This window comes from Triticum aestivum, chromosome 6B (genome assembly GCF_018294505.1).
Source record: "Triticum aestivum cultivar Chinese Spring chromosome 6B, IWGSC CS RefSeq v2.1, whole genome shotgun sequence".
In the NCBI taxonomy this organism is placed as follows: Eukaryota; Viridiplantae; Streptophyta; class Magnoliopsida; order Poales; family Poaceae; genus Triticum; species Triticum aestivum.
The window spans coordinates 695443719-695514478 of record NC_057810.1 but is presented as its reverse complement, the minus strand read 5'-3'; the positions used below and the strand labels follow the sequence as shown (position 1 = coordinate 695514478).

The 70760-nt window shown below is 49.5% G+C and overlaps 3 protein-coding genes and 1 long non-coding RNA gene across 6 annotated transcripts; 3 read left to right on the top strand and 1 right to left on the bottom strand.

The window, feature by feature from the left end:
* The first annotated feature begins 17930 nt into the window (after positions 1 to 17930).
* Positions 17931 to 19640, top strand: LOC123134931 (protein SRG1). The gene is made up of 4 exons (XM_044554078.1): positions 17931 to 18211; positions 18299 to 18558; positions 18733 to 19054; positions 19159 to 19640. Exons 1-4 carry the CDS (start codon positions 17969 to 17971, stop codon positions 19399 to 19401), a joined length of 1068 nt encoding a protein of 355 aa, XP_044410013.1. The 5' UTR covers positions 17931 to 17968; the 3' UTR covers positions 19402 to 19640.
* Positions 19641 to 28521: 8881 nt separating this feature from the next.
* Positions 28522 to 32733, top strand: LOC123134930 (uncharacterized). 2 transcript variants are annotated; one of them, XM_044554077.1, is made up of 3 exons: positions 28522 to 28780; positions 29108 to 30879; positions 31263 to 32733. In XM_044554077.1, exons 2-3 carry the CDS (start codon positions 29127 to 29129, stop codon positions 32285 to 32287), a joined length of 2778 nt encoding a protein of 925 aa, XP_044410012.1. In that variant the 5' UTR covers positions 28522 to 28780; positions 29108 to 29126; the 3' UTR covers positions 32288 to 32733. The 2 variants fall into 2 exon arrangements, with proteins under 2 accessions (XP_044410012.1, XP_044410011.1); XM_044554076.1 differs by having other exon boundaries at positions 29105 to 30879.
* Positions 32734 to 36425: 3692 nt separating this feature from the next.
* Positions 36426 to 42383, top strand: LOC123134929 (uncharacterized). Of its 2 annotated transcripts, none has more exons than XR_006465770.1 (3): positions 36426 to 36607; positions 41463 to 41617; positions 42073 to 42383. It is a non-coding gene; the product is annotated as an uncharacterized lncRNA (long non-coding RNA). The 2 variants fall into 2 exon arrangements; XR_006465771.1 differs by having other exon boundaries at positions 41452 to 41617.
* LOC123134928 (probable LRR receptor-like serine/threonine-protein kinase At3g47570) lies at positions 37044 to 40749 on the bottom strand. The gene is made up of 2 exons (XM_044554075.1): positions 37704 to 40749; positions 37044 to 37610 (listed from the first exon to the last, which is right to left on the bottom strand). The coding sequence occupies exons 1-2, from the start codon at positions 40636 to 40638 to the stop codon at positions 37228 to 37230; spliced, it is 3318 nt and encodes a 1105-aa protein (XP_044410010.1). The 5' UTR covers positions 40639 to 40749; the 3' UTR covers positions 37044 to 37227.
* Positions 42384 to 70760: the final 28377 nt, after the last annotated feature.

Here is a 70760-nt window from a genome sequence, read left to right as displayed (position 1 = left end):
CCGCTCGCAGCGTCCAGCTGACGAGGTAAGTGATTTTGCCACTTGTTTTCCATAGTTTGACTCTATGCGGGATCTAAACTCCCTTTACCTTTGACAGGACTGGCTAGCGAAGGCCGAACGGACTATCTGTCCGGCCCCATTGCCAGAGGACCCAGCGGACGCCCGCCTAACGGGGCTGCTGGCTCCGGCACCCCACGTGGTGCCGGAGAAGAAGGCCAAGAAGAAGGCCACGGGGACTCGGAAGAGTTCCCGTTTTCAGGTGCTATCGGATGATGAATCCGAGGCCGACTCCTCCCACCAAGGCGAGGAGGAGAAGAAGAAAGCCTCTCCCCCAGCGGGGGAGGGAAGAAAAGGAAGGCCTCCCCAACAAGGGAGGCCGAAGGGTCCAAGAATGGAAAAACTCTTCCCCCGGACTGCTCCGCCAATGCCAGTGACGACGACGAGGACTGGCCTCCAAGGGCCAAGCCCCTGGCGAGATCGTAAGTATCCGGACTCCCGAATAACTTCAAGGTTTTTCTTTTCGCCACATAATGTCTTTCTAATGCCGCATACAACCCTGCAGTCCGCCCAAGGATGATCTTCCCGCTTCGTCGAGCGGGTCCTTAGGTGCGTCGGATATGGATTCCCTTCCGACTGCCTCCACCCCCCGTGCCGCGGACGATGCCGAGGTGGGATCCCAGGAAGGGACCCACCAGGAGGAGGAGGCCCCGGAGGTGTCACAGGACAACCTCCCGGACTTTGCACCGGACTCGGCCCCGGAACCCACAGTGGCTCCGGAGTCCGGCGGGCGACCCCTTCGCAAGAAGGGCAAGACCGTGACGCCGGCTGCCTCCGTCCAACCGGAGGTGCCGGATAATTTGCTGGAGGCGCTCAACGGCGCCTCCATCAAAGAGGAACACCGCACTGTTATGAGTGCGGTGATTCAGAAGGTGCAGCTCGCCAAGAGCGGGCTGACCGAAGCCTGCAGCAGCCTTCTAACAGGCTTTGAGGTAAGAATTTCGATATGTATAAAATGGTACCGCATAGACAGTAGCCCCTGATGCTCGGTTCGGTGTTCGGAAAGAAAAGCCGGACTGAGGATCTAAAAAGATATACGCAGGAGTCATAAAAAATATGTCAATATGGGATTGCAGGCTGCGCTGCTGACCTCTGCCGCACTGACTGCGGAGGTCAATACTTTGAAGGAAAACCTCGAGCGGTCCGAGAACGAGCTCGGCCGTGCCAAGAAGCAGCTCGAGGACAAGGAAGGTGAGTAACACCTTATTAAAATTGTACCTTACAGAAAAGGATTTTGGTTGCAAAAAGAATGACAAGGATAACGTGGGTATTGCAGGGGCCACTAACGAGGTGGCGACCCTGAAAGAGGCGGTGGCCGCGGCCGAACGCAATGCGGCCGCGGAGCGCACCGAGCGAGAGAAGCAGGAGGCGCGGGTGGCGGAGGTACAGCAAGAGCTCCAGGATCTCGTGAAAAAACATGAGAGCCTGGAGCGTGACTCGAAGACTCAAGAGTCTGAGCTTGCAACGGCTCTTGAGAGTGCCAAAGCCGCTAAGGCCGAAGCCTACAAGGCCCTCCAGGAGATTGAGGCGGTGAAGAAAATAGCAGCGGGTAAGGCATTTTTCATGCAAAGTAAGCATGTGAGTGTTAATTACCTGTTGCTTACCCGAATTCGGAGCTCTCCAGGAGCGTTCGCAGATCTTCCTCGCAGCGTGTCCGATGCTGCCGCATTCTACCGGGCCGAGGAGGGGAGCTCGACGGAGAAGGTCTTCTGGTCTCAGTATGCTGAGGCCGGACATCCGGTGCCCCTTAGCGACCAGCTGAAGCAGCTGGTCGAGCTCCACAAGGCGGCCGAACAGGCCATGAAGGGCCTCATAGTTCGGCTGTGGCCTAAGGAGGCCATGCCTGGGAGCTACTTCGGCCTGGTGCGGCGGCTGGTGGATGCGTGCCCGTGGGTTGAAGTCATCAAGCACTCCGCCTGTATTGAGGGTGCCCGTCGGGCCCTTGCCCGCGCAAAGGTGCACTGGGGCAAGATGGATGCCCAGAAGCTTGTGACGGACCCGCCACCAGAGGGCAAGGAGCATCGCACGCCCGAGATGTATTATAAGAGTGTGCTGAAGGGCGCCCGCACTATTGCGGGGGAGTGCTCCAAAGATGTAATTTTTGAGTAGACTCGCATTTTGTTATCCTGTGCGCTGAAAACTTAGTTCATATGCGCTAAGCAACGCTTGTTAATTTAAAATATTACCTTCTGTGCGGCTGTTTATCAAATCTGAGAGATGGCAAGTCGTCGGCTTCAGCCCCCATGCCACGAGTGCTGGGGTGTTCGGGATAAACTTGAGCACTCTTGTTCCCATTTTTGGGTCCATCTAGGGAGGCGCTCAACACAGCGAACAAGGCAACCGGACTTATAATGCTTGAACACTCTCACTTAGCCATAGAATTCTATAATTTTAAATTTCGGCGAAGCCCCTAGTCTTCGGAAGGCCGAATTTGGGGCGCTATCCACGCCTGGGCCGGACAAGATCCGGCTCCTCGCTCTAAGCGGCATAAGTCTTTAAGGACTCGCAAAAACCTCTCGAACAGCGACCGGCTCTCGGCTCATCATGACGGTCAGTTTTAGCTTTCTCCACTGAGGCGTTAACCCAGCTCAACCGGGGCGCAATCGCAGTGGTTCTCCCAGTGCTACCTTAGCCGATATAACGGAACGTAAGGTACCAAAACATGGGAGCCGGGCAAACCCAACTATTGACCCAAGACATGATTCGGAGCCGATGCATATAATGCTATAAGTTCGGGGTGCCGCACTTGTGAAAGTGTTCGGACTTATCACACCATGATGCAGGAAACATAAGCCCCTGGTGTGTTTTAACCGTACCAAAGTGTACGGATGCGACATGTCGTAAATGAACATATGTATGAAAAAGAAATGTAATTATAAGCAAAAAGGTGATGCATTGTTTTATTCAATAAGTGCTGCTATGAATGCAGAACGATACAAATAGTGCGATAAGCAAGGGATGGGACTGTTAAACATGTCCCCCTCCAGGGGTAGGCTGCGGAGTGGTGTAGAAAAATGCTCGTAATGGAGACCACCTGTATATTCGTTGTAGCCTTTATCCTTCCCTGGCTGTTGCATCGTGAGTTCGGCAGGTCTGCTGCCGGACAGGGCCTCTGACGAACGGAGTCCTGTGGGTAAAAAATAAAAGGTAAAAAGGAAAAAAAGAACGACACACTTGAGAGCCCCTGGTGTGGTTGAGCCGCAGTCTGGGCTTATCGTGGTCGTGCCCCTCTCCCCATGCCCATGGTATCTTCAGAGCGTAATGGTGTACGCGAAGGACCTGTTTTTACGTTTTGCAGGGGCTGGGGTTGGGGCCGCACTGCTACGCGTGCTCGGAACGTGCCAAGTGGTCTTGTTGTAGGTTACTCCGGGAGCGCTTAGCTATGTCCGGCTGCTTAACGGCCGGACTCGAGAATTTCCTTAAGAGGCTGCATTGTACTTCTGCCGCGAGAGTCGCTGTATGTTCCTCCGTTCGGAGAGAACGTTCAGTGTTTTCGTTGACCGTGATGACTCCTCGAGGGCCTGGCATCTTGAGCTTGAGGTATGCATAGTGCGGCACCGCGTTGAACTTTGCAAACGCGGTACGTCCGAGCAAGGCATGATAGCCGCTGCGGAACGGGACTATGTCGAAGATTAACTCCTCGCTTCGGAAGTTATCCGGGGATCCGAAGACCACTTCCAGTGTAACTGAGCCTGTACAATTGGCTTCTACACCTGGTATGACGCCTTTAAAGGTCGTCTTGGTAGGTTTAATCCTTGAGGGGTCTATGCCCATTTTGCGCACTGTATACTGATAGAGCAGGTTCAGGCTGCTGCCGCCGTCCATCAGGACTCTGGTGAGGTGAAATCCATCGACAATTGGGTCTAAGACCAATGGGGCGAATCCGTCGTGGCAGATGCTGGTGGGGTGGTCCCTTCGGTAAAAAGTGATCGGGCAGGAGGACCATGGATTGAACTTCGGGGCGACTGGCTCCATCGCGTATACATCCCTGAGTGCACGCTTCCGCTCCTTTTGGGTATGTGCGTTGTGTATATCATGTTCACCGTCCGCACCTGTGGGGGGAAACCCTTCTGTCCTCTATTGTTCGGCGGTCGGGTCTCTTCCTCGCCATCGCTATGCAGCCCCTTGTCATTGTTTTCGGCAATTAACTTGCCTGCCTGCTTGAATACCCAACAGTCCCTATTGGTGTGGTTGGCTGGTTTTTCAGGGGTGCCGTGTATCTGGCACGAGCGGTCGAGTATTCAGTCCAAATTGGACGGACCCGGAGTAGTTCTTTTGAATGGCTTTTTCCGCTGACCGGGTTTAGAGCCTCTGAATCCGGCATTGACTGCCGTATCCTCACTATTGTTGCCGTTGATGCGGCGCTTGTTTTTGTTACGACGCGACCTGCCATTTCGGTCCTTGAAATCTGGACTACTAGAATTTTTGCTGAGGTTGTTGCTGCGTGCTAGCCAGCTATCCTCACCCGCGCAGAAGCGGGTCATGAGTGATGTGAGGGCTGCCATGGATTTCAGCTTTTCCTGTCCCAGGTGCCGGGCAAGCCACTCGTCGCGGATGTTATGCTTGAAGGCCGCGAGGGCCTCCGCATCCGGACAGTCGACGATTTGGTTTTTCTTGGTTAAGAACCGTGTCCAGAATTGTCTGGCCGATTCGTCTGGCTACTGAATTATGTGGCTTAGGTCAACAGCGTGTGGTGGTCGCACATACGTGCCTTGGAAGTTATCGAGGAATGTGGCTTTCAGGTCTTCCCAACTCCCAATTGACTCTGCTGGCAAGCTGTTAAGCCAATGCCGGGCTGGTCCTTTAAGCTTGAGGGGGAGATATTTGATGGCGTGAAGATCGTCACCACGGGCCATGTGGATGTGAAGAAGATAGTCTTCGATCCAAACCGCGGGGTCTGTTGTGCCATCGTAAGATTCGATATTCACGGGTTTAAACCCTTCGGGGATTTGATGATCCATTACTTCATCTGTGAAGCATAGTGGGTGTGCGGCGCCTCTGTACTAGGCGATATCACGACGGAGCTCAAAAGAACTTTGTCTGTTTTGTTCGACCCGTCCGACTTACTGTGTCCGGCGCGACGGCTGTCGTCACGTACCGTGGGGCGCCCACGCGATCTATAGATCGATCTTGATTGTCTTGCCTTATCCTCCAATATATCTCGCAAGTCTGGAGCGTTCCCCTGTGGCCTTGTGCTTTTCGAGCGATGTCGGGGTACGGGTCTAGTGAAGGGCCTAGAGGCCTCTCTGTCGCGACCACGGGGTGGTCGGTCAGCCGTATTGTCTCCTGGTTATGCGGGTTCATACGCTTCCTCCTCTAATCGGGGGAGCAGCTTGCGTTTAGGGTAGCTTTTGGAGGGGCGTTCGAGCTCATGCTCTTTGGCCGCGAGGACTTCAGTCCATCTGTCGGCTAGCAGATCTTGATCAGCTCTAAGCTGTTGCTGCTTTTTCTTGAGGCTGTTCGCCGTGGCCATAAGCCTGCGTTTAAAACGCTCTTGTTCGACGGGATCCTCAGACACGACGAATTCATCGTTGTCGAGGCTTGCCTCGTCTCCGGAGGGAGGCATATAATCCTCTACCTCTTCTTCTGCCGCTCTCTCATGAGGGCTGGCGTCTCCGTCCTCCTGCGCTGCATCTTGCTGGAGTGGGTTGTCTTCGGCACTGTCCGGTGTATTATTATCTCTGGTGCCGGAGTCTTCATTCTTGCTGTGGCGGGATTTAGAGCGGTGCCGCTGACGCCGGCGCTTGGGCTGCTTCTTGGAGGGGTCGTCCTCCGCTGTTTCTTCACCATTCCCATCCTTTGGGATATCCACCATGTATATGTCATATGATGAGGTGGCTTTCCAGTGCCCGGTAGGCGCTGGTTCTTGGTCGTCTCCGGCATCTTCGTCCATACCGTCGATGTCTTCGGAGTCGTAGTCTAGCATGTCGGTTAGATCGTCGACAGCGGCTACCAAGTGGGTGGTGGGTAGGCTTTGAATTTCTTCGTCGTCCGCATTCCAACCGTCCTGACCGCAGTCCGCCCAGGGCTCTCCTGATAACGAGAGATACTTTAGCGAACTCAAGATGTTGCCAAAAGGTGAGAGTTGAAAGATGTCCGCTGCGGTGAACTCCATGATCGCGCCCAATCGGATTCGATCGGAGAGAGCGCGGGAGGTTCGGAGTCCGGCAAGGAGTCCAGCGCCTTGGAGTCACGGGCTTCATGAGGGACAAGGTCATTGTTCGGCTCTATCGCCGTAGAGGTTGCAGCTCCCGAGGCGGTGTCTAGCCATCCGTCCTCGACCTGCGCCGCCGGCTCCGAATTGATGATCGGAGCAGGCTCGAGTGCGGCCTCCAGGGTACTGTCCAGCTGCAGAGCTAAATCATGCTCGCCGTGACAGTGCGGCACGCTCGGCTGTGGCTCGAATCCATCGAGGATCAAGTCCCCGCGGATGTTAGCCGTGAAGTTCAAACTTCCAAATCTGACCTGACAGCCAGGGGCGTAGCTTTCGATCTGCTCCAGACGGCCAAGCGAATTGGCCCGCAGTGCGAAGCCGCCGAATACGAAGATCTGTCCGGGGAGAAAGGTCTCACCCTGGACTGCGTCGTTGATGATGGTCGAAGAAGCCATCGAGCCTATCGGTGACGACACAGAGGAACTCTCAATGAAAGCACCAATGTCGGTGTCAAAACCGGCGGATCTCGGGTAGGGGTCCCGAACTGTGCGTCTAGGCGGATGGTAACAGGAGACAAGGGACACTATGTTTTACCCAGGTTCGGGCCCTCTTGATGGAGGTAAAACCCTACGTCCTGCTTGATTAATATTGATGATGTGTGTTACAAGAGTGGATCTACCACGAGATCAAGGAGGCTAAACCCTAGAAGCTAGCCTATGGTATGATTGTTGTTCGTCCTATGGACTAAAGCCATCCGGTTTATATAGACACCGGAGAGGGCTAGGGTTACACAGAGTCGGTTACAATGGTAGGAGATCTACATATCCGTATCGCCAAGCTTGCCTTCCACGCCAAGGAAAGTCCCATCCGGACACGGGACGAAGTCTTCAATCTTGTATCTTCATAGTCTTGGAGTCCGGCCGATGATGATAGTTCGGCTATCCGGACACCCCCTAGTCCGGAACTCCCTCAATCATGGTCATATTTCTTCCAATGACTAGTTTGTAATGAGTTAATAAATGGGCTTGGCCATGAAGAATTTCTGAAATTTCTAATGTAAATCTCAAAGGCCCATGTGTAAATGGCAAGTGGAGGTGCAATCTTTAGTCTCACCTCGGAAAGCGGTCTATGAAAGCGCGCTGCTACTATACCAAGCCTGGCAGCAACCGTTCTGGTTGATGTAGTAGCAGCGCGTTTGTTTGTGAACGCGCTACTGCTATATGTATGATAGTAGCGCGCTGCGCTGACATGCGCTACTGCTATGTAGCTGTAGTGTTTCGCTTTAACAAGCGCTACTGATAAGTGTCTGTGTATAGCCTTTTCGCTAGTTGTGGGAGACTATGATGTGCCTCTATAATGTTACTGGTCAGATATTCTAATGAGAATCCTCAGACATATTCCTCCCGAGGGACGCTAGTTGGCCCCGACCCACTTGGAAAACCAGATAACTCTCAGGGAATTTGGTGGAATTAATGGTATGCCCCCACTCGGACCACTAGTTGAGTCTGACCATCAAAAAGCAAACAAATACCAGCAGAGATTTAGAGCAACTCTAGCAGACCCCGCATCCGTCCGGTCCGCAAAACGTGTTTGCAATTTGCGGAAAAACATCTTTGCGGGTCGGCACGCACGACCGCGGATGCAGACCCCATAAAGCCGACCCGTAAAGCATATTTCGCGAATATGCTTTTTTACGGGTCGGCTTTGCGGGGTCTGATCTGGCGCAGCTCCTCCCGGCCCGGAAAACCTAAATTTGCACTTTAATTTGATCCAACATAATGTATTTCTTTGCTTTTTCAATAACATTGGATACATAAAACATCACCAAATCTTTGCTAGAATAGCAAGACCAAAGAAAACAAGAACCACAAGTATGCATTTTAGAGATTTCCAACTTTCATAACTGCTCCCACTAGTTGAAGCAAAATCTTCTCCATGCACTCATTGTTGATCTACGGATTCTTGATCTTGCATTCTTCATTCTCCATCTTTGGTTCGGAAGAAGTAGACGTTGCTTCCACTCTAGTTGCACATACAGTCGCATCATTGTTTTCTATTCTACTAAGGAGTGCATCAACATCTATTAACTTTCTTTCTATCAATAAATCAATGTATTGACCTTCCCAAGACCAAAATGAGCATCCATCTTCCTACACAAAAGAATGACCATGTTTGTAATGAGGATCCGCAATTGAACCAAAGAATGAGCTATCAAAACGAGCTACCGCAAGTGCACGTACCCCGTCGTTTTCGTATTTGAAGAACACCCATCCGGGGTGCTTCAGCGTGCCCAAAGTGAGCCGCAGCACTTTCCGCGTGCAGTCGTCGCGATCTATGAGTGGCATCGGCAAGCCACAAAGACGTTGCGCGAGCACCGAGCCCGGTGGACGGCCGGACGAGTCCATGCCCGCAAACCTTCGGCGGCGGCGGCCGGACGAACCTGTACCTGCATGCGGCGATGCGCCCTTGCCTGGGCTGCGGGAGAGGCTCCCCGACCACTCCATCGCCTGGGGCAGCAACCGGCGGCCGGAAAAAGCCAAATCCGGCGGCCCGCGATGAAGTGGCACAGATCTGCAAATTCGTCGGCCCGCCGACGCAAGGGGGGAAGGGAGGGGGGCCTCGTGCGCGTGGCGGCCTTCCGACGTGCTCCTGTCGGCTGCTTCCGCCGGAATCTTGGGCGTCGGCCGGAGGCGGCGCGAGTGGGGAGAGGAGAGGTGGTTGGTGGGAGAAAGCGCGGGATGAAATGTTCCACCACCAACCGCTTCCGCTAATATGCAGGGCACCGCAGCCCCGAGGGGGAAACCCGTGTTTTCCCGGGTTGGGGTGGGGATTTTACCGCGCCCCCTAAAATTTTTTGAGCCGGACCGGGATGCGGGGTCTGATCGGGCTGGTCCCCCCCCCCCCCCCCGACCCGCATTTTGGCGATTATTTTACGGGTCGGGGCGGGATGCGGGATCTGCTAGAGTTGCTCTTACCTCATTGCAACCCCACTCGTCATGATATTCCAGCCCCACGTGGTGAACGTCACTCGGCTTATTTCTTGTTCAGGGGAATTATATGAGGCCATCAAGATCTCTCTCCAGCCTAACAAGACGATACACCCAGTCGGTTTCCACTCAGATAAGTTTGCCCAAACGGAAATAGAGTCGGAGAAATCAGCAGCAATGGGATCTTGAAGTCTCAGGGGCTACTGGCTATGCCATGCCTCATGGGTAGGTACATGGAGGACAGACTAGGCCCAAAAGTTATGGGGTGGGCAAAGCCCATGACTTGGAGGCCGCCGGCTATAGACGATTGCATCATGAACGTAGAGTACAAGACATGTATATCACAAAGTATAGTAGTAGAACTAGTCGTCTCCAACTAGGACTATTGGATCTTTACTGACTTGGTTCCCTCGTAACCTTGGCATCGTCCATGTAGATAAGGTGAGGCAGCCTCCTACCCATCAGTACCTTACTTACACCCAAATAACATGATGAACTCACTGTAACACCAAACCCAAGCTTCACGCGAGCCAACCATCAATATAGACAAAAGGTAGGAAGTAGGGTATTACCTCTCTCTGATGGCTTGAACCTAGGTAAAACATTGTCTCGTGTGCTTGCCTATGAGTCTTCGACACATGTGTTGCCCCATGTTCATTATTGTCAGTAGGAACCACCAACACAAGAGAGAACTAAGTCATTTATTACCTTATTTTGTATTGGACAACTTAAATACAACCTATTGAAAATGTTGTATGATAACTTGGTGATTGATGATATGGACAAATTTACCAACACATTTACATACAAGTTGTTGGAGATGCTCTTACCTGTAGGTTGGTGCATCTTAAGGGCCTCTTTAGTTTACATGATTCTAAAAGAAACATAGGTATAGGAATAACACATGCATATGTTCGGAACGGATATGCATAACAATGAATTGGACAACATAAGAATTTTATAAATTTAATCCCATGGTTTACATGAATAGCTAACAGAGGAATCCTAATAGACATGGTCAAATCAAAAGCAAACCACATGAAAAAGTAAAGTTAGAATGTTATTACGCCACTAAGGATTTAGTCTTGTCATTCGCGCGCACAAATTGAAAAGAAGGTCCAAATGGATTGTAAAGTTTCTGCATTTTTTCTTTGAAACAGAGATCAAAGGATTTTTTTTTTCTCCATTTTGCTTGACTCAATTCCATTGAGCCAGCCGTATCACGATAATAAATATATATATCATACTCTGTGTTTTTCCTCCACCCTTCTTCGAACCAAGAAGGTCTAAGGATAGGGACACAGGCATGTTTTCTACAAGTGTGTGTGTGGGGGGGGGGGGGGGGGGGGATGCATTCCTATAGGTGATTGTATGTGCGTGTATGTGAGCATATGTGATTGTATTGTGTTCGGAAAAAATATCTCTGAGTTATTTAAACACATGCATATAATTGGGGATGAAGAGAGATGAAATAGATAAAAACGAAAAAAGAGAAAATGATCTGGGTGGGCCGAAGTTGCCGTGGCCGACTATTCGAACATGTCCGGACAATTCTATCAAGACAAACGGGCATGTGTGGAAAGACTCACGGAGAGCCTTTTCTGTACCGAACAGTCCATGCAAACAACTAGGGAAGATTTGGGAGCATCCTGAATGCTCTCACCTGCCTCATGGCCCCATTGTCTCTAGCTTGACACGGAACTGATCAAGGGTGTACTGATGTAGCCATGTGCCTAGGAGTGTGAATTCATATCCTTATCTCTGAACTGTCCAATAGAAAGAAAAGTCCAACCAGGCGGTGCTCTTTCGCCGCATGTTTTTTGAGAGATATGGTGCCAGCGCAAGATAAAAAAAAGTCCAATCTTTGCGCTGCTATCTCGCCGACCTGTCATGAAACTTTCCAAGAAAAATCCTGAATTGGATCCAAAACAAACCCCTTTCTGTATCATCAACAAAAGATATTTTTTGCGGATAAAAGATATGTTTTTAAACTTCTCTAAAAATAAAAGGATCAATCTAAAGTTCGTGATATACTATATCATACAACTATAAAATAAAAATAAAAAAACACTTGTATTTATTCCAGTCAAACTACCGTGGAATATCTTTTCAAATACAGTTATCCGCCTTGACATCTTGCTCGCGTGTCACTAGCAATAGGACCACAGCCACGCTACCCATGCGGCTGATTCTTCCCAAGTCAAATAATGGGAATTGAGGAAAAATAATACAGTCATACTTGTATTGGCTGACTACACAAGTGCATGCAGATGAACAGGTTCCCGTTGATTCAAGCTGTTCACCTACAACGGTGGAAGAGCAGCGATTCACGGCCCATAGCCCTCGTGCGTACAAGCTTCTAATTGGCCAAATGATCCACACATACCAAAGAATATGCCGTTGGTGTTGAGCTTACACGTTGGAACCGATGGAGATGAACCACGGATCTTCATCCCCCGCTAAAATCCGAGGGTTTTTCTTACACAGCATGCGTGGGGTTGGTGTGGACTGTGGACAAGTTCGATACCAAAATGGCTGGCGCTCAGCAGAACGGTCAGATTTAATTGACACTTCAAAGTTCAAACTACGATTATTCTTTGCAGTAATCAAGGCATGTTTTCGCCAGCCAAAGCGGAGCTTGAAGCAATCAAAGGCCGCATGCTTTGTACAGTGACATGATAAACCATTTTGTTGGGTCCTCTCACAGTTACGAGTTTTCCCATCTCAGAAAACGATGGGTTTCGTTCGAGTCGTAAGCATGGTTTTCGCTTCGATGAGAAACAACAGAATTGACCCTCTTTTGAAAGTTCAGCAAGGAATAATCCTAGTTCGAAGTTTCAACCAAAGCTGACCATTTTGCTGAGCGCCAGCCATTTTGGTGTTGAACTTACCACACCAACCCGCCACGTCGCAGACTGGGTAAGACAATCTTTAGGCTTAGTTTGGCAACAAAGTTTTTAGAGAACCATGGTAATTGGAAACCACAGTATTCAGATGTGTACGCAATGAATACTACAGTTTCTTTAAACCATGTTTTTTCTCAGTTTTAGCAAAACTATCTAGGTGTTTGGCTGGTGTTGTTATACTACAGTTTTGACTGATTGTAATGCTGGGTGACAGCTGAAACTCACTGAGCTACACAACCTAATGGCCGCCGGGTGCATGCAGCTACTACGCAGAAGGTCAGTACGTCCGCACCTATGCTAACTAGAAATAATTTAACCAGGAGGAGCATGATTGATCAAGAGCCTGTGGGCTGTGGCAACTTAAGTTCATTAATCAACTAGATTGAAATAATACAATCCTAAGAGCGTGTTGCTATCATATGTCTATACGTGCATGTACTCTTGGAGGCGGACCAAAATTCTTTGCGCGTGTACAATGCGCCATTTATACTGAATCGGTTACCTAGCATATATACCCGGCTGCATACAAGTGTTCTCCATAAGGACCAATCGACCTAGTTAGTGCGCTACTTGTCTGAAATTAATTGACATCCAAGGACTCCATGAAGAAGCGTGCAAGATCACTAGAAACTAATCAGTGCCGTCATCCCATCCAGAGGCGTCATATCTAATCTATATACCACCCCTTACAACAATCTTGCCATCGGACTGGACAGATACCTAAGGACAAAATATTGTAGGGCATAGACGAGCGCATACCAGAAGATAATGCAGATTGTTTATCGTATAACGGATGGAGGAAAATTAGGAGGTGACCGCAGCTAATATCTTATTATCTCGACGTAGATGGCAACGCCAACTGCACTTTCTCTCGTTTTGTTTAGAAAAAAGAGGTCAGGACCTCTTTTTCAAATACTTCAAAAATACCACAGTTTCTGGGATATATGGTTTACAAAACTTCAGTTTTTGCTGAAGCCAAACGCATCAAAGTATTCAAAACCAAGGTTTTTTCAGAAACCACAGTATTCTAGAAAAACTACAAAAATACTTTGCATCCAAACGCACCCTTAGAGTTTTACAGGGAAACGACGGCCTTGTGGTCCAACGCCACTGAACTTAAGCCACACGAGCGCCACGCATACCCGCCTAAAAACTGGCATTTTAGGAAGATCATCTTCAACGGCAACCTGTAAATTTCTCTCTGCCTCTGTTCGCAGACAAGAGAATCAGTCCGCGGACACGGATGCATGAGGACGCCATCCAACCATAGCTGCATTTTGTCCGCCAGCAAATTCAAATTCAAATCTACGCTGATCCACACAATGCACCGGATCATACCCGCGCTGGATCGCATCCCCGATCACAACCAAAAGAAGGCAAATATGCTTAATTTTTACATGCCCGAATCCAAAAAAACATTAGTCAGAAGTCCGTGCATTTCTGCCCTGTCAGACCGGCCATCCAAGCAAGTTGCTTCCCGATCAAGGAGGTGTCGTCGCCGCCGCGTAGGCAGCCTCCGCGTCGGCATCCACCTCCGCCTCTGCCGCGTCCTCATCTTCGCCGCCACCAACTCATTTTTCTGCTCCTCCAGCATCTGGTAGTGGACGGATTGCACCATAATTCTAGCATTAGCATCCAAAGAGTCGATATTCAAGGTCAACATCTTGGCATCCTCCGCATTGGCGGCGATTTTCACCCTCTTTTTCTCGAGCGTGGCCTTCTTGTCCTCGAGCATTGCCTTCCTCTTTTCGATCATGGTCATCCTCTCTTCAAGCTTGATCTTCTTCTCCGTCGCCTCCATCAACTGTTTGAACCTCTCTATTTTTTGCTCCTCCTTGATTTCCGAGCGCTTCATGCATGCCTCTTCCTTCTTCGCTGAGATCTCCTCAAATCTCTCATTCAGCTTGGCCGCCGCACCTTCTCGCTTCGCCCTCTCCTCCTCTCATTTCTTGCCCTGCAGATTTCTTCTAACATTCTTTGGCGGTTCTTGGGTTGGGTCGGTAGGGTCACCAGTTTCTTCCTCATTGGCTTGGGCGGCGGTCTTGGCAATGAAAAGGTTCCACTCCGGTTGCCCATTCAACTTCAACCAACAATGCATAACAGTGAAGGACTTCTTCTTCTTCACCTTCTTGTACACCACACAAGCACGAGTAGGCTACAAAAGTGAAAGAATGCATATATGTCTAGTGAGCAACAAAACAATACATGTCCGGCTAGTGATCAACAAAACTAAAGCACATCCGGCTAGTGATCAACAAAACTAAAGCATATCCGGCTAGTGAGCAACAAAACTAAAGCATGTTTGGCTAGTGATCAACAAAACTAAAGCATATCCGGCTAATGATCAACAAAACCAAAGCATATCCGACTAGTGATCAACTTACTTGTCGGTGACTTGTGCACCACTAGGCCACTGTTCGATTAGATGCTTCAAGTGCCCGCAATACTTGGAGACGGCCTCTTGGATGATGTACCATCGATGGTTGAGGGACTTCAACTCACGATTACAGATCAACGTGTCGGAGTAGGGCGCGAATTGCTTGTGTTCATGGAGCCATATGTGAATGTTCCTCCAAAAGGTTGTGCCCTTTTGCTCTGTGCCATGGACAGGATCGAGGCTAGTGGCCAACCATGCATAGTACAACAACTCGTCCTTCCGCATGTTGAAACCTTCTCCTCTAACCTTCTTCTTCGGATCGTCGGTTGTATCATCCGAATCATCGTCGTCGCCGTCCTCCTCCCCCTCCGATGTTGCTTTCTGGCAGTCCAATGCTGATGTTGTTGTGTGCCATCGCCAGATTGGGTGTAGGACTGATGTGTGGCCGTCTGGATATTGGACAGTTGCTGCTGGTAGTTGCCAGACTAGGTGGGATCTGAGTCTTCCACCTGCCTGTCCTCATAGCCCCATCCTCCTCCCTCGCCTTCGTTGTGGATGATATCGAGCATCTTCCTGTCTGCGTCGTACGTCGGCTCCCCCGCTCTCGGCATTGCAACACACAACGCGCGGGCACCCATATGCTCTCTGCCTGCCATCCTTGTCTAGACGAGCGACGGCGAAGAATACTCGGAGAAGAGTGGCGTCGTGTTAACATCGAGGATGTAAGGATCCGTACCGGCGGGGTTTGCGAGCTGCCTGGTGGCGTAGTAGTACAAAGGCTTGTAAGGCTTTGGCCACGATGCCATCTGTACTGTGGGCGCGCCCGTCTGGCGGCGTCCGCCACGGCCTTGCCGACCGCCCAATCCTCCACGCCCGCCACACCAAACGCCACCACCAGGCCCATCGGCGGCCAGGCGCTTCTTCATCTTCTCCTCCTTTGCGGCCTTCGCTTTGACGCGGCGATTTTGCCGCGTCTCAGAGCTAATCTTCTAGGAGAGCGTGATGCTTGGATCCTCCGGCACCTCCGTCGGCTCCATCTCTGACAGTACCATGCATCGGTGGCAGAGGGAAGGAGAGGGTCAGAGAAATGAGCGGGAATTGGGCGGAGAGCGGCGGAGAGTGGAAGAAGAGAGTGGGGGGATTTTGGCACGGAAACAGTGTGGGATGCTACAAAAGCGCGGGCTCGGCCTTCCTTTTGGGTGGGCCAGGGGACGGAGAGCGACGTTTCGCGGGTCCGGAATCCCGCAAACCTCTCTCACGTTTGTCTCCGGTTTTGGGAGAAATCGCGTCCGGACCACTCATACTGGTCAACATTGGCTGGCTTTCGCGGCCCGAACAGCACGGTCCGAACGGTTGTGGGAGGTTTGCGGGTCGGCGTCGCAGGACAATTCACTGTTCAATGACATCGGTTCCAACGCGTAAGCTCAACACCAACAACATATTCTTTGGTACTCCCTCCATTTATTTTTAGTCTGCATATAAAGTTTGGTCAAAGTCAAGCTTTATTAAGTTTGACTAACTTTATATTAAGAAATATCAACATTCACAATATAAAATTAATATTATTAGATGCGCCATGAAATGTACTTTTATACTATATAGTTTTAGTGTCGTGGATGTTCATATTTTTTGATACAAATTTGGTCAAACTTTGTGTAATTTGACTTTGAGCAAATTTTATACGCGGAGTAAAAAGAAACGGAGGGAGTACATGTGGATCATTTGACCAATTAGAAGCTTATAAACACAAGGAATGGGCCGTGAATCGCGGCTCTTCCATTTTGTTGCACCTGCACGTAACCCACGTCTTTGGATGTCTCCAGCACCCTGTTCATCTGCATGCATTTGTTCAACGCTGAAATGGTTGATGCCGAGCAAATTGATCAGATTTAATTAAAGTGGGTAGGATTGAATAGCGTTATTACAAGAACAATTCTTGTTTCTGTGTTTTATTTCCTTCAAAATATGTTCAGAGTGGATTTTTGTTGTTGTTGTTGTTGTTGAACATTCAAAAGAGAGTTAATGTTCTCAATTCCCATTTGACTTGGGAAGAGCCAGCCGCGTGGGTGGCGTGGTTGTGATCCTATTGCTAGGAACAACCGGGCAGATGACAGGGCTCTATTATTATTTTTGTATCCGGAAAACTTCTGTGTTAATAGAGTGGAAGTTTTGACCCAAAATAAATATAAGTTCGTAAATGATAAGTGTCACGCGTGCGGCACAAAGCAATCCCACCCTGGCGTTTTTTACAACTAGCGTGTCTCACAAAGCAATCTTGTTCTGACATTTTTTACAACTAATTTTTTTTTGAAAAAACTCCCTCATATATTGATCAAATAACAAGAGTCTTACAATCGTTCATTACATAATTAGCCACGCAGGGCGGAACAGAGTTACACAGTATATCATCAGACATGCTATCAAAACTAAATTTAACTATCTCATATGTCGCCTTGTTAGCCTGCCTATCAATCATAACAAACTTTAGATTAACAATAAACTTAGACTTACATTTTTAGATCCACATAAGGCGACCTGTCAACAGTTTCTTTCGCTAGGAAAGATGCAGCAAAGGAGCAGCCAGTTTCCAAGATAATTGGTTTGTGAAGAGAAATACCAATGTACAGCCCAGCGAGGCACGCACGTAGTTCCGCCTCCTCCGCTCCGGAGCACACTCGAATAAAATCCCAAGAAGACACCAGGAAAACAAACCAAAAAAACTGAAACTTGTCATCCGAAAAGAAAGTCGCCATGCTTGACAATTAAAGTTGTCATCCTCACGTCCCTCAAAAAAAATAGTTGTCATCCTCGTGTCACTAAACTTGCCACAAAAAGGTTCGAAGTTGTCATGTGTTTGTGCCACACGTGTGACACTTATCAGGGTCCTATAAGTTTTATTATTATTTCTATTTATGATTGTCTGATATAAATATCAAAATTCAGGATTTTTGTTTGGAAGTTTCGCGGCAATTCAGCGAGATAGCAGCGCAAAGATTGTACTTCTTTACTCTTTGGGCAAGTGGCACCATATCCACGCGGAGAACCAGCAGCGTTAGGTTGGACTTTTCTTTCTCTTGACAGTTTATACAGATAAGGATATATGGATTCTCAGTTTCTCACTAACGACTGGCTACATCAGTACAGCCTGGACAGGCTGCGTGTGAAGCAGGAGATAATGGGGCGAGGGCGATGAGGATGTTCCCAAGTCTCCCTAGCTTTGTCTGCATGGACTGTTTGGGGAAAAAAACTCTCTGGATATGGAAAGGTTCAGACAATCCAGACAAACGGGACCAGCCAGCGACCAGTTGCATTAGTTAAGTGGAATAGTGTAACACAAGAAAAATTCAAAGAAGAAACGACGGAGAAATAACAGCCTTCCTGCACAGTGCGCACAGAAAAAAAAACATTCCTCCTTGCTAATATGCCTAATTGCCTATATATAGATCGAACTACCACAGAGGAAGCTCAAAACCAACAGCAAGCAACCATGGCTTCTTATGACCAACAGTTCAAGGTTCTCGAGGTACCTCCGATCGTGCAAGAGCTGGTGGGCGCCGGCGTGCAGGAGCCACCGAGCCAGTACGTGCTTCCTGAGCAAGACCGTCCCGCTGCGGCGGTCACCGAGATGCCCGAGCCCATCCCCATCATCGACCTCAGCCGGCTGTCTGCCGGCAGCGCCGAGGAGTTCGACAAGCTGCGGTCCGCCTTGGAGAACTGGGACCTCTTCCTGGTAATTAAACTTCTTTGCGTTGTCATTTCATTCATGTGATAAAGCTTAGCGGTCATCTCATCTCCGATGCCGCCGATGTTTGTCCAGGCTGTTGGACATGGAATGGAGCCTAGCTTTCTTGCCGAGGCGATGAAGGTTACGAGAGAGTTCTTCAACCTCCCGCTGGAAGAGAAACAGAAGTACTCAAACATTGTCGACGGAGAGAAGCTGGGCATGGATGGATACGGTAACGACATGGTCGTAAAAGAGAATCAAGTCCTTGACTGGAACGACCGGCTCAATCTCCTAGTGGAACCCGAGTCCCTAAGAACCTACAGACTGTGGCCAACACAACCCCCTTCTTTCAGGTACTTACCATCTAGCTCTAGGTTTTTACCATATACTTACATGGGTACATGCACATGCTACTGGAGAATGTAGACTCTGCCATATTTCTTTACAGAGGGGTACATCAGTAATCCGGCAGTTGATGAGTAACCCTATACATACAATTGTCTTAATTAGCATCCATAATTGTGCAGAGACATCCTGTCTGAGTACACGGTCAAGTGCAAAGCGGCGGCTAACCTTGTCTTTCGAAACATGGCCAAGATACTCAATTTACAAGAGGAACACCTGGTAAACATGATCGGCGAGAACTCCATCACCCAAGCTATATTCAACTACTATCCTCAGTGTCCAAGGCCGGACCATGTCTTGGGCCTCAAGGCCCATACCGACGGCTCCATAATCACAGTCAACTTCGCCGATGCTGAGGGGCTCCAGCTTCAGAAAAACGGCATCTGGTACAACGTGCCCATCGTTCCAAATGCATTGGTTATGAACGTAGGAGATATAATGGAGGTACTTTTTGTGTAGTCAGCTACATGTATAATTGTTTGACCTTGTTTTGTGGATTGGCAAGCTGAGATATAATACTTCTCTCTATTGCATCCCGATGCATGCAGATTTTGAGCAATGGGTTCTTCAAGAGCCTGGTGCATAGGGTTGTGACCAACGCGGAGAAAGAGCGCTTGTCGTTGGTGCTGGTCTATACATTGGAGCTCGAGACAGAGCTTGCGCCGGTGTCAGAGCTGGTGGATGACAAGAGACCTGCGCGATACATGAAGATCAAGCTCAACGACTACATGGAAAAATATCATGACACTTATGCCACAGGGACACTAGCCATCGACGGCGTGAAGATCTGAATATGATTCTGATGTGTACGAGCTTGCTGAGTATGATCTATGGTGAAGTATCTTCCGTCGACCAGTTTGTAACGAGTTTATATTTTTACATACCCTTTTCCCCAATTTTTGTGTGTGTACTCCTTCTTGTAAAATGTTCGGCAGCTTGTGTGGCTGCATGAAGCATTGAAATAAAATGTATCTGCTGTGTGCAACATGCGAATGCAAAGGATGGAATAAAACTTAATTGTTGTATGCAACATGAGAATACAAAGGATCGGATAAAACTTATTGGTTGTTTGCAACATGCGGATGCAAAGGATGAAAGGATAGTTTCTTGCTGGTATGTATCACTTTAAAGATTCATAAGTACCATTGTGCATCATTTTCAAGGGGGAAAATACCATTGTGCCATGAAAAAAAAATGTGGATTAGTAGTAATAATTCCATGTGCATCTTTCCTGAAACATAGACATCCACTACTATAGAGTGTGTCGTCACTAACCGGCAAAAAATTCTTATCGTTGACCGACCGGTGACCTGTCAGTAGCTTCTCGTTAGTGATGAATATGTTGGCATTGACCAGCCACAACAAAGTCTCTCACCGGCCGGTGCTTCTAGTCCTCAACAGAAGTATGTTCAGGAACTCCTATATGCAACCATAGCTCAGGCTTCGTGCTACCGATGGAGATCCAAAGGAAAAAAACAGCAGAGTGATCATAATAACACACAAAACAAGTATGTTTCTTGCATGACATTAAGGATATACTTCTCACGTCATAAAAACAACACCAAAGCACACGAAAGGTTAGTAACATCTACAAATGGCCCAATACCATCTACAAGAGGCCCCAGTCAAACCAAAGGCTTATCACATCTCAGAAGGTACAATAAATTCTTCTAACTCAAGAATATCAGCGCCATGACATGGGAGGGCTCCACATGGATAAAGCGAATAGGAGAAGCATCCTACAAGTGACCAATGATTTGCAATCAGCTAAAGCAGGCAATAACAAAAAATATAATTAAGCTAAGTCTTGATCAGTCCAATCCTAGTGGCAACATATACTTCGCCAGAATATAACATATCATCAAGTACAACATAATGTAGAAGATTTAAGTACATGACCATTCCTAGCTGCCATATGCATCAACATACGAATATATTAAGAGAAAAGTGTATTTTTCGTCCCTTAACTTTACGCGATAGTCTAGAAATAGACCATGCATTGGCTCCAAAATAAGAAAACCCTAGTCCTTCAATTGCTGAAACCAGATATTTTTCGTTCCTCCAGTTGCTTCGGTTGGTTTTGTGTTCAAGTGGCATGGTTTTGACCATTGACCTCGCAACACCACCCCCATGGTGTCATCCCAAAATGTTGCCTCCATTTTGTTTGAAAACAATTTTTTTACAAACCAAAACATCTATGAAGTGTGGCCTTGCTAGCTTTTTTATGACCGTAAACATGGCTATTCAAATAGTTTGAGACTCTGCAGAGGTTGTACACTTTACCGCAAGATCCAGGATGCTTTCCGTGTCAGCCACGACTCACCGTACATTAAGCACCCGATCTTTCTAATATTAACGTGGAGCCTAGCAGATGATATTGTTCCCCTGCACCCCACACAAACACATCCTTCTCATTTGGGTAAGAAAGATCCAAACAGGATTGTTACTTTCCTACGACCATAACCTACGGGTGTACCGCATTTGTGCCCAGTAGTGAGAGACACTAAAGACCCCTCCTTTGGAGTTGGCCCTGTCCCGAGAGAAGTTACGCTGTCCCTCGTCACTATACTGCGGGCTCCAAGCTAGGTTATCCAAGTTACTAAGTTTAGCCCCGTCCAACCAGGATAATGTGGTTGCACATGCATGTTAGGCTAGTTTAGCGGCACTTCGCTTTATTCCTAAAGTTGAAAAACCACCTTACACCATTTTATCCATCACAGCCACCTTATTTTCCATCATCATAATTTAATTATACCAATTTTTTATTTTTTTTAACAGAGAAAAGCGCACAAAGCGCCAACATTTTATTCAGCTCAATAATATCTTACAACGTGAAGTACATAGCCCTGGAAATTGAAATTGGAAAGGAGGAAAACTACAGGGCACGGCCTATTTTTATGAGTTGAAGCAAAACAACTAATGTCAGTTTCTATAGAACTTCTAAGAAACTGGTGAGCCACTAATTCCATCATGTCCTTCACATCTCTCTTCTTTCAAAACATTGTTTTCGAAAATATTCCTACCTCCAACTACACTATCAATTTTTTTTGTCAACATCACTCTTGGGCAATAAATGTCTCCCAATAGGTTTTATAAATAGTTTTGGAGAAGCTCCCAGCTTTGTCCCAAGTATGAGCATTGGGGTTATAAGGATTGGGTATCCTTTATCCTATATACCTATGAGAGTGATGCTTGCTAACTTATTTATCTCAACATGCAAGCATACGCCACATCACCATACAGTTATGAATCCGATAAGACTCACCTCAACATGCAATCATGCATGGGAAAAGACCCAGCACCACATGCAACCATGCATGGAAAAATATTTTAAATTCTATTATTCTACTTATATTCAATAAACATTTTACTAATATACATAATCAAATATAATCAGTTGTGTGTTTTTAACTTTGGTTCACGTGATATTAATCTAAATATTTCTATTCCACACAAACAAATTGTGTCGATTAATGTTCACGAATTTCCAAAATTGTTCCCAGATTAAAAAAATCATGAATTCAAAAAATGTTCATCAATTCAAAAAGATATTTTTATTTATTTAAAAAATTTCCTAAATTCGAAAAATGTTTGCGAATTTGGAAAAAATTTCCCAAATTTAAAAAATCATGAATTCAATTTTTTATGAATTTCAATTTTTTATGGATTTTAAAATAAGAAAAATGAAAAGAGAAAAAGAAAATAAAAAACTTAAAGCTGAAAGAAAAAGACATAAAAATGTTCACGAATTAGAAAATCAAAAGAAAAACGAAATGGAAGAAAGACATGATTCTTTTGAGAAAAAACCGGTTCAGGGAAGTTTCTAGAACATTCCCAAAACTGGCTGGAAAACGACCGAGAAAAGCCCCGTCATGAGCCGGCCCATGTAGGTGTGCGTTTCTTCCGTATCCACCGACCAGCATGTTAAATAGGATTTGCCATTTTATTAGCAGGTTAGTCCTCATGAAAATCAATGGTACTTAGAGATCACACTGCACATTTTCTGAACTATGCATGTTGTTGTGTTGGACAGTTGATGTACACGGCAGCAATGGTTATAAACATGAGTCCTCTTTGGCGTCTAAATAAAAATGTAACGCTCCTGTCAGTTCCTCGAAAATGAAATAGTTCATATATACTCCCACCATTTTGGAACAAAATCGAAGGATTTTGTATCGTCCGGCTAGTGAAGTTCCTGCGAAGCGAAATGAGGCAGCTCGATCGCGAGCTTTGAACCACCAAGGTTTCATTTCACGAACCAAGTCATATTGAACCGAGTGTTGCTGATGTTATGCTCTACTTCAGTAATCTAAACGCTCTTATATAGCTTTATAGAGGGAGTAACTCCCAATATCTGAAGCAATTGGGACTGGCTGGAACACGAAGTACTTGTAGCTCAGTAGTCGACATCATGGACGGCCAAAGAGAAAAGCTTAGCACGGGTGTGCGTACCTGCGCACGCAAGTATTCTCGATTTGCATAAATAAAATCCCCTTTGACTCGGCATATGCATTATGATTCTGGTTTTCTCCTTTTGAGGGATGGATGCCCATGGTCACGGCAAGTGGACGCCTCCTGATCAAAGTCAACCCACAAGCTAAGCTAAGCTAGGCAGCACTAAAAGGAAAAGGTTGCCTCATGCTTGCACGCTAATGCATGTACACTGCAGCACAACACAATTTTTTGAGCTGAAAACTGTAGTGGGGGTGGCTGCAATAACACGAGCATGGCAGATCGTGCCAGCCATGCATGTTAACGGGCACAGGTCGGGTCAAAATCTGATATCTGACCCCTGTATCCTGGAGGTGCCAAGCTTAACAATATGCTGGTAATCCTAGTAATTAATAGGCAGGTCGCGGTCGACAGTCATGTTGCTTATTACTGAAAGCATAACCATCCAACCTATAGTTTGATTCTTCAAATAGGCCACCCCAGTTGTTATGACGAGTATGTTTGGTAACTGCTTGAGGGAAGTTTCTTCCTCACTTGAAGCGCACATATGATTCGGTGTTTGTATATCCTTCTGGGTCTAGAGGACGCGGGATCTATATAGAGAGTTTGGGTGCAGCTGACCGGAAATGGCTGCAACGAATTTCTTGAACTGGATTTGATAACGATCCAATAACACGATTGCTGACTTGAGTCATTTGTCTTGTTACTACCGGATTATATTGAAGGTGTTGCTCCAATTTTTATTCTTTGTACTTTTATATGACTCTCTAGATGTTGGTTATTTTAAACTTAATAAAATGTGCTTGGTGACTGCTTCTGCAAATGACACTTAAAGATGGTTATTGATATCATTATTCCAACTCCTTTTTTCTTCAAAAAATTAGCCTCTACGTTGATTTCTATTATTGAAACCACCAATTTTCACAAATACTAAGTAAAGAAGACAAAAGAAGACATGAAGCTAGGTCACCAGGTCCTCATTACAAATACGGATATAATACGTAGATCATCACAAAACAACCTAGGTAGTGTTGAAATATAGGGTGGGCCTTGGGCCCATCTAACAATTTAAAAAAAATCTCTAAGGGCTCATGTGGGTTATATGACAATGGATGTGGTGAAATATTTAGTCTCATACCGCTAGTTGAAGAGGAGTTGGACCTTCTTATAAGAGATTCTCTTTCACATGCTATTGGATCTTAAGAAGAGAAGTGGTTCCTGCGCGCTCCTTCTTCGCCGCAACAGATCGCATCCGCCTTCACGCGCACCCGTCCCACTGTTTCTTCCTTTGCTTTGTTGCCACCAGTGATCCCATCCTGTCCACCGCGTACACGGTTGACGGGAGCGTCGTTTTCATCGTCGCCATGTCCACCGCCAGCGACACTGACCATCTCACCGCAGAGGAGACCACCGCTGTTGCCGCCGCGGTGGCGGTTTTTGCCTGACCTATTGGAGTGTATAACTCGCTTACCCCACTCTTGCTTATTTATGTGTCTATTGTTTGTGTAGTATGTGCTTAGCTGGATCGTAATCAACATGTTATTAATTCTGTCAATGTCATGCTCATGATTTATTCATGAATTACATTAATCAAAATATTGCTACTAATATACTCAACAGATAGCAGTAAATGAGCACTAAAGAGGCTGGGGGAGATGAACAAGCCATCAATGTTGGAGAATTAGCCTACGCCAGAAGTAATCCTAGGAGTCGTCGGAGCCCACCCATGCCTTCTGTTGTAGTCTTGTAAACCTCCGTCATAACATACTTGATCTTCATGACTCCTTCAATGTTTTTTTTTATTTTTTGCCTTTGGCTTGTCTGTAAGAATTGTCCAGTTGGTGAGGTAATGACAAAAGTTGAAGATCACTTTTTTTAATCATAACATGCTGCATTTCTGATTCATGATTGGAATATAAATACCTACAAAGTTGAACATATTGTATCTTACTCGAGTCCAATGAAAACAACATGCTTTTTTACTGGACCACCTATTCCTCAGCTGACTGTTTTTTTTTTCGGCCTATTTTGAACCGGGATTGATATCCAACGGATGTCCTTCATTTTCAACCTCTCGATACGCATTGTTCCTCTTCCTCCTTGCAACGACAATTCCTCTAGCCACAGCCCCGCCTCCGGCGATTTCCTATCTAAGCCCTCGTTGGCGATGCATCTCGAGCTCGACAGCTATCTAATGCGAAAACAAAAAGGCCCCCCACCCCACCTTCACCGGTCAACCCACATCCTTGCCTCCACCAACGAGGTCCTGGCGCGGCCTCATCTCACCCGCACGCTGTGGCCGGCGGCCTCGCCTCCATCTCGGCATCGGAGCGCCACACTATTCTATCTTCCCTGGAATCGACTGATCCAAGTTCGTTTTATCAGCAGCTAATAAATAGCAAACGCATCTTTTTATAAGTCAACTTTACTACCGGAATTGTTGTTTGTATGCCAATCCATTGGGAACGCTGCTATACACACGATGCCACGCAGACGATTTGTGGACGATGCTAAATTCAAGCCATGTGATGCACAGCAGCAGCACTGTTCTACGGTTGGATTTGACTGTCGGCTACACATCGTGTGTGCAGTTTCGTCTGCACAGCAATTTCGATCCATTGGCATGGGGGGGCACGGCGACCGATAAAAAGACGAGATCGAGGTCTCTCGAAGCAAAACTAGCATCTTTGCCCCCCAACTGCAGCAAACTCGATCGCAGCGTACGCGTCTCCTCGATCGCGTACACATGCGACGACATGCCGCCCGGACCCCGGTGCTACTCGCCTACGTACTACGAATACAATTCATGCTTGTCATGCCGCCAGATCCACGAATGCCGGTGGTCCAATGTGCATGCGGTCGATCGCTTGGGTTTAGCTCCAAGCCAGCCTGCGCTTTTGCATGCCCCGGCCCTTTCCTTCGTCCATTCGCATTATATATATGTACTTGGAGAAAACTTTAGCAAGTACTCCTACGTAGAATACTGTGCTGGCACACTGTATTGCACTTACTGCCATGGTTTAGCGAGGGTTCACGCTACGTGTTTGACATTTTGTGCGGGCGTCGTTGATTGATCATTCCCTTACCTTCTCGGGAGACGATCGAGCTGGGTTACTTAGCTTTGGAAGGTTATGAAAAATGCTGGGTTAAATATTACTAGGCTTGATTAATTCAAAATGCAGGTGGAGTAATAAGTACTCTAGGTGCTAGCTAATGTGCTTTGTCATGTTCTTTTTTAACACAGTACAAACGCAGATGTCGTGGGAACAATTCCGACAGTAGAAAGAGGTAGGATAAACGAGCATGATCTATCGAGATGGAAACAGGTGACACAATGTTTTTAACGAGTTCAGGTCTCTTGCGGTGCCCTATGTCTCATGCTCAAGAGAGGCTTTCTTTTATCTCAGCATGAACAAGGAGTTACATGGAGTTTTAGAGAGAGTTGGAAGAATGAAAGCGAGGACCCTGAGCTATGTGGCGGGGTGGCTTATATAGAATGCGCCACCCTCACCTCTTATGTTACAAAGTGGAGCATCAATGCCATTATCTTTAATGTCGCCCATTAAGATAATAATCAATTGCTCCATTCATTAGTGATGGCGCTTCAGATGCCTTGTATGACTGTTGGCCTTCGCGTATCCGAGTGAGCCATACGACTAACTAGTTGACGGTCATCCAAGTGGATGGTATGTTGATTGTCTGAGTGATGTTGGCCTGGATGTCGTCCGAGTAATGTTAACATAGATGTCATGTTTGGTAGTATGAAATTGATTCGGGCCCATCTGTCGTATGGACCCTATGCCTTATGATATTTTTGACCCTCTATGTGCCTGCCTATCTGTTATGTGTATCCCCAACAACAAACGCTCATACATATGCACATACACTCATCTCTATGAACGCACGCGCTCACACCCTCTCACTGTGAGCATCTCCAAGCGATTGAGCCGGCACATCATGTTGAGATTGACGAAGTAGCCACAGATGCATTCGTAGTCGACGGAAATGTATCCTCCCACTGAAGGTATAAGTACTTCTAGGGCTAATGTGCTTTGTCACGTTGCTAATTGCTACGATGATAGCTCTCTAACCTACCCTTCACGTCAAAATAGGGAGACGAAAGGGATGAAACAAATGTGACCAGTGAGGATCAGGCGGATGTACAAGACCTGTGTCAGAGTTTGGCACCAAAAAGAAATCCACATTCTGCAATTTTTTGTTTCTACAAGTTTTTTTATAGGCAAGGATAATTTGCATATCCCAAATTACCGCATAGTGTATATTTCGTCTCTCAACTAATTTTTGCGTAACCTTCACCCTAACTTATGAACACATGATGGCTTTCGTGAAAGTAGTAAAATACAGTCAAGGTCATGGTTTTTGCAACGTAACGAACACATGTGGCGATCGATCCTACACGGCATTGAACATTCTCCCCCCTTTCTCATCATCGCCTCTGCTTTCCTCTCTACTTTGCATGCCCATCACCTCTGTCTCTACCGCGCCTCCACTCCCCCCCCCCCACTACTACCACTCGCTTCCCTGCTACCTTCCTCCCTCCCCCGCTCAACAAGGAGGAAATGACTTGACCGGATATGTCGGGTAGAGGCATAGAGCGATGTGTCGAAGGCTAATCAGAGAGGGGCTTATGCACACTAAGCCATGGAGGAAGGATGCGAACATGGAGATGTAGTGGGTGACACCTGGATGCACGTTGATGGCACATGTATAACCTCGTTTATCGCATCATCGCTGCCTTAGAATAAAGTGGTCGTGCAAAGGTATCACCCGTTTGAAGATCAAGGCGATGGTACCGAAGATGCTAGAGGCGAAAGATCAAGGTGGTTGGGTTGCTTGTATACTATAGTTGTACAAAGAGAAGGGGGAGGGGGGAGAAAATGTTTTTTTTGCGTAGTAGGGGGGAGAAAATGAGAGGAGTAAAACCAGCTTTGATGTGTAGAATACCGCTTCCACCCTGCCACAACGTGAAGTCAACACCACTAATACCAGTGTCACGGACCAAATATATCCAATATTGTAAGTTTATGGTAAAAAAAATGGCAAAATTAGTTGAGAGGTGAAGCGAAACACTATTTTGTTAAGTTTGAGGGACGAATAGTACACTATTTGCAAAGTTGAGGGACGAAAAGTACACTTGTGGAAGTGTTTACTTACCATGTTGCATATGCTTGGAATGACAAGCTAGCTACCTGGAAAAAAAAACTAACTTAAGCATGCATGCATCCTTTGCTATCCATGTGAGGTGATCGATCGGGATCGGCGCCATTTTGTTCGTGCAGCTCTGGCTTAGCCAGCTTTGGTCACAATCGTCCTCGTGATGCATGCCGGCCCGGCCCAACGTACGTTCGCACTGCTTCGCCCATGATACGCGCACCGATCGCCATTGCTTATAAAAGGGGGAGAGCACGATGCATATCACAACCTAGCTAGACCCTCTCAAGTCCTCCACGCAGAGCATGATCGCTAACTAGAGTAGGCTAGTGCTCTGTTCTCGATCAGTACTCGTGTAGTAGCTTACTACTACTTACCTTTGATCCGTCCCATCTTCGTTTCTTCCTTCCTTTTGCCTTCTGAAAGCCCGTAACTGCTGTCTTGGCATTTTAATTAGTACCGCTTTTTTTAGCTTCTTCACCGAACGTATGTCCATGTGAAGATCGAGCTAGCCTTGTTGCTAGCAATTGGCCTGCGGGATCCAAGGTAATTAGTACTCCTCACAAGCATGTCCCTCCTGAACATGTTGCCTGTTCTTTCTTGGAAAAACATACGGTTGTGTACTACTAGTATGTTGCTTGTTCTTGTCTTAACCAGTGTGTCGCTTTGCTGAACTCCTACTGCATCCACTAAATCAGATGATGTTGCTGACCAATCAAGCAATTCAGCGCGCCTACGTACAGTAGCTTGCATGCTGTTTAAAGTAGCAGAGACTTTCATATTTGCATGCTAGCTAAGCAAGTCGGCAGCATAATTAAGTGAAGCCAGTAGCCGTGCAGTCTCAGTCTCGCAACTTCTTTTTCAAATCAGCAGGTTCCCGCCATCGATCGCCATGGGGATCACCCGCGCGCACATCGTCAAAAACGACTCCCTGGAGGACAGGCTGGGCGACTACGTCGGCGGCAAGCCCAGGCGCGCCTCGTTGGGGGCGGCGTCGAAGCACTCGTCGCGCCTCGTGGCGGCGCTCACCTGCCTCCAGCTCGCCTTCGCCATCTACGCCACCTTCCTGCTCTACTACATGAGCCCCGCCGTGGACCTCCGCGCCAAGCCCGACTTCGCCTGGGCCACCCGCATCGCGCAGCGCTGGAAGCAGACCATCATGTCCGACGGCGGCGGCGACCCGCTGTTGTCGCCGCTCCAGGTGTGCGAGCACGAGAGCATCGAGTTCGAGCAGAAGAAGTCCACCGACGCGCTCATGATCCGCCTCAAGCGCGAGCTCTACGACGACGTGCTCGCCTTCCAGCGCCGCTCCTTCGCCGCCGAGACGCTCCCCGAGCTCCTCCGCATGCGCTCCCGCTGGCCCTCGTCGCCGCCGTCCGACGAGGCGGGCCGGCCGCGGGTCACCGTCATCCTCAACCACTTCAAGCGCCGCACGCTGTGCGCGCAGCTCGACACGCTGCGGCGGCAGACGCTGCCGTTCCACCGCGCCTGGGTGCTCGCCTTCGGGAGCCCCAACGAGGCCTCGCTCCGGCGCATCGTCGAGAGCTACAACGACTCCCGCGTCAGCTTCGTCGCCTCCGGCTACGACTTCAAGTACTACGGCCGCTTCCAGATGGCGCTGCAGGCCGAGTCCGACTTCGTCTACGTCCTCGACGACGACATGATCCCCGGCACCCGCATGCTCGAGATCCTCTGCCACGTCGCCGGCACCGACAAGTACCGCAACGCCGTGCTCGGCAGCATCGGCCGCATCCTCCCCTTCCGGGCCAAGGACTTCACCTTCCCGAGCTACCGCAAGTTCCGCTCCCGGGAGGCCGGCCTCTACCTCCCCGACCCGGCCTACGACATCACCGTCGACCGCATCGTGCAGGTTGACTTCCTCTCCAGCTCATGGTTCCTCGCCACGGAGCTCGTCAAGACGCTCTTCATCGAGACGCCCTTCACCTTCATGACCGGCGAGGACCTCCACCTCAGCTACCAGCTGCAGAAGTACATGGGCGCCGGCTCCTTCGTGCTCCCCGTCGACCCCAAAGACAAGGAGACGTGGGGGGACAGCGAGCACCGTCTGGCCTACGTCTCCGAGACGACGGTCATCTTTAAGGACATCGTGACCGTGCGGGACGAGCAGTGGTGGCGCGCGCTCACCTCCGGCTACGTCACCCAGTGGGCGGCCATGAACCCGCAGAAGGTGGACGCGCTCTTCTACGCGCACTCCCTCGGCGAGGTCAGGGCGCTGGCGCCGCTGCTCGAGAAGTTCCGCACCACCGCCGGCCGGAAGGCGTACCTCGTCGTGTCCGGAGGCGGGCACTGCCCCTGCGAGGAGGCCGCGGCCGTGCTCAAGTGGCCCAAGGTGGTGTGCAAGGAGCGGCGGTTCAAGGTGTTCGACTTGGCCCTCGGTGCGCTCTCCGGCCCGTCCCATTCCGAGGTGCCCGTGCTGCAGGCCGTCTACTCCAGCATGCGCGGCCTCGTCCGGATGCACAACCCCAGCGTCATCTTCGCCGTGGCCGACGTCGACGGTAAGGTCAAGGACGCGCTCCGCATGGCCGCCGAAGCCGCCGTCAACCAAACCGCACTCGTCCTCCTCCCCAGAAAGACCATCCCCAAGGTGCTCTGGATGGCCACCCTCCGCCCTGCCTCACTCCCAAGTAAGTACTCTCTCCGTCTTGTTTTATCTCCTCGTTGTATAAGATTTGTCAGAATTCAAACTTCATAAAATTTGAATAAATTTATTTTATTAAAAACATGAACACCTACAATATATAAGGTATATATAATAAGAACACTAATTCCATAATGCATCTAATAATATTGATTTAACATCATAAATATTATTAACATTGATTTAACATCGTAAATATTAATATATTTTTCCTATAAACATGGTCATATTTTTTATTGGAACAAAAACATGGTCATATTTATGAAATTTGACTTCAGACAAATCTTATAACACATCAAACTCCCTCTTTCTCATCGTCGTACCAATCATCTTCTACAATCATCTTCTATACAACCACTTACGTTGCAGACTGGAACAAGATGAGGATTTCGGTGAACATCATCACGCAGACGCGCGCGGGGTCCCTGGGGCGGCTGCTGAGCTCGCTGAAGAACGCCTACTACCTCGGCGACGAGGTGCCCATCAGCTTCAACATGGACAGCAAGGTGGACGCTGCGACGCTCAACACGGTGAACGCCTTCGCCTGGCCGCACGGTGGCAAGACGCTACGCCGCCGCATCATCCAGGGCGGCCTCATCCGCGCCGTCAGCGAGAGCTGGTACCCGGCCTCCGACGACGACTACGGCCTCCTCCTCGAGGACGACATCGAGGTGTCCCCCTACTACTACCTCTGGGTCAAGTACGCGCTGCTCGCCTACCGCTACGACCCCACCGTCTCCCTCCCGGAGCTCTCCTCCATCTCCCTCTACACGCCCCGCCTCGTCGAGGTCACCAAGGAGCGGCCGCGCTGGAACGCCACCGCCTTCTTCGGCGCCACCAAGCACGGCGCCAACACCCCCTACCTCCACCAGCTCCCCTGCAGCTGGGGCGCCGTCTTCTTCCCCAAGCACTGGCGCGAGTTCTACGCCTACATGGCCGCGCGCTTCACCGAGGACGCCAAGACCAACCCCGTGCAGATCCCGAGGTCGCGCACCAACGGCTGGCAGGCGTCCTGGAAGAAGTTCCTCATCGACATGATGTACCTGCGCGGCTACGTCAGCCTCTACCCCAACTTCCCCAACCAGACCAGCTTCTCCACCAACCACATGGAGCCCGGCGCCCACATCAGCGCCAAGGACAACAAGCTCAAGCACGACAAGGGCGACTTCGAGGTCCCGCTCGTCGCCGACGACTTCGCGCCGCTGCTGCCGGCCGGCAAGATGCCGCCCGCGTCCAAGCTGCCCGTGCTCAACCTCTTCAACCAGCCCGTGTCCATCAAGGGGCTCAAGGCCGCCGGGGCCAAGCTCCGGCAGGACGTCCTCAGCTGCGTCGCCACCCAGCTCGTCTCCGTTGACCACGTCACCGGCTTGCCCAAAAACTGCACCGCCTTCTGAGTTCTGTGATCGAGCTTCCCTCCTTCGACCCGGAAAAGAATTCTATGAGACCAGGTCTCACGGGTTAGCAGGTGAGACCCATCCTGATGGATGACACGTGGCATTCACAAATCACAAAGCATTTACCACACCCCCACCTGAAATCAGGGGAGGACAGATTAGATACTTTGTGATTTGTGAATGCCACGTGTCATCCATCAGGGCGGGTCTCACGTGCTTTATATGAGACCTGGTCTCATATAATTTTTTTCCCTTCGACCCCATTGCATAGCATAAACTATGGGCTGCACCGCATTCGCATGCATCCTCATCAGTCTCATCAAATTTATCTTCGTTTGGTCGATCGGCAGGCCCTATGTGCTGCATGCACATGTTGGTGTATTAATTCTTTTCGGTGCGCTCTACAATGAAGACATAGAGTCGTGCCAGCAACTTCTTTTTGATAATCTTGGTGTTTTAATTCTAGCTCTTTGGACTTCAAAAAAGAAAATTCTCGCACTTTGCTTGTTGATTCTTTTGACGAGAATAGCAGGAGCTCTGCCTTTGCATTGTAAGTAAGAGGGGGTCAGAATGTACAACATGTTGCCACCATGAGAGGTTGACAGGAAAAAACAAACACACACGCTGTAAACATCCACACACTCTGGCATGTATTTCGAATATAGTTATAACATAGGGTGACACAGAAGTAGCTCCAGTTTATCAATGTAATGTAGGCATGTATTTCGAATATAGTCATACGTGCTTATAAAAAAGAACTTGCATGACATCTTTTGTCCTACCCTCCCATGGCAGCGGGGTCCTAGTGAAAACTAAGGGATATTAAGGCATCCTTTTAATAGAGAACCGAACCAAAGCATTAACACATAGTGAATACATGAACTCCTCAAACTACGGTCATCATCGAGAAGTATCCCGATTATTGTCACTTCGGGGTTGTCCGATCATAACACATAATAGGTGACTATAGACTTGCAAAAAAGGATCAAGAACTCTCATATATTCATAAAAATATAATAGGTTCAGATTTGAAATCATGGCACTTGGGCCCTAGTGACAAGTATTAAGCATAGCAAAGTCATAGCAACATCAATCTCAAAACATAGTGGATAATAGTGATTAAACCCTAACAAAATTAACTTGATTACATGGTAAATCTCATCCAACCCATCACCGTCCAGCAAGCCTATGATGGAATTACTCACGCACGACGGTGAGCATCATGAAATTGGTGATGGAGGATGCTTGATGATGACGACGTCGATGAATCCCCCTCTTCGGAGCCCCGAACGGACTCCAGATCAGCCCTCCCGAGAGAGATTAGGGCTTGGCGGCGGCTCCGTATCGTAAAACTTGATGAAACTTTCTCTCTAATTTTTTCTCTCCGCAAAACGGAATATATAGAGTTGGAGTTGAGGTCGGTGGAGCATCAGGGGGCACACGAGACAGGGGGACGCGCCTAGGGGGAGGGGGTGCACCCCCACCCTCGTGGACAGGGTGTGGCCCCCCTAGCCTTGATTCTTTCGCCAGTATTTTTTATATTTTTCAAAAGTTATCTCCGTGGATTTTCAGGTCATTCCGATAACTTTTGTTTTTTGCACAATAAACAACACCATGGCAGTTCTGCTGAAAACAATGTCAGTCCGGGTTAGTTACATTCAAATCATGCAAGTTAGAGTCCAAAACAAGGGCAAAAGTGTTTGAAAAAGTAGATACATTGGAGACGTATCAACTCCCCCAAGCTTAAGCCTTTGCTTGTCCACAAGCAATTCAGTTGGCAAACTGAAAGTGATAAAAAAAAACTTTTACAAACTCTGTTTGCTCTTGTTGTTGTAAATATGTAAAGCCAGCATTCAAGTTATCAGCAAAGATTATGAACTAACCATATTCACACTTAGGTCTCATATTTACTCATATCAATGGCATAATCAACTAGCGAGCAATAATAATAAATCTCGAATGACAACACTTTCTCAAAACAATCATAATATGATATAACAAGATGGTATCTCGCTAGCCCTTTCTGAGACCGCAAAACATAAATGCAGAGCACCTTTAAAGATCAAAGACTGACTAAACATTGCAATTCATGGTAAAAGACATCCAGTTCCGCTGCAGACGTGGACGATACACCTTGCGGATGTCAGAGGGTGCCATTCTAGCTCTTTGGACTTCAAAAAAAGGAAAATTCTAGATCTTTGCTTGTTGATTCTTGCTATTTGCTACATCTTTCTACTTACTTGTCATTTGCATGCTACGCAACAAATTTGAATTTAATTTGATAATCCCTTATTCATCCCCTAGTAATTAGACATTGATCTTTCATGGTGCAACGGAGGGGTGTAGAGCATCTGCATCGACAAAGCCTCAAAGAAGTCGTAGATCATTAGAGGAGGGTCACCTTTTTTCCTGAAAAAGAGGTTGAAACCACTAGCCTCTGCATCATTGTAACGCACATATCCATTTTTATTAATTATTAAGCAAAGTGCACAACAAAGTCAATTTGAACAAAACTACAAGATATGAAATTAACATGCTCGTTTCCAAACCACACCGTGCAGATCTCCGTTATATTCATGCATGCATGAGTTTCAAACATCAGGATCTCTTATTTAAATATTTAAATTCAACTTTACATTGATTATGACCTCACCTATTCTTTTACACGCACACAGTAGTCTTCTCTTTATAATTATACCACTAACTTTCTTTCGTGCATGCATGCACACACACTACCAGCGGCATTATCTATCGCATGCATGCAATCTTTTTCTTCAGGTCGGTCTCCCATGAAGCCACACACCCACACACATCCCCCTATCCATCATACCGGGCAATCTTTATCTCTCACGCGTGCATGCGCAACGATTGATGTTCCTCTATGTATGTGTGTATATAGCTAGGTCTTTCATAGTTTTCCATACAAACCGATCAATCGATATATCCAGTGAGGTCTCACCCTCTTTCCCACGTCCACATCGATCAATCTATACCTCTCTATATAGGATTAACATAAATAGCTAATACACCCACAATAATTATATATCCAACGTCCCCCTCTCATCATCCATGCGTTCCGCTTCATCTCTCAGACGCATGCACAATGGCGAAGACAGGGGGCAGTAAGGGCCCTGCCCCCCCCCTAACATCACTATATATCGAGGCTAATATGAATGTGATCATTAGACAATTGCTGCTAAAAAAGGTTTAATTTCATGAATTGACCCTCCTCGTAAAGGATTAGCAATGCTTGGCCCCCTAGCTCATTTATTTTTCATGGCTCCGCCACTGCGTGCAACAGCGCACGTGTTCGCGCCCTCTCTCTAAATATCGATCTCGCAATTGTGCATTCCTTCATAGTCTCCCTCCACTCGGCCCCTCGCACCATCTTCTAGCCCCCCACCGAATTTTGCCACATGTACAATCTAGCAGACTGCATGGTTGAACTTAAGCATAATGCACAAACCTCAAAACAATAGTGGTTCTTTTTTGTTCTAGAATCTTCCGTATCATAACTGCCCAAACTTTTTTTCTAGTTGAATTGCCATTATTTATTTTTTACTTTATGCTTTACAACGCACAATTCCATGCATGCTAATCACTCTCTTCCAATTTATCTTCGTTTGGTCGATCGGCAGGCCCTGCATGCTGTGCACCTGTTGATGTATTGATTCTTTCTTTCAATGCGCTCTACAATGAAGACATAGAGTCGCGCCAACAACTTGAACTTTTTGATAATCTTGGTGTTTTAATTCTAGCTCTTTGGACATCAAAGATGAAAATTCTAGCTCTTTGCTTGTTGATTCTTGCTATTTGCTACATCTTGCTACTTGTCGTTTGCATGCTACGCAACAAATCTGAATTTATTTTGATAATCTCTTATCCATCCCCTAGTAGTTAGACATGATCTGTCAACCGAGGGAGTACTCCCTCCGCCCTCCGCCCCATAATATAAGAGACGGAGGGAGTACGTCTGATCTTAAATGTAAAACGCTTTTGTTGAATAGAGGATGTATTCGGTTTCATATTTTCTCTTCGTTTTTGTTTATCCACGAGAAAAAAATAGAAAAATAAGAAGGAAAAAGCAAGTCCAAAGTCGAAAGAAGATTATTTATTTTTTTGCCTGTCGCTCCTCTGACTCTCAAGTACGAGAGCGAGGCAGCCGAGTCAGGGAACAGGCCGCGCGAGGACAGGAAGCTGCCGCGGAGCGCAAGACCGCGCCGGCTAAGGTCGACGTCCGGCGGCCACGCTTCCGCCTTGCGCGGCCCACGGCCATCGTCACGACGCGCAGGGCAGCCCCATTCCCAAATTGACGCCAGAGTGAGTACCTAGGGTTTGCTGTCTTCTTTTCAGTCCTGTCATTCCCGTGTTAAATACCAAAATTACCGTATCGATTTTGTACAATTTTTGCTTCAAATTTGATTCAACCGGGATTAATCGGACTTGTCGTCTCGGTCCCAAAAGATTGGGCTTCGTTGCAATCTCTACTAGTACTACTAGTACTATAGTAGATCCAAACTTGACACATCATACATGAATGTTAGCTAGTTAGCAGGAGGCAGATTGAGAGATTTCTGATTACAAAGGAAGAAACTTCCAACACCAATGAAGAGATTTTCCCCGGCAAAAGAAAAAAAGCAGAGATTTCAGCTGGAAATATTGATTACTGTCCGCCCAACACAGTTTGTGTGGGGGAGGCCAAGTTGCTTTGGCATTGATGAAAGCAATAGGAAAACATAGCTATCAGCCCTTTATCTCTGAAGAAAAGTTTGGTTTGACACAACAGCTCAGGGCCTTTAACATCAATACATAGTGAAATTAACATAAGAAGATTCAGCAATTAGCTATCTAGATTTTCCAATGAAGAAAGATCCAAAACGAAAATAGCTGCGACAGAAATCTGAATTCATTTTATCGGAACTGCTGTAGACTTGCAGCTCTCAGCTGTTCACAGAGAAAAATGCTTCTTTTACAGCCATTACTTCGCTGTAAATTTCATGCATGCTTGGGCGATCTTTTGGTGACTCGACGGAGCATAACAGCCCAAGTTTAAGGAGTTGCAGAGCGCAGATATGCATCACTGTAGTTGGCTTGTATTCTTCTATTTTGGGGGTAACAGTATGCTGATCTCCAGTTTTTGGCATAAGGCTGGGGTGAAGAATGTGTTCAATCTCTGAAAGTGATGCATCCACATACTTCTGGAGTGTAAGGCCATCACTGAAGGCTTCATCAGTAGGTCTTTTCCCCGTTAGCATTTCTAGAAGTATGATGCCGTAACTGTAGACATCGCCCTCAGTTGAGATTTGACTGCCCATGCCATACTGTGCAACGATTGGAAACAAAAAGTTATATGACAAGCACTATAATAAAGTTATTATATAAAAAAACTCAATTCAGACTAGGTTTAGTTACCCACCAGGAGCAATGTATCCAATAGTTCCCCTTGGTCCAGATATGCTTGTTGAGTTGCTCTGAGCTTCAGATGAATAACCATGAATTAACCTTGCTAGCCCAAAATCACAGACATACGCAGTATCTTCATCATCAAACAGTATATTGCTTGGCTTCAAATCACAGTGCACCACTGGTGGGATGCATTGGTTATGAAGGTATTCCAGAGCAGACGCAATGTCAACTGCTATGCATATCACTGTCCCCAAACTCAAATCAGCATTCTTCTGGATCTTAGCATGAAGTCGATTTTCAAGGCTACCATTTGCCATATATTCAAATACCAGAGCTTTGAACTCATTCCCCATCAGATCGTAAGTTGAGCATGCAGTTATGACACTCACGAGATTTCGGTGCCGGATGTTCCGCAAAGCTTTGCACTCAGCAATAAAGCTATCCAATGCACCATACTGATTAAGTTTGAACACTTTAACAGCCACCAAGCTATCTTTTCCGTCCAACTGACCTTTATACACTATCCCGAATTGCCCAGAACCAACTATATTGGTTGGAGAAAAGCCATTCGTTGCTTTGCTTACATCATTATATGTTAGCCTTTTAAACTCCGCATATGTGTGGTCAATGGACTGACTTGACCTCCGCCTCTTCTTCTTTCTCAAAATATGGAAAACCAGGAAAACCAGCCCTAAGATCAAGGCCAATGCAACAACAGCTAGCAGGGCTGCCAACAATGGAACAATGAACTTGCGCTTTCTCTGAGATGCCGAGGTGGAGCACCTGGGCAAATCGTTGACTTGAACATTTGAACAAAGAAGTGCATTTCCTTGGACAGAAACACTACTTGTGTTAGCAAAGGCTCCACCTATCGGAACTGGCCCCTCAAAGTTATTGAAGGACATATTTAGGTATTGCAGCGAAGTAAACGTCTCAAGGAATTCTGGTATTGTACCGGATAAATTGTTTTGGGAGAAATCTAATGCTTTGACACCCTTGAGGCTTGCCAATGATTCTGGAATGCTTCCTTCTAGGAGGTTCCTGTCTAAGTTCAGTGCTTCCAACCGGATACATGCACCAAGTGCGGATGGGATTTTGCCTCTGAGTTTGTTGTGCGAAAGGTTCAAGGAGCCAAGGTTTATCAAGCTACCAATTTCTAGAGGTATGGAGTCTGTGAACTGGTTATGTGACAGGTCAAGTAACCAACTCAGTTGATTTAACTTGCTAAACACGCGCCCATTGATACTTCCGTTGAGGCCATTGCTGGAAAGGTTTAGCGCCACCAATTTCTGGCAGCCAGCTAAACTTGTAGGTATGCTTCCAATTAATTCATTTTCTTGTAAATAAAGTTCTGTCAACTGATTCAAGTTACCAATGGAAGATGGAATTTCTCCTGAGAACTTGTTCCGTGATAGGCTAAGAACAACCAGTTTGCTTAGCTGGCCAAGAATAGAAGGTATAGGCCCTGTGAAAATATTGTTATCAAGATAAAGTAGGGAAGTTTTAGACAGGTTCCCAATCTCCAAGGGAATAGTTCCAGATATGTAGTTTGACCGTAGAATCAAGTTAACCATACTTTTGGGCAGGGTTGCTACAGAACCAGGCGGCAAATTGCCATGTAGTTTGTTTCCGCCCAAGTTCACCTTTAGCAGCTGTGTACAGTTTGCCAAGGACGAGAAGAATGTCCAGTCTCCAGCTTCTAGCTGGTTTGAGTACAGCATTAGGACCTGCAAATTCGTCATGGAGCTGAAGGAAGGAACCACCCCACTCAGCAAATTGTTGCCGAGATATAGGAACTCCATGCTGGAGGCATTGGCTAGCGATGCAGGGATATCACCCTCAAAATGATTATTAGACATAATCAATGAATTTATGTTAGAAAGAGTGTTCCCCATATCGGAAGGAAGTGTTCCTCGAAGATTATTGTTGGCCAACCCAAGAAAGCTCAGCAAAGGTAAACTGTAAATGGACGGTGGCACTATCCCTGATAGATTGTTGTATGAGAGGTCAAGGAATTGCAGGCCTGATAGCTTGGATAAATCTGGGATGTTTCCCTGCAACTGGTTTTGCGCAATTAACAGACCAGCAAGCCGTGTGAGATTTCCTACTGAGGGCGGCACAGTTCCGGTTAGGCTATTCCCTGTTAAATCGAGGTAGTTGAGCTTTGAAGGGAAGTTTGTGAAAGGTGGAATTGATCCAGAAAGATTGTTCATCGAAACATGTATCTCTGTGATGGTTGAGCTGTTGAAAAGAGCTGCCGGTATGGCCCCAGAAAGACTGTTGTTTTGTAAAGAAAGGTAGCGAAGGGAGGAACAATTTGCCAAAAACAGCGGGATTTCTCCCTCGAGAAAGTTGTTGGCGAGACTGACAGACTCCAGAGCCGGTGAGCTCCCGAGTAGAGGTGGAATCTCACCAGAAAGTTTATTGCTGGACAAGTCTAGAGAGGATAGGTTGTGAAGCGTACCGAGTAGAGGTGGGATCACACCTCCAACAGAGTTGTTGCTCAGCGCCAAGACATCAAGGCTAGAGCATAAGGACAGCGATTCCGGGATCTCGCCGCTGAGCGCGTTGGAGCTGAGGTTGAGGTACCGGAGTCCAGAGAGCCGGCCAATCTCTGGTGGGAGATGGCCAGAGAGCTGGTTGTTCGGCAAGTGGATTCTCACCAGCGACGTGAGGTTGGACATGCAGAGCGGGATTTCGCCGGTGAGGCCCTGTGCCTCCATGTCCAAGGCCACCACCAGGGGTAGTTGTGGCTTCCCTGTGCACGAGACGCCGCACCAAGTGCAGAAATCTGGCGAGGTGGTGTTCCATGTGGTGATGGAGAGGCGAGACTTGAGGCAGAGCAGAGCGTCTCGGTTGTTGTCGGATTCATCAGCTAATGTTGTCAAAGACAAAGGATGCAAAACCGATGAGACAAGGATGGCTAACACTAATGCACAAGCCATCTGGTTGATATGCAATGTGAGCAACCATGGATCTTGGGCTGATTTGATTCTGGAAGAGCGGTAAATTGCCTTTTATAGAGGTCTGTTGCTGGATTATAGAAGCCTTTGGCTGATCGTTCTTGGTGCATACAAGTCTAGCTTTGTGTTCAGAGCTGAAACCTACAAACGTGTCGTTAACTTCTGGACCTACGGTTGGAGTTTCCTTGATGGAGTACCAGTTTTTTAGTTAGTCAATACATGTCCACATTGGGTGTGTGAAATTACTATGTAGTATAAACATGGACTATATCAGGTTGACTTGGATTATGCCATTTTGAGGTCACAGTCGTGCTACAGTTCCTATTAATTCCTATTGAAACGTTTTCGCACCAGGAGTGTGATATATGTAGTACATTTCAAACAACTTCTCTTCCTACTTATTGCCCCCAGTTTGGTAGATTTTGAGGGCAATGACACGTATGAAAATCCTGTGAGAAGTTCCTGTCCAACTTCGTTAGTAGACTGAAAACTAGTGTGATCATATCAAACTTTTGCAGTTTCTCTAACTTGTGCACACTGTCTTGCCTAAATAGTTGATGGAGAAAAATGGTCACAGGCAAAGTCCTTGCGCTGCCATCAGAACAGCATTTTCCAGTCAACACGATTGGTCTTTGAATAGATTTTTCTCTGCTACTTGTCTGTCTTATACAGTATAAATCACTGTTAAAAGTTATTGAAACTTCTTGTCGAAGTTATCGAAATATCAGTTTTCTCTGCTGTCTTTCCAGTCAAAGTTATTGAAAGTTCTTGTCTCGTAAATATGTTTTGAACTAGTCCTGGTACAGATCCTTTATTTAGACGGAGATGAAGCATAATGCCCAACCATAGTGAGTGCAACGGCCTTCATTTTCCCTCATAATGGATTGGAGGTACCTCTTGGTTCTTCGACTTGTTACAACCGGGATCATGCTGCTCATTTTCTTGCACCCGGCATCTTCGAGTATGTGCTCTGCCTTGCGATTCCACCATGTGCAACCTGTACCTCTCTTTGATATACAGTTTTGTTCACAGAAAATCGGGTTTTTTTATATGACAATCTCTATCTTCTACTTATATCTGTTCATTTTGCGGGAACTACCAGGACAAATAATCTCCCTACATCTCATGATGTCCTGATTAATTAGTTTGATCCCAGCAATGTTTTAATCCAAACTCATTTTCACCTGATACACTCTCATCAGCCATCAGGAATAGATCACCTTAGGTGTAATAATTGAAACCCTTTTTTGTTGCCGGTGAGCTAACATGGTGTTCAATTCCATTACAAAGTATTGGATGTACTATGCTCTTCTTCAAAAAAATTCGGTCTACTTACAACAGCAAGCTAGAAATTCAGGCCATTATCGCGAATATAGGTTGTCCCGTTTATAACCACATTGTATTTGTTTCTTGCAGATACTGAACCCAATTGTCCACCTTGTACTTGCTGCAGACCATGCAGCTGTGGTCATAACTGATTGTACATCGTTCCAGCAGTCTTCTTGGGATTACTGTTCCGCAGAAAGCCGACCACATCTCCTCTTTTTACGCCATATATATGTATTACTCGGTTGCACCGTAGTAAAACAAGATACTGTTGTAACGATGGATGCTGGTCTATTGAGTATTTACCTGGCCTAGGACTCGGAGCACTATGCCATAACTTGTAACGTTGAATGCTGGTCTCTATGTAACGATCTTACTACTATTCACAAGGGCATGATCAACGTGCTAAGCATGTACATATGCCCAAACCGGTGCCTAAATAGTGAGATAATTTCAGTTTCTTTGTCCTCTCGTCTCACTTTCTTTGATACAATCTTTAGTACATCAACAAAAGGCACACTATTTGGTAAAATATGTATTAAAATGCTCAATTAATCGAGAGAAAAATGAAATACATAAGATGCTTATTTTGGTGGAACCAATTTGTAAGCTTCGAAGGAAGTTATGTATTGCTAAGATCAGTTTGCGGTTGCTGAACTGTGTTGCGTTTTGCTTATTTTATAATGTATTTGTGAAAAAATTACCCACCAAAGTATGCAGAAACAGGTCAAACAATCACTAAAAAATTAGACAAAGGACTGGCAAACGGGATTGTCATAATCCACCATAACGCTAAACGCATCCTGATACTTAACACTGGTTGGGCTAGATGATTATAGGACTATTCTCTGGGCTAAAGAGCATCTCCAACAAGTCCCTTTTTCCCGTAACAAAAAGCTGGTTCAGAGTGAGTTGGACAAGAAAAAACTGCTCCAACAGGTCCGTAAGCACGATTTTTCTTTAGGAAACACCGTATAATCAGCTCAACTTCCCCTCCATCTAGGGTGTAGAAGGAATATAAAGGGAGATATTGTTCAATCGTTGATTGTATTGTTGAGCCTCATGGGCATATACATAGGAGTACAATAACCAACTTGAAGTACAAGACAATGCAGAATAAGATCCTATACTATACTATCATTCGTAATAATCATAATACTCAACATTTTCCTGCAGTCACAACGCTAGCGACGCAGACGGTGAGACTGGAGAAGAATCCGAAGGTAAGCCGACGGACCCCCCCCCCCCCCCTAGCCGTAAGTCCGTAATGGTCTATGGATCGCAGAAGTTGTGGCTGGAGTGGAAACCGACGCGGTTGCTCAAGCAAGGCGGTAGCCCTTTGTGACGATGCCGATGTAGCCAAGAGCGTAGGGTGGTGTAGCCGTGCTCGATGTCGAGGTAGTTGTCGTGGAGCCGCGGGCGCAAGGAGGCGCCACGTTAGTCATGGTCGCGGTGGTGTCGAGGTAGTGGTGGGCCAGGAAGAAGATGGTGTTGACGAGGCGTCGCCTCGGGTTTGCCAAGCCCGGGACACGGCGTGGACGCAGGCACGCATCAGTGTTGTCAGCACCACACATGCGTTAGATGGACGAAGTCGTTGACGAGGTGCCGCACCAATCTTGCCAGGCCTAGGAACACGTCGTAGACGAAGGCACACGTCAGTGTTGCCAGCACCGGGTATGCGTAGATAGGGACCTGCACAGTTGTACGCCATGTCGAGAGGGCTAGGTAAAGTATCAGCCGCATGTCACAAAATCATGCTATGCATCAGAATATGAGCTACCAAATACAGTATCAAAATTTAATGCAAGCATGGGAGAGAAAGAATGGGAGAAAAGGGGGGTTTTGCTTGCCTGGAAGCTCTGCGGTAAGTGGCTGGACGTCTGTAGCTAGCGTAGTCGTACTGAGTGGCATCGGCGTCGGTCTCGGGGTTTACCGGAGAAGAGGGGGAAGAAACAGTAAATATAAAGCACTCAGATGCAGCACAATGCATGACATGCTGATATGCTATGTTAGGGGTGACCTAATGCAGTGCTAGGTGTTATAGACAGAGCGGGAAAATACCCGGGAATATTTTCCCGACTCCAGGCATTTATCGGCCAGACAATACGAAGAGGAAGGTTCCATATTTGCTGTGTTGGGGGCATGTGGCGGGTATGTGGATGACGCATTCAGATTCATCTTATTTTTCAGATTATTTTTCATATATAAATTATTTTCATCCGAGTTACAGACTATTTTATATGATTTTTAAAGTTCTAATGATTTTGTGGAATTTCTGGAATTGATTTAAAATGCCCGAATTACTTTACGCACACATAAGTGGGCTAGCCCATTAGTATGACAATGGGCCAGGGTGTGTTGAGTCAACAATTGACTGATCAAACTGGAATGTGGGGCCCACTAGCACTACTAGAAAAAGGCCTACTAATGGCGCACCGGTTTTGCCTACTAATGGTGCACTACCGGTGCGCCATTAGTAGCACGCCATTAGAATTTTTTACTAATGGCGCACCACTGGTGCGCCATTAGTATCTGGTATACTAATGGCGCACCTGCCCGTGCGCCATTAGTATGTAACGTCATGCGCCATTAGTATGCCTCCCGGGGGACCATATATAACCATGTGCTTTGTCACATTAATGGCGCACTCTGCCACGATGCGCCATTAGTATCCTTTGGCATACTAATAGCGCACTCTGCCTTGATGCGCCATTAGTATGAATATTTGGGTTTTTTTTGCTTTTCTGATTTTTGCACAGGTTACAAAATATATTATTGGATAGAATATAGACAGCAGCACACAGCTACATCAGATTCATCGAATACAATAGAAGATTAGTCTCCGAATACAATTCATCATATTAGTCTCCGAATTCAAAAGACCGAACAAAGATAAAACATTACAAGTCTCAAGACCGCGAGTATTGAGTTTGTCTTCACATTACAAGTCGATATCGATCATATAAACTACCATCACATAAAAGAGAGTTGTGGTCATCACGATGAGCATCATCGCGATCAAACGGTCCTCATCCGGTTCCTCCAACGCTCCCTCCTCTCTCCTGCTAAATAGCGGGCATATCTAGATTCGGCCCCCGCCCTAGTGGTGTACCATTTGTAACTGTTACCGCTGAAACGGTGAACCTGTCTCCGACGCTCCTCCCAGTCATCGTAGACTTCGAGAACCTTACCCTTGTACACGACATACGACGGCATCTCTATGCACAAGCCAAACAACAGACAATACATAAGCAATATGTAAATACGCAACAAAAGGATCGAAAGAGAAAAGCAAGACATTAATAGCACGATTCATGGTCCTACTAATAAATAGCATCGATTACATCTAAGTTGAACGACTGTCCAAACCAAAGAGACATACGAATTCATTAAAGTTTAATTACAACATGAGCTAATCAATGTTTCAGAACTACACATCACTACTTTCGACTCGACTCATCGGACAGGAGCATGGATGAAGCCGCCGTGTGTCGTGATGGTCATGAAATCGCGGTCGTTGTCACCCTGCATTTGTAGCGTTTCATCTATCTCAATGTTGGACGGTTGATATCTGACGAAGAACTGCCCCGAGGTATGAAGGACATCTTGATGGATGATGTCCGCAAACTCCGACTGGATGCGAAAGAATTCTTGTCTGAGGTCCGCGTCCTGGACTGCCGACAAGCTCACGACCCAATCTTTGAGATTATCTGGTAGTAGAAGTTGATGATGGTCCCTTACGATCGCCCGCATGTGATGGAGGGTGTAGTAGGCATCCTTCTGACCGCCAGGCGGCTGCTTGACACAGCAGAACTTCGTATTGTGTGAGAACATGTGCTTGCCGTACTTACGAACTGCCCTGGTGAAGGTGCCTCCAGATTTGGCGTAGCCGGGGAGAACATCATCAAGAACTTTCTTGACATTTGTGTAGTCTATCTTGGAGTTACGGTTCGGGTCGAAATACGTGGCCATGGAATATTTCGGGCTTAAGAGGATGAGTGTGCAATGTGTGTCACTGCACAGAACACGGAATGTTAGAAAAAAAAGAACGATCAAAACCTAAGAAATCATATGTTACGGGGCGGTTAAGGGATGACTTACTCGGGAAAGTAAGCCACAAGGAAGTTATCCTTATCTGGGTTTGCCAGAATGACGCCTTCAAGGTGTGAACTCGCAACTTGGCGGTCCCCAACGCTGTTCAAGTGCTTGGCACGCATGTAGAAGGGGTCGACTATCACGATGTCCGGGGTCTTGTCTCTAATGATCCGCATCTCCATACTCAGCGAAAACAGCCGAACGAAGGTGTAGTGCAGCGGATGAAGGTTAAACATAGCAAAGATGTCATCAAACCGCAGGACGATCGTACCCCCGATGTCGCCATCCGCAAAGCCCTTGCCCTCTGGCACCTTGGCCACGAAAACCGGGTATGCCACATCATTCTCTCTCAGACGCCGCTTCTCCAAAGAAAGAACACTGTCGTGCAGACTCCGCATAGCACCGGTTGCAGCATTCAGCATATTTGGCGGTAGCATCGCCCTACCCGCCACATGCACCCTCCTCGAGATATCCTTAGGTGAAGGTGGCCCGTCCTGAGCACGGATCAAACTCGGTGCCGGCTGGCTCGCACCGGCGCCCTTGTTAGTCTTTCGTTTCCGTCCCTTCTTCTTGATCTCCTGTAATGGGCCCAAGTTCTGCTCACAGACCGCTTTCTTGAGCGTGTTGGGGCTGATAATATTTTACACCTCAGCTATCTGAGGCTCGGTGAAGGCGGGAGCTGGAGGCGTCTCCTGAGAACTGAACGGCAGACGACGCCTATTGCAATTGGATTTCTCTGCCGTACCAGCTAGATTGCGGTCGTCTTGGTTGGGTTCTTGAGAAAGAGGCCCGCAGAACTCGTCAGCGTACCCATGTTCGGCAAAGTACTTATCGACTTTGGTAAATGTACCGTCGTCGTTGTCGTCGTCGTCCGGATCCTGTGCCATAGGGCTGTCCGGATCCTGTGCCATAGGGATGTCCGACATAGGGATGTCCGGCAGGTCCGGTAGCGTTGCGGCGTTCTTGCCATGGCTTGGCGCCGACACGACTGGCGGTCTTGTCTGTGGGGTGGTGTCCCCCGCCCCCAAACGAATCTGGCTCTTCGGCCAAAGCAGCGGCCAGTTTACGCAGGCGCTGAGGGTCATCTCATCTTCTTCGTCGGCCCCAGCGGGTCGAACCGGAGGTAACAGCTCGTCGCAGCCTGGCAGCACCCGAACCACTTCAACCCTATACACTGTGGGTGGCATCGGATTACCGTGGAACATGCGGTTGCCCAGTTGAACGATTCTGCCCTTGGCAACATCGACCAACTCGGCGCCCACGAAGTGCAGAAGAGTGCAAGGAACGTCGGCGATGCCCTGCGAAAACATGTACAGGGCGTCAGGGATGCCCAGTCAAAGGCAAGGAGATGAAGTCATCGGCCGAGAGGCTTAGTTACCGTGATGCCGTCGAGCTCGGCTAATGTCGAGGCACCGCCAACGGCGGGCATGCAACTGACGGAGGGGGAGCTTGCTGGCGAGGTGCCGGCCGGCGTACACCCGGGTGCATTAAGCTCCAATGCCCGTGCCGGCGCCGGAGACACGAATACCGCCTCCACCGGAGACACCAATGGCGCCGCCGCCGGAGACACCAATGGCGCCGCCTGCGCGTTGTGCGAGTTGCTGGCCGTGAAGCTGGGAATCGAGGGAGGCCCCTGTTGGCCGCCCGCAATCCATGTCGTCAGCCCATGAATCAACGTAGGCACCATGGCGTTGAGCTTCGTTCCTAGTTGTTGTTCCACTTGCTCTTGGACAAGCTCCGGAATCCACGCCACTTGTGCCTTAAGTGCTTCAACCTCGCGCGTCTGGCTTTTCGAGCTGGCCTTTTTCTCCTTCCGCACACCAGCGGTATAGTATGACCCCCATTTTGTGGACAAGCCTTTGCCGGCCACACGACCAGCTGACGTCGGCTTAGTGAGCTTATCCTTGCTTTTCATTATGTTCAACGCCCTATTTAAAGGGCTGTCGAAAGGGGAGCTCTGAGACAACCCCGCGCTACTGCTTTCAGTTTCCTGCGAAAGGAACGTGAACCATTTAGAAATATTGGGGATTAGTTAGAGTGCAACCATATGGAGCTAATTACGCGGGGGTGTATTCCTTACCAGAACAAGCTCAAGCGCCCTGGTCTTCGGATCCGTGGTAAGCTCCTTTGTTATCGGGTCCTCCTTGTACCGGGCCCTGACATAGTTCCTGGTCTGCTTGTTACCGCTGTATTTCTCGAAGCGGGGTGGTAGGCCTTGCTCTTCTTTTCACAATCTTCTTGCCCTTCTTTTTCACAAATGGAGTTCTTCTGTGGAACGGACGTCCTTTAGGTAGGGTGGTCCTACTTCTTCTTGTGGTGTGTGCTGCTACTTCATCGTCGTCGTCATGTTCGATCTTCGGGTCGCCGTACTTGTCGAAGTCTTGCTCATTGGCTACTCCATCCATTCAGATGATCTTCCTTTTGCCTCTCCTCACGACAACACGACTGGGCTTTGGCGGGTTGGTAATGAAGAAGCATTGGTCCACTTGGGAAGCCAGTACCCATGGCTCATTTTTTGCGGTGACGTTTGCGCCCGCGGTTTTGGATTTGGCTTCGGGTATAACCATGGTGGTGAAATATCGGTCTTCTTTTAGGACGCTCTTGGCCCATCTAACATGGAACATCGGCACCTTCTCTCCAGCGTAGCTCAGCTCCCAGATCTCCTCGATCCTTCCGTAGTATCTGTCCTTGTCCTTACCGGTGTAGGATTCCATCGTTACCCCGGAGTTCTGATAACCATCGCTCTTCATGTCCTTGTCCTCGGTGTAGATTGTGTAGCCGTTGATATCATACGCCTCATAGGTCATCAGGTTGTGCTCGGCGCCCTGTGACAATGCGAATATGAGTTGTTCTTCCGCGGAAGAATCCTCATGTAAAGGGTACGACAGAAGCTTCTGCTTGAACCAACACATGAAACATGAGTTGTGCTCTTTGAGTATATCTCCGTCCGTCCTCTGTTGGCCTCGGTCATTGTACGTCTTCTCAATAAAGGTTTTGTGCTCTACCACCCAAGGATCGACCACGTCTATGTGTTGTAGCGCGACTAGGTTTGCTCTTTCAAAGTCGGCGAGTTGACCCTCGAAGTCGACATGCATTTCGCAGCGACCCTCACGGTGACCCCATCCAGCGAGCCTGCCGAGGTGCCTGTTGACGGGCAGACCAACGGGGTTCTCGATGCCTAGATAATTCGTGCAGTAGGAGATGCACTCTTCGGTCAGAAAGCCCCTGGCTATACTTCCCTCTGGACATGACATGTTCGGAACGTATCCTTTGATGACACCATTCATCCTTTCGAACGACATCATGCTGTGCAAGAACGTCGACCCGAGTTGGATGATATCCTCCACGATATGGACCAGCAGATGCACCATAACGTCGAAGAATGCGGGCGGGAAGTACATCTCAAGCTCGCATAGTATCACCACGATCTCTTCCTGTAGCCTTCTGAGTTGCCTCACGCCAATCGACTTCCGAGAGATGACGTCGAAAAAATTGCATAGGCCAAATAGCGTTTCACGGACGTGCGCGTCCATGATCCCACGGATTGCAACTGGAAGTATCTGCGTCATCAGCACGTGACAGTCGTGAGACTTCATCCCGCTGAACTTCTGCTTCGCTGGGTCTAGGTATCTGCTTATCTTCCCCGCGTAACCGTAAGGAAGTTTTACTCCTAGGAGGCAGGTGAAAAACTGCTCGATCTCCTCCCGACTTAGAGTGAAGCATGCGGGAGGGTAGTCATTTCCGTTCTTCTTGACCTTTTTGCCTTTGTGACGACTTTCTGTGTCCTGCTTCGCCTCATCATCATCATCATCATCATCATCATCATCATCATCATCATCATTAGCGTGAAGCTCCTGCCTGATGCCCATTGATTTCAAGTCTGCCCTTGCTTTCGGCCCATCTTTGGTCCTCTCTGGCATGTTGAGCAGGGTACCAAGCAGACTCTCGTACACGTTCTTCGTGATATGCATGACATCAAGGCTGTGAGGCACACGGTGGATCTTCCAGTATGGCAAGTCCCAGAAAACAGACCTCGTTTTCCACACCTTCAGCAGCGGCTCTGGCGCCTTTTGCTTGTTTCCCGGCAGTGGGTAGTCTTTCCAATTTTTCAACAGCTCGTCTATTTCCTCGCCGCTCCTCGTACACGGGCGTTTTCGGGGTTCGGTTTCACCATCGAACAGATCCTTGCGTTTCCTCCACGGGTCATCGTCGCGAAGCCACCTTCGATGTCCCATGAACACAGTTTTCGAAGACCCGGGATCTCTATCTAGCTGGCGATACGTTGTGTCATCCATGCACCTTACGCATCCAGAAAATCTGTGGACTACCTGCCCCGTGAGATATCCGTAACCAAGATAGTCATGCACCGTCGTGAGCAGTGCGGCTCTCATAGGGAAATATTCTTTCTCTGCGGCATCCCACGTATTGGCTGGCGTTTTCCACAACGTGTCTAGCTCCTCCTTCAGCAGCCCCAGATATAGATTGATGTCGTTCCCTGGTTGTTTCAGCCCTTCAATTAGTATACTCATGTGAATGTACTTCCTCTTCATGCACAACCAGGGGGGAAGGTTGTACATCCACACAAACACAGGCCAGGTGCTATGTGTGCTACTCTGGCTGCCAAACGGATTGACTCCATCGGTGCTTGCGCCCAACACGATGTTCCTTGGATCCTTCCCAAATTCTGGGTATTCGAAGTTCAACGCTTGCCACTGGCTCGCATCCTTAGGGTGACTCAGCATCTTGTCTTTTTTATTTATCTCCGGATCATTTCCGTCATCTTCCCGCTTCTTCTCCTCCCTATCCGCGTGCCAACGCAGGAGCTTTGCTACCTTAGGGTCCGCGAAATACCACTGCAGACGAGGAGTGATCGGAAAGTACCACACTGATTTTCGAGGAGCTTTCTTCCTCTTCTTGTATCGAGTGACGCCGCACACCGGACATATGGTAGACTCCGCGTGCTCGTCCCGATAAATGATGCAATTGTTCATGCACACATGGTATTTCACGTGCGGTAAATCCAAAGGACACACGATTTTCTTCGCCTCCTCGAAACTGGTCGGGCACTTGTTCCCCTTGGGAAGACGTTCGTGCCAGAATGACATGTTCTTGTCGAAGCATGCGTCGGTCATTTTGTGTTTTACCTTCATCTCCAGAGCCATGAGCGTTACTTTCAGGCGGGTATCCTCGGGCCTGCATCCTTCATACAATGGAGTAACAGCGTCTATCTCCAGTTGATCCAGCTTGGCTTTCTCTTGGGCGGCAGCTCTTGCGTTATCCGTCTGCTTGTGAAGCAGCTCTTGAATATGAGGGTCCTGCACCCAGCCTCCATCGTCGTCTGCTCCAGCATCTTCATCTTCATGATCATGCCCTTTGTCTTGATCTTCCTCATCATCATGTACGACATCTTCTACATGATGATTGTGTACATCATCACCGTCGTGATCATGTCCTGGAGATTCTTCGTCTTCTCGCCCGCCCTCGCCGCGGTGGTTGTCTTGTTGCCCTTCCTCATTTCTTGCCCGGCCCCCATGGACGACTTCATAGTCATCTTCATCACCTTGCCACCGATAGCCATCCATGAAACCACGCAAGAGCAAGTGGTCCCGCACCTGCCCGGAATCCGGGTCCGCAATAAGGCTCTTCAGCTTGCATCTTCGACACGGATATCTTATCTCCGTCTCGTTCTTTTGAAGCATCTCAGCCTTCGCGGAGCTCAAAAACCTATTCACGATGCCTTCGGTCATCGTGCGGACCATGGTCGCCTGCGGGGTAGAGCAAAACGATATTTTAGAACCAAGAATTTTTTTGGCATGACCTTCCCTAAAAATAGGACCAAAAAGAATGCATAGTGCCAAAATTCTCGCCGAAACGGAAATGAATCAACATTCCGGCAAAATATTGGCAAACACAAACATATATGCAACACCACAAACACAAGCAACACCACAAACATACATAGATCTAGCTAGGCCACAAAAAGTGCATGTGCACGTTGTTGGAGCGAGTTAGGGAGAAAAAAAGTAGATCTACATCATGAAGATAGCTTTCCCCTTACTTACCTATCAAAAAAAGGTGATTTCACCACTTAATTTTGATGAATCTATGGTGGAAATGAGGTGAGGAGGAGGAGGCAGCCGAGACAAGCTTGGAGGAGGAGGTGGAGAGAATGAAGTGGGGAAAGTGAGTGGGTAGGTGGGCTGTCCAAAATATCTTGTTCGTCCCAGGTTACTAATGGCGCACCATCACAAACTAATGGCGCACCGGCAGGTGGTGCGCCATTAGTACTTTTTGCAGAAAAGTAAAAAAAACATATGTATACTAATGGCGCACTGTGGAAAAGTGCGCCATTACTAGTTTAAACTAGTAATGGCGCACTTTGGCATAGTGCGCCATTAGTAGGTTTGCAAAAAAGTAAAAAAAATATACTAATGGCGCACTGTATTGGTCGTGCGCCATTACTAGTTCTAACTAGTAATGGCGCACTTTGCCGTCCATGCGCCATTAGTTTGTATGGAAAAATGGGAAAAAATCAATAGTAGTGGCGCACCGTGAGCACGGTGCGCCATTAGTGTCTTCCACACAAATGGCGCACGAGCAACCGGTGCGCCATTAGTATATAGTAGTGGCGCACTACTTACCTGGTGCGCCATTAGAATCAGTCCTATCTATAGCCCTTTTCCTAGTAGTGTAGTCATAGGGGCATTTATTTAACCAATTGATTTAATCCTTTTTGTTAGCGGTAGGGCCGAGTGGTCAATGGGTGATGACCCATATGTATAGTGGACCAACCATAGTCCTTTTGATAAGTAAGAGTGTCGAACCCAACAAGGATCAGAACAAAATGAAAAGCAGTTTTTCAACAAGATATTTTCTGGAAGCACTGAAATTATCGGTAACAGGTAGTTTGACAGCAATGTATTTTGTAACAAGTAACTATGGTAACAATAGGTGCAGGTAGCCCAATCCTTTTTGTAACAAAGGACAGGCCGGAACAATCTCTTATTATAATAAGTAAAATGTTCTCGAGGACACACGGTAATTTCATCTAGTCACTTTCATCATGTTAGTTTGGTTCGTGTTCGCTACTTTGGTAATTTTGTATGTTGGTGGATGATGTCTCTTGAAGCTACGTCGGTATTTTCCCAAAGAGGAAGGGATGATGTAGCACAACAGCAGTAGGTATTACCTAAAGGAAATATGCCCTAGAGGCAATAATAAAGTTATTATTTATTATTCATGCTAGAAATGTATTAGCCGGAAACTTAGTACATGTGTGAATACATAGACAAACATAATGTCACTAGTATGCCTCTACTTGACTAGCTCGTTGAATCAAAGATGGTTAAGTTTCCTAGCCATAGACATGAGTTGTCATTTGATTAACGGGATCACATCATTAGAGAATGATGTGATTGACTTGACCCATTCCGTTAGCTTAGCACTTGATCGTTTAGTATGTTGCTATTGCTTTATTCATGACTTATACATGTTCCTACAACTATGAGATTATGCAACTCCCGTTTACAGGAGGAACACTTTGTGTGCTACCAAACGTCACAATGTAACTGGGTGATAATAAAGGAGCTCTACAGGTGTCTCCGAAGGTACATGTTGCTATTGCTTTCTTCATGACTTATACATGTTCCTACAACTATGAGATTATGCAACTCCCGTTTACCACGTCACAACATAACTGGGTGATTATAAAGGATCCCTACAGGTGTCTCCGAAGGTACATGTTGAGTTGGCGTATTTCGAGATTAGGATTTGTCACTCCGATTGTCGGAGAGGTATCTCTAGGCCCTCTCGGTAATGTACATCACTATAAGCCTTGCAAGCAATGTAGCTAATGAGTTAGTTGCGGGATGATGCATTACATAACGAGTAAAGAGACTTGCCGGTAATGAGATTGAACTAGGTATTGAGATACCGACGATCGAATCTCGGGCAAGTAACATACCGATGACAATGGGAACAACATATGTTGTTATGCGGTTTGACCGATAAAGATCTTCGTAGAATATGTAGGAGCCAATATGAGCATCCCGGTTCCGCTATTGGTTATTGACCGGAGACGTGTCTCGGTCATGTCTACATAGTTCTCGAACCCGTAGGGTCCGCACGCTTAAAGTTAGATGACAGTTATATTATGAGTTTATATGTTTTGATGTACCGAAGGTAGTTCGGAGTCTCGGATGTGATCATGGACATGACGAGGAGTCTCGAAATGGTCGAGACGTAAAGATCGATATATTGGACGACTATGTTCGGACACCGGAATGGTTCCGGGAGGTTTCGGACATTTATTGGAGTACCGAGGGTTACCGGACCCCCCCGGGAAGCTATTGGGTGGAAAGGAGAGAGGAAGGTCAGGAGGTGGCGCGTGGCCCCCCTTGCCCCAATCCGAATTGGGAAAGGGAAGAGGGTGGCGGCCCCCCTTCTCCTTCCTTCTCTCCACCTCCTCCTTCCCCCTTCTCCTACTTGGAATAGGAAAGGTGGGGCCAAACCTACTTGGAGTAGGATTGCACCCCCTTGGGCGCGCCTCTCCCCTTGGTCGGCCCTCTCCTCCTTCCCCCCCTTTATATACGAAGGAGGGGGCACCCCATAGACACAACAATTGATCCCTTGGATCTCTTAGCCGTGTGCGGTGCCCCCTCCACCATAATCCACCTTGATAATATCGTAGCGGTGCTTAGGCGAAGCCCTGCGTCGGTAGAACACCATCATCGTCACCACACCGTAGTGCTTACGTAACTCTCCCTCAAAGCTCGGCTGGATCGGAGTTCGAGGGACGTCATCGAGCTGAACGTCTGCTGAACTCGGAGGTGCCGGGCGTTCAATACTTGTCGGGGAAACTGATCCACGAACACCTATGGGACCGGCGGACCGAGCCCCTTTCGGTTCGGCGGGGGACGGAGATCGCACGAAGAGCGGATCGAGGCGAAGCACACGAGCTGTTTACCCAGCTTCGGAGCTCTCAGGAGAGATAATACTCCTACTGCTGCTTGTCTGATTGTATTCTGTTCTTGCTCAAGAGAGCTAAGTGTTTTTCTGTCCTCCGAACCTTCGAACCCCCTCTACATTGCGCATGGGCCTCCTTTTATATGCTCAAGGGGTCACCGACAGGTGGCAACGCAGACGAGGGCAAAAACGTAAAAGGAGTTGTGGTTGGCACAGCTACCTGTACAGTGTATCCTACCTAACCCTGACGGCAGGGGACAAAGGCATTAAATGCCCGTCTGTGTCGCCCAAACAGTGCAGAAAAGGACCGTCAGGGACGCCACCGCTCGCCACGATGGCGATCTTGTCAGCGCCGCTTGCCACCACGCATCGCTAGCTGCACAGCCTCTCGCCACGCGCGCCTGAGAAGGCCTCAGGGCGACACGTTGGTGGATGTGCTGGAGCGCGGGTACAGGGTGGTTACTTGCCGCGGCAAGCGCCTTGCCGCGGTCATTGTCTTGTCGCGCCTGGAAGCTTGTCGCTCACCGGGCCTTGCCGGGACGCGTGGCGCGTCGCGGCAAGTTCCTTGAGATGCCTTGGTTGGCCTTCCCGGCAAGCTCCTCTTGCCGGGGCCTTGTCTCCTTGGCTTGAATACTTTGTTCTTGAATGGCTCCAAAGGAGCCACGGAGGATCTTGGCGGTCGTCCGGCAAGCTTTGCCGCGGGGTGCTGCAACTGCCCGTGCACAAGTTCGGGATACTAGGGTACCCCTACTCTAGTACACCGACAGGAGCCCTCGGGCCTGGGCCACACACGGTGCCGAGCGCCTGTTGGGCTAGGCCCAAAACAAGGCACGGGCACGTGCAGCCTGGGTTACGCCGAATCTCACTCTGTATCCACCGCGCCCTCCCCAACGGCACGCGTCGAATGTGGCGTCGTGGGAGAGATCGTGGGTGGTTTCTTTATTCGGAAGGGCGAAACGTCCACCCCCTCCCTCTTTATAAGCAGGGGAAACAGGGGCAGTTCGTCCACCTCGCCGGTTACTACTCCAATCTTCAGAAATCTCCGCTGCTCCCCCTTCTTCCCAAAGTCGAAAGAGAGCAACGCTCCGCCCCCCATTGCCACCAGCGCCACCGACACTGCCGATCTCCCCCGCCACCTCCGCCATGGCTCCGAAAGCCGACAAGGGGAAGGGCGTGAAGTCAGCCGAGGCCATCTTCCCCCCTCAGCTCGACGCGAAGGAGCTGAGGGAGTACTACTACCTCTTCTGGTCGACGGAGACGCGCGCGCATCCGCGCACGAGGGTACTCTCAGCCGCCGCTTCGAGACTGGCTCCGAACGGGTACCCATTCTTCGCGCTGTTCTTCTATTGCGGGCTCTGCCCGCCCTTCTCTGAATTCTTCTGTGATATCATGAACACCTACGGGTTCCGCCTCCTTGATTTCACCCCCAACGCCGTTCTGACCATGGCAGTTTTCGCACATCTCTGCGAAAACTTTGTCGGAGTCCACCCAAACGTAGCCCTTTTCTGCCACTTCTTTATGCCCCGAGTCGAGAGAGGAGAGCCCCTTGCCGGTGGAATCGCCTGGATCTCGAGGGTCGGCAAGAAGGAAGCTTATCTGGAGGGAGAGCTCCGCAGCAAGTGGGAGGAGTGGAGAGCAGATTGGTGCTGGATCGTCGAGGAGAACCCGCAGCCATTCACCGCCCGGCACCAAACCCCGATAGTACGCGGCAACGATTGGAGCAACGTGGCCCCGGAGGATGACAGGCTGAAGATTGCCGTCACCCGAATCTTGCGCCTTAGGCTTGCCGGACTCACCGTAGGCGCCGTTGGCGCAGATTTCCTTCGCCGTCGCATCGCCCCCCTTCAGGAGAGGAGGAGGCCTGCCTGGGAGTTCCAGAACTCGGCGGATATCATGAGGCTGCGCCCAGGCCTCAACTTCAACTTCACTGTCTTGGAGCTCGACGCGATGCTTCTGGAGCTGTTCAAGCGCGATCCCCAACACCCGTTCATGCTACAGAGGAGCGTCGTTTCGCTGTGCAACAATTCCTCGCTCGACCGCATCCGTGCAATGATGCCACTGTGCGATTCGCATGGAATTGTTCCAACTTGGCAAGAGCCTGCGGACGATGTCGTGCAGGAGTTCTTCGACAGCTTGGTAGAAGTGCCGGTCCGCCCCGACGAGCAGAAGAGCCTCACCCGTGACACCACCGACGCGGAGATGCAGCGCATCGCCACTAGGCTGGAGGAGGAGGCGGCAGCAGCTGCCGCGGGTGAATTTGGATTCACCTTGGAGGAGGCGGAGGCAGCAGAGGCGGCAAGCCTTGCCGAGCGAGAAGAGCTTGTCGGCGAGGAAGAACTTGTCGGGCCTGAATCTGAGTCGAGCGAGCCCGCCGAGGGCGCGGGCGACCCATTGCAGATCGGCTCCTCCTCCTCTCCACCTTCAGCCAACTCGCCACAAGCGGAGCCCCCAGCTCCACCAAGAAGGCGTCTCCGCAGGGCCGGGGACGTGGCGGGGCGGCAGACGAGTCAACAGCCGCCGCAGCGCGCGACGCGCTCGACCGCGGCAAGCACTGTTGCCGCGGGAGCACCTCACGCCGCTGCGGCAACTGGATCGGGGCCTTCCCGGTCCACCGCCACTGCCCCTGCCAAGCGGACAAGGGAGCCTTCTCCTCTGCCTCGTCACACTGGAGGCGAGCCGGACTTCGATCTCTCCGCGCTCAGCTCCGATGACGAAGAAGAAGAGTAAGATCCTTCGCTGTATTTGTAATTCTTCAATTCTTGATGTGCGTCTTGTATCTGATTTGCTTTACTCTGAACTCATCCCTTTTCAGGACTCTGGCCCAGAGAGCGGCGAAGAGAGCCAAGGTCCCGGTGATTGTCATCGAGGACGAACCCACCGCGACAGCAGAGGACGCGCCTGAGACCACCTTGCCGGACCCGACAATTCTTCCCCAAAGCAGCCCCCAGCGCAGCCCCCAGCGTAAGTGTATGGTTTACTTCATGCTGTCAAGCGCGCATGGGTGTTCTTCTTTTGCTGATATCTGTCTGTTGGTTTGTGTAGGAGCAGAGCAGCCTCATCAGGAGTGCCCTGACGCCGCTCCCGAAATGCCATCTGCTTCAACTACGCCGCCAAGGGAGGATTCCCCGGCAAGGGAGCGTTCTCCGGCAAGGGAGAACTCTCCGGCAAGGGACAGTTCTCCGGCAAGGGACAGCACCAGCGATCCCCTGGTGGCGGAGACCGCAGCTGCAGATCCAGGTAATCTTCTCGCCTGAAAACTTCCCTTGGGTTCTTCTTCTTCTGATTTCCTTTTTGAATATTTTCTTGACCTTTCTTCCCTCTTCGGTCGTTAGATCCACCTGCCACGGAGCCAATGGAAACCGAGGCCGCCGGCGAGGAGAACGCGCGCGACAACAATGACGATGCTGCCGCCACCGAAGAAGAGGCCGGCGCTGATGATCCCGCCGGCGAAGAGGCTGCCAAGGCTGCCGCCGCGGAAGCTGGCGAGGAATCTGGCGATCGCACTGACGGCCCCGAGGTCGCAGGAGCGCCAGGCGCTGCACCGATCGCCGATCCCTCCGCCGCTGCCGCAGTGCCGGGCTCCGAAGAGCCCCAGCTCGGCGCCTATTTGAAGGCCGGCGATGGCGTCTTCATCAAGCTCCCCTGGGCGTCGAGATCCAGGGCGCCGGTCGAAGGAGAAACCTTTGACGAAGAGGTGCTCGCCTCCGCTGGGCTGGCGCTTGTCGATGCACCAAGCAGCAGCAGCAACGAGCCTGAGGAGGAGCAGCTACTGCGGAAGCTGCTGTCTCTTTACCGCGCCCGACAAGCCAAGCTGGCATCTCGAGAGGCACTTGTCGCGAAGGCGGGAGTGGACATTGAGAAGCGTGTAGAGGAGCTCCGGGGTCTCAGGCAGGAGGCTCTCCGGTCTCTGGCGGAGGAGCGGGAGCAACTTCTCGAGGAGCGGAAAGCCTTCCTCCTCAAGAAGGCTGAAGTTGAAGAGAAGCAACGGCTTGTCGCCGAGAATCTATTTGCGCAAGAAGGAGAGTTGGCGTAGCGCAAGGTGAACCTTGATAGCCACGAGGAGGAGCTTGCCGCGCGGGAGCAAGCAATTGGCGGGGCCCTCAAGGAAGCAAAGGATGCTGCCGCAGCTGCCGAGGCCGCCAAGAAGGAGCTGGAAACAAAGGTGGCGCAGCTGGAAGCAGATCTCAGGGTGAGCGGCGAGGAGCTCGCCGCGCTCAAGCGTGAGCGTGAGAAGGATGCTGCCGCTCATGGTGAGCTGCAGGGTCTTCTTGCTGAGAGGAGCAAGGAGTTCAGCGCCGCCAAGGATTCCAATGCAGATCTCGAATTGAAGCTGTCCACTTTGATTCAGACGCTGGACGGCACCAGGGAGCGGGAGGTGGCCTTGTCGGAGAAAATCAAGGCCGACGAGGCGCTGCTGGCAAATGCTGCTGCCGCCCACGACGCTTTCAGGGAGACTGTGGAGCACTGGACTGAGGGTCTTGTGGATCTTGCCGCCACCATCGACGGAGAGCTGGCGCAGCTGGGGATGGAGGATCTCGGATACCCCTCCGACGAGCACCTCCAACTCAGCGCCAAGCTCAGCTTGTTCTTCAAAGGCGTGGCAACGGCCCTCCAGCGACTCCGGGAGAAGATCCCAAAGCAGCTGGCCGACGAGTCGCGCAAGATCTGCGCAGGGGCTCTCCAGAAGGTGCTGATGAAAGTGGCCTTCCGCAACCCAGGCCTGAACCTCTCCAACGTCCTCAAGTCCTTGCTGCCGGATGCTGACCTGGAAGCGCTCAAGGCCCTTGTCGCACCCATTGTGGACAAGGTGAGCGGGATCAAGAGGGTTGAGGGCGATCGCGTAGATTAGGCCGCCCGTTTTCTCTTTCTCTTTGTCGCTGCTGATCATGTTATGGGATTAATCCATTAGAGCTGCGACAATCTATCTTGTAATTTAACTCTGTTTTGGGTAGAGATTGCTATGTTATTTCCTTTACTTGATTCCTTCCTTTGTATGTTTTCGCCCTACGCTTTTAGGGAACTTGTCGGTGCAGGCGCCTTAGCCGCGAGCGCTGAGTGCGGGACGTCAGCAGCCTGCTGGCGGTGCCGCTACCGACAAGAAACCTTGTTGCGACTAGTCGCAGCTCACTTAAATCATTGAGCGGACTCGAAACGAAGTAAGGGCGCAACTAGCTACGAGTTGGTTCCTCCGCGCACAGGTTTTCCATACAAAGCACGGTCGTTCAAGGAAGATAACTTAAAAAATTTAAAACTGATTGCTCAAACTTTGGCAACTTAGCTTTTCTGTCGTTTGCTTTCCGGTAAGCTTCCTCGAACGATGCTTGACCCACACCATTATCTTCTCCTTCCCTCCCGGCAAACTTGTGTGCGAGGGAACCTTCGTTTCCTTTTTGAGAAAAAGAAAGAAGAGACAATAAAGATATGGAGCCTTATGGCTCGTTATTGCTTACCGGGGGTAGGTGCTGCACAAAGTGTCAGATAACGCATGCAAATATAAAGTAAAAAGCATGAAATCAACAAGATGTGCGGAGCACATGAGCTTTACTTATGCACGGGGTCTGCGCCCGGATTTGTACAAAGGATTCCATGCAACATCGGCAAGACTTGTACGAAAGGTGGTTGCCGGAACAAGTTCCGGCAACCGCGCCCCTATGGGTAAAACTTACGAAGATGCTCAATGTTCTAGGAGTTGCTCACCGGAATGCCATCTTCGGTCTCAAGGCGGACAGCGCCGGGCCTAGTGACTCGTTTCACCCGATAAGGGCCTTCCCACTTCGGCGTCAACTTGTTGGAATTCTTGGCGGACTGAATGCGCTGAAGAACAAGGTCACCTTCCTCGAAACTTCTGGCATTAACTTTGCGGCTATGGTTGCGGCGCAAAGCTTGCTGGTATCGAGCAGCTCGTACAGCAGCCTGAAGACGGTCCTCCTCAAGGAGCATCGCGTCATCTTGTCGCAGCTGCTCTTCCTCAAGCTCATCATAAGCGAGCACTCGAGGTGACCCATATACGAGTTCCGTGGGGAGAACTGCCTCTGCTCCATAGACTAGAGCGAAAGGTGTCTGGCCAGTGGCTCGATTTGGCGTCGTTCTGATCGACCAAAGAACCACCGGCAGCTCCTCAATCCAGTTCTTTCCGCACTTGTGTAGCCTGTCGAAAGTCCTGATCTTGAGCCCGCGCAGCACTTCAGCATTCGCCCTCTCCGCTTGACCGTTGCTTCTCGGATGAGCAACAGAAGCGAAGCAGACCTTGGCGCCAAGATCTTGGACGTACTGCATGAAGGTGCGGCTCATGAATTGCGTGCCGTTGTCGGTGATGATCCTGTTAGGGATCCTAAAACGGCAAACAGTCGACCTGAAGAACTTGACTGCTGACTGTGCTGTCACCTTCCTCACTGCTTCCACTTCCGGCCACTTTGTGAACTTGTCGATTGCAACGTATAAGTACTCAAAGCCCCCGACAGCTCGGGGAAAGGGGCCGAGGATGTCGAGCCCCCAGACCGAAAATGGCCAGGATAAAGGGATCGTCTGGAGAGCTTGAGCTGGCTGGTGTATCTGCTTGGAATGGAACTGGCATGCTTCACACTTGGTTACTTGTGCAGTTGCATCCTGGAGGGCTGTCGGCCAAAAGAAACCTTGCCAGAACGCTTTGCCGGCAAGTGCTCTTGCGCCAATGTGGTGACCACATATGCCTCCATGTATCTCTGCCAACAGCTTTTGTCCATCTTCCCGGTGAATACACTTCAATTTCACGCCGTTGAGTCTTCTTCTGTACAATGTGTTGTCGACAAACTGGTACATACTTGACTGCCGGGCTACTCTTTCCGCTTCTTCTTGCTCTTCGGGAAGTTCTCCTATCTGAAGAAAACGGACAATCTGCTGTGCCCATGTTGGAGCTTGCGGCTCGACAACAAGGACTAAAGGCACATCTGTTGCTGTGGGAACATCCGCTTCTACGGCGAGAACCTGCGTCTCAGCCGAAGCTTGACGTTCCCCGGCAAGCTTGCTGGAGCAAAACTTGTCGGGAGCATCTGCTTCAACGGAACAAACCCTAGGGCTTGTCGGAGCAGACTGCTCGTCAGCATCCTTGGTGTTGATCTTGGAGACCTTCTTGGCGGCGGCTTCGGGGAGCTCTGCCGGAAAGTAGTCACCAGAAATCAACTTCCTCTTCTTGTTTTGTCCAGTTGATGGCGTTACGGACGGTTGAGTCAGCTTGAGCACAAAGATTCCTGGTTCCACAGGTAACTTAAGTGCGGCGCACTTCGACAGGCCATCAGCAATGTCATTCTGAGCTCTTGGAACATGTTCCATCTGTAGGCCGTCAAAGTGCTCTTCTCGCTTTCTCACTTCATCAACGTAAGCTTCCATCAACGGACTCTGATAGTTCTTGTTCACTTGGCGGACGACAAGCTGTGAGTCACCCCTGACAATGAGCTTCTTGATCCCAAGGTCTGCTGCGATCCTGAGACCGGCAAGCAAACCTTCATACTCTGCAGTATTGTTTGTTGCTTGCTCCTTGGGAAAGTGCATCTGGACTACGTACTTGAGGTGCTCTCCGGTGGGTGCGACAAGTAGCACGCCGGCACCGGCGCCTTGCAGCGAGAAGGCACCATCAAAGTACATCAGCCACTCTTTGCTTGCTTCCTTGATGGGGATGCTCGTTTCTAGAATTTCTTCATCTGGTGTTGGCGTCCACTCCGCTATGAACTCTGCCAATGCTCTGCTTTGGATAGTTGAAGTGCTCTCAAATTTGAGGCCAAAGCTTGACAGTTCCAGTGCCCACTCGACAATCCTGCCTGTTGCTTCTGGATTTTGCAATATCCTCTTTAGCGGAAAGCGAGTGACGACTGTGATCTCATGTGCTTGGAAGTAATGGCGCAGCTTTCTCGAGGCCATGAGAAGGCCGAAAAGCAATTTCTGCACACCAGAGTATCTTGATCTAGCCCCCTGCAGAAGGGAACTGACAAAGTAAACTGGGCGCTGCACCATTCTCTTCTGCATTTCTTCACGTGTCCGTGCAGATCCATCTTTGTTGGGACCAGAGCTTGCCGGCGAAGTCCCTTGCTTGTCGCTGGATGCACTTGCCATGGTTGCCGGCTCATCATCTGCCTCCCTCTCCGCTACTAACGCAGCACTAACCACTTGATTGGTTGCCGCTATGTATAGCAGCAACTTCTCTTGTGGCCTAGGTGCGACAAGTGTTGGAATGGAGGACAGGTATCTCTTTAAGTCCTGCAGCGCAGCCTCCGCTTCCGGAGTCCATTTCATTGGACCTGCCTTTTTCAATATTTTGAAAAATGGCAGGGCGCGCTCAGAAGACCTAGAGATAAACTTGCTGAGAGCAGCCACGCAACCGGCAAGTCTTCATACATCCTTGACGCGCTTTGGTGCTTCAATCTGCTCAATGGCCTTGATCTTGTCGGGATTGGCTTCAATTCCGCGCTGAGACACGAAGAACCCGAGAAGCTTGCCGGAAGGGACTCCGAACACACACTTCTCGGGGTTAAGCTTGAGGTTGATCTTGCGCAGATTCGCAAAGGTTTCGTCTAAATCTTGGATCAGAGTTGCTTTGTCCTTGCTCTTGACCACTATGTCATCCATGTAGGCTTCCACATTTCTGTGCATCTGCGGCTCAAAAGCGTCATGGACTACCCTTGCAAATGTTGAACCAGCATTCTTCAGACCAAAAGGCATCCGTACAAAACAGTATGTGCCACAGGGGGTAATGAATGCGGTCTTCTCCTCATCCTCTTTTGCCATGAAGATCTGATGATATCCTGAGTATGCATCAAGAAATGAAAGCAAGTCACATCCGGCCGTGGAGTCAACAATCTGGTCAATGCGCGGCAAGGGAAATGGATCTTTGGGACAAGCTTTATTAACATCAGTAAAGTCGATACAAAGCCTCCATTTCCCGTTTGCCTTGCGCACGACTACAGGATTGGCTAACCACGTAGGATGGAGCACTCCTCTGACAAGGCTTGCTGCTTCCAATTTCCTGATTTCTTCTGCGATGAATTCTTGGCGCTCCATTGCCTGTTTCCTGACTTTCTGCTTGACGGGCCGTGCATGAGGACAGACGGCAAGGTGGTGCTCAATTACTTTCCTGTGAACACCGGGGATGTCAGACGGTTGCCATGCAAACACGTCGACGTTCGCCCGCAGGAAAGCAACGAGCGCACTTTCCTATTTAGGGTCGAGAGTGGCACTGATGGTGAAGGTACCACCAGTGCCGTCCTCCTTGGCAGACACCTTCTTGGTCTCTGGTGGAGCTACTATTGTCTTCTTGCACTTGCCGGTGGAGCTCGATGGTGCGTCCTTGACGGTAGCGCAGCACTCCGAAGAGGTACGCTTGCCGGAGTGGGCATCAGAACTCTTGCCGGACTTGGTCTTCTTCTTCCCCCCGGGAGCTTCAACGGCAAGTGATCTGCGATCTGTTGCGGCTGCTGCTTCCCGGTAGATCTTGTCGGCGCAGATAAGGGCATCCTTCTTGTCACCAGGGACAGAGATGACACTTATCGGGCCTGGCATCTTCAGCATGTTGTATGCATAGTGAGAGGCTGCCATGAACTTGGCGAGTGCTGGACGGCCGAGTATCCCATTGTAAGGCAATGGAAAGTCAGCAACGTCAAAAGTGACCCTCTTAGTCCTGAAGTTCAACTCGCTGCCAAATATCACTGGCAACGTGATCTTTCCCTTTGGCTTGCTCCCTCCCGGATTGATTCCTTGAAATGTGCCGGTCTCTTTGAGCTCGCTATCTGGGATCAGGAGTTTCTGGAGTACCGGGGAGGAGATCAGGTTCAAGCCGGCCCCGCCGTCAACTAGCATCTTAGTGACCTTGAGGTTGCGGATAGTTGGTGAAACCAACATCGGCAAGCACCCGACCGCCGTTATGCGATCAGGGTGGTCCTCAATATCAATACTGATAGGCGTGCTGGACCATTTCAGAGGCCTGCGTGACTCGACGGGTGGTTCTGCCGCATTGACTTCCCGCACCCACTGCTTGAGCTGGCGGTGTGAAGTATGCAAAGAAGCACCGCCGTCAACGCACAGGACCTCTGTGGCTTTCTGGAACTCCTGCTCATCGGTCTCGTCATCGTCCATATCTTCATCATCATCGTCATCTTCATCCTTGTCGTGGCCGCGGGGAGGTCTGTCTCCTTGCCGCTGCTTGGCCTTGCCGCGGCGTCCTCCTCGGCCGGGGCGTTTCTTGACGGATCCTCCAGCGCCTTCCTGGCCCTTCTCCTTGTCGCGCCGCTTGTATTCAGCCCTCTGCTGCTCGACAAGCTGCTCGACCTTCTTGCAGCTCTGGAGGTCATGGCCCTTGGTGCGGTGGATCTTACAGTACTGCCTGTTGGTGCCGTCCTGCTTGTCGGTGACCGCCACAGCCTGGTGGTTGGCGCCTGCGACAACCTGCTTGCCGGAGCTACCGGCTTTGGCTTCCTTGCGGGAGTGCTCAACGACTAGCACCTCTTTGCCTTTCTTCTTCCTGTTGTCCCGCCGCCGGTTTTTCTTTGCCGGGGCAGCATCCTCACTATCAGATCCTCCTGCTCATGTATTCTCTCCGGGGAGTTTCCTCCCTTCCTCAGCACGCGCACACTTGTCGGCCAGGGCATATAGCTCACTGACGTCCCTGATCTTGCACATCGCCATCTCCTCCCGCATCCTGCGGTTTCGCATGTTCTGATGGAACGCGCTGATTATCGCGGCAGGGTGGACGTCTAGGATGTTGTGCTGCACACGGCTGAATCTCTGAATGTACTTGCGCAGGGGCTCTCCTTCCTTCTGGGCGAGCAGATGAAGGTCGCTTTCTTGGCCATGAGGCTTGTGGCCGCCTGTAAAGGCGCCGACAAACTGATGGCACAGGTCAGCCCAGGAGGATATGGAGTTGTCCGGCAAGTGCATGAGCCAGGATCTGACATTGGGCTTGAGCACCAGCGGGAAGTAGTTGGCAAGGATCTTGTCGTCCCGTCCCCCGGCAGCTTGCACCGCGATGGTGTAGATGCTGAGGAACTCCGACGGATGCATCTTGCCGTCGTACTTCTCTGGTACATCTGGCTTGAAATTCTTCGTGCTGGGCCACTGGACTTGCCGCAGCTCACGGGTGAACGCAGGGCAACCTACCGCGTACGGGAAGCCGCCTGGTTCCCCTGGCGCATGCATGTCGACAGAGGGCCCAGCATGCTGGTTTGATTGACGTCGCGCTTCTCTTCGGCGCTCGATGCGAGTACGAGCGTCTTCTTGCTGTCGTTCGTGAAGAACTTGGCGCTGATCGCGACGAGCTCGTGGATCCGATGACACGGTGGAGTCGCTGTCGAGGTGGATTCGGCGAGTTGGTGATCTTGGCCTTCGAGGTGGAGAGTGCATGGTGGTTGCACCCCCACCGGTTTTGTCGCCACCGGCTCGTGCCTGGCGGTCCTGCCGCGGCCTCGATGTACTCGGTTGCCGCGGAGTGTCGCCGTTGGCGAAGCCGATGAGACTCTGAATGGTGGCCCTCCATTGGTCGATCTTGTCTTCCGCTGGAGGGTAATCCAGGAGCAGTTGAGCTCGCGCCAAAGCTTCTGCTGGAGTGGTGGGCGGCAGTGGCGAACGGTGCGAGGAACGGGATATGCTCGGACTTCTAACTACGTTAGAAGGAGTAGTATCCTGCCCAGGCGACCGTGCCTCGCTCGGGCCAGCATGTTGGCGTGCATGCTGGTCTTGAGCACCCCGAGATCCACCAGCTCGATCTTGTTCCAACAAACGCATGGTACAACGAATACCATGATGTTGTCGGTCCTGCGCCTCCTGAGATGGGCGCGGTAGATGTACGGACGCCGAGGTCTGCGCAGCCTTGTCCTTGGATCTGGCAGCACCATGAGCTTCCTCGTCGATGTCCGTTCTTCCGCCGGCGTCTACCCCACCAACCATTTGCTCCGGTGGTGGTGGGATCGACATCGACGGAGCAGCTGCCGCCGAAGTCTTCTTCTTCGGTGGCATGTCGATGACGAAAATGAAGATCTAGCTCATGTGAGCGCCGAGTTCACACAATCTCGACGCCCCCTACCTGGCGCGCCAAAGATGTCGGGGAAACCGATCCACGAACACCTATGGGACTGGCGGACCGAGCCCCTTTCGGTTCGGCGGGGGACGGAGATCGCACAAAGAGCGGATCGAGGCGAAGCACACGAGCTGTTTACCCAGCTTCGGAGCTCTCCAGAGAGATAATACTCCTACTGCTGCTTGTCTGATTGTATTCTGTTCTTGCCCGAGAGAGCTAAGTGTTTTTCTGTCCTCCGAACCTTCGAACCCCCTCTATGTTGCGCATGGGCCTCCCTTTATATGCTCAAGGGGTCACCGACAGGTGGCAACGCAGACGAGGGCAAAAACATAAAAGGAGTTGTGGTTGGTACAGCTACCTGTACAGTGTATCCTACCTAACCCTGACGGCAGGGGACAAAGGCATTAAATGCCCGTTTGTGTCGCCCAAACAATGCAGAAAAGGACCGTCAGGGACGCCACCGCTCGCCACGATGGCGATCTTGTCAGCGCCGCTTGCCAGCACGCACCGCTGGCTGCACAGCCTCTCGCCACGCGTGCCTGGGAAGGCCTCAGGGCGACACGTTGGTGGATGTGCTGGAGCGCGGGTACATGGTGGTTACTTGCCGCGGCAAGCGCCTTGCCGCGGTCGTTGTCTTGTCACGCTCGGAAGCTTGTCGCTCACCGGGCCTTGCCGGGACGCGTGGCGCGTCGCGGCAAGTTCCTTGAGATGCCTTGGTTGGCCTTCTCGGCAAGCTCCTCTTGCCGGGGCCTTGTCTCCTTGGCTTGAATACTTTGTTCTTGAATGGCTCCAAAGGAGCCACGGGGGATCTTGGCGGTCGTCCGGCAAGCTTTGCCGCGGGGTGCTGCAACTGCCCGTGCACAAGTTCGGGATACTAGGGTACCCCTACTCTAGTACACCGACAGGAGCCCCCGGGCCTGGGCCACACACGGTGCCGAGCGCCTGTTGGGCTAGGCCCAAAACAGGGCACGGGCACGCGCGGCCTGGGTTACGCCGAATCTCACTCCGTATCCACCGCGCCCTCCCCAACGGCACGCGTCGAATGCGGCATCGTGGGAGAGATCGTGGGTGGTTTCTTTATTCGGAAGGGCGAAAAGTCCGCCCCCTCCCTCTTTATAAGCAGGGGAAACAGGGTCAGTTCGTCCACCTTGCCGGTTACTGCTCCAATCTTTAGAAATCTCCGCTGCTCCCCCCTTCTTCCCAAAGTCGAAAGGGAGCAACGCTCCGCCCCCCATTGCCACCAGCGCCACCGACGCCGCCGATCTCCCCCGCCACCTCTGCCATGGCTCCGAAAGCCGACAAGGGGAAGGACGTGAAGTCAGCCGAGGCGCAGCGGCTCGCGGCGCTGCGAAAGGAGCGGGCCATCTTCCCCCCTCAGCTCGACGTGAAGGAGCTGAGGGAGTACTACTACCTCTTCTGGTCGACGGAGACGCGCGCGCATCCGCGCACGAGGGTACTCCCAGCCGCCACTTCGAGACCGGCTCCGAACGGGTACCCATTCTTCGCGCTGTTCTTCTATTGCGGGCTCTGCCCGCCCTTCTCTGAATTCTTCTGTGATATCATGAACACCTACGGGTTCCGCCTCCTTGATTTCACCCCCAACGCCGTTTTGACCATGGCAGTTTTCGCACATCTCTGCGAAAACTTTGTTGGAGTCCACCCAAACGTAGCCCTTTTCCGCCACTTCTTTATGCCCCGAGTCGAGAGAGGAGAGCCCCTTGCCGGCGGAATCGCCTGTATATCGAGGGTCGGCAAGAAGGAGTATTATCTCTCCGGAGAGCTCCGAAGCTGGGTAAACAGCTCGTGTGCTTCGCCTCGATCCGCTCTTCGTGTGATCTCCGTCCCCCGCCGAACCGAAAGGGGCTCGGTCCGCCGGTCCCATAGGTGTTCGTGGATCAGTTTCCCCGACATCTCAAGTCTGATTGTATTCTGTTCTTGCTCGAGAGAGCTAAGTGTTTTTCTGTCCTCCGAACCTTCGAACCCCCTCTACGTTGCGCATGGGCCTCCTTTTATATGCTCAAGGGGTCACCGACAGGTGGCAACGCAGACGAGGGCAAAAACGTAAAAGGAGTTGTGGTTGGTACAACTACCTGTACAGTGTATCCTACCTAACCCTGACGGTAGGGGACAAAGGCATTAAATGCCCGTCTGTGTCGCCCAAACAGTGCAGAAAAGGACCGTCAGGGATGCCACTGCTCGCCACGATGGCGATCTTGTCAGCGCCGCTTGCCACCACGCACCGCTGGCTGCACAGCCTCTCACCACGCGCGCCCGGGAAGGCCTCAGGGCGACACGTTGGTGGATGTGCTGGAGCGCGGGTACAGGGTGGTTACTTGCCGTGGCAAGCGCCTTGCCGCGGTCGTTGTCTTGTCGCGCCCGGAAGCTTGTCGCTCACCGGGCCTTGCCGGGACGCGTGGCGCATCGCGGCAAGTTCCTTGAGATGCCTTGGTTGGCCTTCCCGGCAAGCTCCTCTTGCCGGGGCCTTGTCTCCTTGGCTTGAATACTTTGTTCTTGAATGGCTCCAAAGGAGCCATGGAGGATCTTGGCGGTCGTCCGGCAAGCTTTGCCGCGGGGTGCTGCAACTGCCCGTGCACAAGTTCGGGATACTAGGGTACCCCTACTCTAGTACACCGATAGTACTTGATTGGTTGGATCGTGAAGACGTACGACTACATCGACCGCATTGTGCTAACACTTCCGCTTTCGGTCTACGAGGGTACGTGGACACACTCTCCCCTCTCGTTGCTATGCATCACCATGATCTTGCGTGTGTGTAGGATTTTTTTTGAAATTACTATGTTCCCCAACAGTGGCATCAGAGCCAGGTTTTATGCGTAGATGATATATGCACGATTATAACACAAGTGAGTTGTGGGCGATACAAGTCATACTGCTTACCAGCATGTCATACTTTGGTTCGGCGGTATTGTTGGATGAAGCGGCCCGGACCGACATTACACGTACGCTTACGTGAGACTGGTTCTACCGACGTGCTTTGCACATAGGTGGCTGGCGGGTGTCAGTTTCTCCAACTTTAGTTGAACCAAGTGTGGCTACGCCCGGACCTTGAGAAGGTTAAAACAACACTAACTTGACGAACTATCATTGTGGTTTTGATGTGTAGGGAAGAACAGTTCTTTCTCAGTCCGTAGCAGCCACGTAACACTTGCAACAACAAAGTAGAGGATGTCTAACTTGTTTTTGCAGGGCATGTTGTGATGTGATATGGTCAAGACGTGATGCTATATTTTATTGTATGAGATGATCATGTTTTGTAACCAAGTTATCGGTAACTGGCACGAGCCATATGGTTGTCGCTTTATTGTATGCAATGCAATCGCCCTGTAATTGCTTTACTTTATCACTAAATGGTAGCGATAGTCGTAGAAGCAATAGGTGGTGAAACGACAATGATGCTACGATGGAGATCAAGGTGTCGCGCTGGTGACGATGGTGATCATGATGGTGCTTCGGAGATGGAGATCACAAGCACAAGATGATGATGGCCATATCATATCACTTATATTGATTGCATGTGATGTTTATCCTTTATGCATCTTATTTTGCTTTGATTGATGGTAGCATTATAAGATGATCTCTCACTAAATTTCAAGGTATAAGTGTTTTCCCTGAGTATGCACCGTTGCGAAAGTTCTTTGTGCTGAGACACCAGATGATCGAG

What these genes read in the sequence shown, in the direction of transcription:
- LOC123134931 (XM_044554078.1), top strand. Translation starts at nt 17,969, where the DNA reads ATGGCTTCTTATGACCAACAGTTCAAGGTTCTCGAGGTACCTCCGATC. An exon ending in AGAACTGGGACCTCTTCCTG is followed by an intron (nt 18,212 to 18,298) that starts GTAATTAAACTT and finishes ATGTTTGTCCAG; the next exon opens with GCTGTTGGACATGGAATGGA. An exon ending in ACGTAGGAGATATAATGGAG is followed by an intron (nt 19,055 to 19,158) that starts GTACTTTTTGTG and finishes CGATGCATGCAG; the next exon opens with ATTTTGAGCAATGGGTTCTT.
- LOC123134928 (XM_044554075.1), bottom strand. Translation starts at nt 40,638, where the DNA reads ATGGCTTGTGCATTAGTGTTAGCCATCCTTGTCTCATCGGTTTTGCAT. An exon ending in TATTGGATACATTGCTCCTG is followed by an intron (nt 37,611 to 37,703) that starts GTGGGTAACTAA and finishes CAATCGTTGCAC; the next exon opens with AGTATGGCATGGGCAGTCAA.
- LOC123134930 (XM_044554077.1), top strand. Translation starts at nt 29,127, where the DNA reads ATGGGGATCACCCGCGCGCACATCGTCAAAAACGACTCCCTGGAGGAC. An exon ending in CCGCCCTGCCTCACTCCCAA is followed by an intron (nt 30,880 to 31,262) that starts GTAAGTACTCTC and finishes CTTACGTTGCAG; the next exon opens with ACTGGAACAAGATGAGGATT.